At 36.0% G+C, this 69,487-nt stretch overlaps 2 protein-coding genes across 4 annotated transcripts; both read right to left on the reverse strand.

The window, feature by feature from the left end:
* Positions 1–16,864: 16,864 nt before the first annotated feature.
* Positions 16,865–21,440, reverse strand: LOC105035767 (sialyltransferase-like protein 1). 3 transcript variants are annotated; one of them, XM_073261897.1, is made up of 2 exons: positions 19,768–21,433; positions 16,865–18,344 (listed from the first exon to the last, which is right to left on the reverse strand). In XM_073261897.1, the coding sequence occupies exons 1-2, from the start codon at positions 20,908–20,910 to the stop codon at positions 18,339–18,341; spliced, it is 1,149 nt and encodes a 382-aa protein (XP_073117998.1). In that variant the 5' UTR covers positions 20,911–21,433; the 3' UTR covers positions 16,865–18,338. The 3 variants fall into 3 exon arrangements, with proteins under 3 accessions (XP_073117998.1, XP_010909762.2, XP_073117999.1); XM_010911460.4 differs by lacking the exon at positions 16,865–18,344 and adding an exon at positions 18,386–18,594 and having other exon boundaries at positions 19,768–21,436; XM_073261898.1 differs by lacking the exon at positions 16,865–18,344 and adding an exon at positions 18,601–19,267 and having other exon boundaries at positions 19,768–21,440.
* Positions 21,441–39,024: 17,584 nt separating this feature from the next.
* On the reverse strand, positions 39,025–40,389 carry LOC140851211 (uncharacterized). The gene is made up of 2 exons (XM_073242778.1): positions 40,356–40,389; positions 39,025–39,632 (listed from the first exon to the last, which is right to left on the reverse strand). The coding sequence occupies exons 1-2, from the start codon at positions 40,387–40,389 to the stop codon at positions 39,025–39,027; spliced, it is 642 nt and encodes a 213-aa protein (XP_073098879.1).
* Between the last annotated feature and the right edge of the window lie 29,098 nt (positions 40,390–69,487).

The raw sequence follows: 69,487 nt of genomic DNA on the forward strand, positions 1-69,487 counted from the left end.
GAGACACTGGTATGGCATACAGGTGAGATGTAAGGGTACATCTGCACTGAACGTGACCGATTCCGAAACTATTTCTGCTGTCAAGATTTGCTCTGATGGAATATGGGTATAAATGTCCCTCCGACCTGAGACTGCCACGGTGACTTGCAAGCAACTCACTGCACTTAGGCACTGGACTACCTGAATTTCTAATTCAGTGATGGAAGGCTGCTGGGTGTAGTCAAGTACTTGACTTGTCGGTGTGTGTGTCAAGATGGCATTGACCACTCCAGTTTAGGAGCTGTGTATAGTCATATTTCAATTTAGCAAAATCTTGGCCAGGGTAGTCTTTGTGAGAAGTCACAAGACTGTTTGAGTTAAGAACGATTCGGATGATCTAATCAGGGTTGACAGTTTAACCCTGAGTCATCCTAAACACAGAGGTCAAAAGGATGAATTATACAGTAACCATATTCATGTAGGTTCTGAGTGTTAAGATTGCGACTATTTGACCTATCCAATCATCGGGTACCATTGCTAGATGGTCACTTCGATTAGTACAGAAATTGCTTCCTGTGCTACCGGCTTAGGTTCGAACCTGCGGGGTCACACACATTAGAGGTTCCTATCTGATCTGATGGCTGATGAAGAGTCCTAATGCTCGTAGACTATGAGTCCTATGTATCTGGGACTCTGTGATCGAGAATTAAGATTCTCTGATCACGAGTCCCACACATTTTGGGTACCGGAGTCAAGAGTCCCATTGGTTTGGGACTCTTCGATCAGGGTTACATATCGATGAATTCTGATGCCCGATTACCCATCGAATTTGGACTCAATATTTATGAGAGGTTTAATTAGTGATTTGATTGCTAATTAACTCAATTTGATTGAGTAATTATTTTTGGATCAAGTCCAATTGAATTGGATTCAGTTGGGTTTGACCCGATTAGGTTAAGAGTTGACCTAATCGTCGAGATGGTTTGATCCCTGATTTTATCAGGGGTTGGACTTAATCAATTTCTGATTTGATTAGCATTTTATTGAGTCTAATTAAGCCTAATTAAGTTAGATTTAAATTATTCTAATTGAGCCTAACTTATTTGGTTCAATTAGGTTGGATTAAATAATGAAACCACCTTGACCCATTCTCCCTGCGCCACCTCACTTCCATTGCACCCATTTGAATTCACGAGAAGGAAGTTCTCATGAATTTTTTCTCACGCAAAGCCCTCCTCATGCCCTACTTTAATGTGCCAAATGAGTGGATAAGGATGATTGGTTGTCCATTCAAATTCAAAACAAAGTTTGAATTTGAATGAGCAACCAATCTTAGCACCTTGACCTCATCCTCTTTTAGCGCCCCATTTATTACACGAGAAAATGTTTCTCATAAAATCACTCATTTGCAAATTAAGCCACACCCTCCTCTTCTCATGCCCTTAGTGGATAGGGATAAATTAATTTCCATTTGAATTCAAAATTTGATTTGAATTCAAATGTGCAATTACTCATCTTTATCCTCTCACGTGGATAAGACATTTGACATTGTTTTAAAAGGAGGAGAAGAGTGGGGCATGTGCAAGAAAAATTTTGGAGAGAAAATCTAGGCATGAGGAATCCTTGTGTGCAAGGTGAAGGTCTATATCCTTCCGAGAGAAAAAGAAAGAAAAAAAAAAGAAAAAGTGTGCGCAGGGTTTCAGTGAGTTCTTCAGGGTTTCAGCCTGGAGTTCGAAAAGTGAGAAGGTGAGCTACGAGTGTCATGAGCCTACCAAATTTTAGGAAGATCTTCAACATCCTCTCAAGCATGTCTACTGATGATCTGGAGTATCCAAAGAATCGACAGACATCGATCGAAGGAGTTCGATCAGCATCGACCGTCGAAAGGGCTCTACAACGAGCTAGCACTCGTGAGGAGTCGATCAAATCGGGAGCTTCGTGTGGACGATCCGTAGAGGTCAGACATGCTGTGTGGCTGCATCACGATGATCAGACTCTCCCGACAGTGATCAAATTGTGTTGATCTACTACCCACACAAAGGTATTGTGTTCTAAACACATTATAGTAAAGTATTTACTGTTCAAATTCAAATTTCAAATTTAAATGCATGCATGCTATATATCATATTTAGATTCTAGTGTAGGATAAATTTTTATTAATTAATTAGATTAATTAATAATTTTTATTATAAAATAGTAATTTTGAAAAAGTTTAAAAATTACCATTTTACCCTTGCACTGAATTTTCCCCATAGTTCTCCCTCACAAAAGTTCTCTCTCTTGGAAGATCCCCCTGAACCCCTGAAGCGACTGGCATCTGCTGTCCAGAAGCCTCCTGCTCCTTCTCTCTTAGTGACGCGGTCTCTCTCTCTTCTCGGGTTCTTTGGTATCCGCACGAAATTCCACGCCTGCTTCCAAAATAGGCCTCTACGGGTCTGTTCACGAACCAAGAAGCCACACAGCACTCACAATTCACCGTTCCCAGGCCTTTATAGGCCTTAAACAAGCATTAGATTAGGATTAGGAATCCTAATCAAGCCCAAACAAACCCCAGATCAAGCCCCAAGCTATTGGATCAAGATCGGGACGTCCCTGGGCCATCCGATCGTGATCGGTCTACGAAATAGTACCATGGATCATGAGAAATGCCTGAAAAACACCTAGACGGTCCATGCAGTCAGCGATGGACTGCCCGATCCATCGTGGATCGGGATACAGGCCCCAAGCGCAGCGCCTGGGCCTAGGTCGGCCTGTGCGCGAGCCTGGGCCGTGCCCACGTCGGGCACCTAGGCCCGGGCCGCGCCCACCTGGGCCGCGTGCCCCGCGCATTGGCCCCGCCTGGACAGTGCTCCGCTGCCTGCGGCCACGCCACCGCCGCTCCGTCGGCCCTCCATCGGTGGTCCTCCGCCACCTCGGATCTTATGTCGACTTCAAAAGCTCGTATCTCCTCCATCCGAGCTCAGTTTGGGGTGATCTTGATCTCGTTGAACTTTATTTTTCGCTGCGGACCTCACTGTGGGCTCAATGTGGACTGAATTTTGAGGTATCAAATCCTAACAGTCTCTACCTCGACTCGATATTCGGCCTCCTCCTAACTCTGAGAGCTTTTGAATTTTCTCGCCCCCATATCCTGGGGCAATCGCCTACTAATCATGGATGGACAAACATGGGAGTCGAGCTAGGCCGCTCGATCCCATCTCCATCGTATGCTGTGCTCCTCCTAACCTGAGACCTACTTGGAGCATCATCCTGTGGTAATAAAAATCTCACCTTGCAATGTCACCTCTCATCCTTCCGAGTCTCCTGTCTTGTCCCGATCTACCTCTCGGAGCTCCACCTCGCTCTAGGCTCCACCTGGCTCCTGAAGCTCCACCTCGCACTGGACTTTCCGTCAGGTAATAATATCCTCTACTTCCTTCTTCTCCTCCAACACAATCCTATCGTCACGTAGCACCCTCAGGATTCCTCTACTAGCTACCATCCTATAGCCTCTCGAATCTAGTCTGCTAAGTGAGATAAGATTCCGCCTAAAATCGGATATATATCAGACCTCTCCCAATCTCCTCACTACACCGTTATGTGTCCTCCAGCTGACCATCCCGATGCCTCTGATCGCACAGCTAGATCCATCCGACGATATACAGTGTCCTCACTGTTCTCCAGGGAGTCAAACTGCTCTTCTCTGCAACATACATGATAGGGGCATGCAAAATCTAATATCCACTACTGGAAAGAAGTAGATACCTCGTCAGATATCTCCAGGATATCTCCATCTGAATTGCTGTCGGCCGTCACCACAGCAGCCATCGTCCGATTTTTAAGTTGAGAATAATCTCTAACTAGATGCCCCAACTCCTCATACCAGTAACACCTGATTTTGCTCAAATTCCTCTTGGACTGGGACCACCCTCGTCACGATCTCCTGTCACTCCGTCTACCGACTCCTGCTCCTCCAGAAGCCACCAAAGCTGAGCTACCGCCACCTGAGCTCAAAGCTGGGTTCTCCCTCCTAAGAATCTCATTCTGAAATATCACTACAGTGACCTCATCCATCTTGATAGTGCTCTTCCTCACTAGAAGAGCAGTTACCAAGGACTCGTACCAAGGTGGAAGCGATGCTAGCAAAACTAGCACCCTGGTCTTCTCCTCAACATTCACACCAATGCTGAGGAGGTTGGTGAGGATCTTCTGAAAATGACTAAGATGCTCCTGCATGCTCTGTCCCTCGCCATCCGCAGTTGGTAGAACTGCCTCCAGAGAAAAAGAGTGTTGGTGAGAGACTTCACCATGTACAACTCGAGCTTCGACCACAGCACCGTCGGGGAAGTCTCGCTCAGCACATGGATCACCACCTCATTTGTCAGGTACATACGGATGGTACTCACCATCTGTATCTATACCCATTTCCAATCCCACACCTCCATGGTGGTTGGCTTCTCATCATATAAGAGAGCATCGATCAACCCCTGTTGGATGAGCACATCCTTCATCCTTGCTTGCCACAAGGAGAAATTACTCTTACCATCAAACTTATTGATCTCTATCTTGATTGATCCTATCTTCTCCATCTTCAGTCTTGCTCACCACCGCTGCAATATACATCCTTGTACCGTCTCGCTCTGATACCACTTGTTAGGAAGATGTCTGGCCAGGACACCACCTCCCAGGACCTTTTCAGTACCATGCGATGCAGTAAGAAGAAAAAAAATAAAATAAAAATAATCAAAATACGTGGATCAACCACAAAAAGGCTTGCCTCCACGAGCATGCAAATTTTACTATGAAAAAAAAATTTACAAGAGGAGATCTCACCCTCAACCCTCGTACACCCAATTTCTCTCTCACCTGAAGTTCTCCCTCACAAAAGCTCTCTCTTGGAAGATCCCCCTAAACCCCTAAAGCGACTGGCGTCTGCTGTCCAGGAGCCTCCTACTCCTTCTCTCTTAGCGAGATGCAGTCTCTCTCTCTCTTCTCGGGTTTTTTGGTATCTGTGCAAAATTCCACGCCCGCTTCCAAAACAAGCCTCCGCGGGTCTGTTCACAAACCAAGAAGCCACACAGCACTCACAATTCACTGTTCTTAGGCCTTTATAGAACTTAAACAAGGGTTAGATTAGGATTAGGAATCCTAATCAAGCCCAAACAAACCCCAAATCAAGCCCCAAGCCGTTGGATCAAGATCAGGATGTCCCTGGGCCATCTGATCGCAATCGGTCCATCGAATAGTACAGTGGACTGCAAGAAATGCCTAAAAAATGCCCAAGTGGTCCATGCAGTCCTCCATGGACCATCCGATCCATCGTGGACCAGGGTACAGGCCCCAGGCACAGTGCCTGGGCCTAGGCCGGCCCGTGTGCGCGGGCCTGGGCTGCACCCACGACAGGTGCTTGGGCCCGGGCTGCGCCCCATGGGCCTGCGCGTGGGCTGGGCTACATACCCCATGCGTTGACCCCACTTGGACCACGCACCGCTGCCTGCAATAGTGCCGCCACCGCTCCACTGGCCCACCACCGGTTGTCAGCGGTCCTCCGCCACCTCGGGTCTCGTGCCGACTTAAAAAGCTCTTATCTCCTCCATTCGAGCTCAGTTTGGGGTGATCTTAATCTCGTTGGACTCTGTTTTTCACTGCGGACCTCGCTGTGGGCTCAATGTGGATTGAATCTCCAAGCATCAAATCCTAACAGGCATGTTGGAAGCAATTCACTCAAAGAAAGAAGAGGTCCCATATAGAAATTCAAGAATTTAGGGCTTCTCCAATTCATTCTCTCATACAAGAAAGGACCAAGCATCAAAATGATTAGAAGTCTAGTTTCTAAAGTAAAAGATGTGTGCATTGAGATGGATGTTGATAGTATCAGATGCATACAACATATACAGACCAATGGGAGCACCTTCGATCATCTTGAGCAGCGACATATCAGATTGAGATTTATATTGGATCGAGATGATATTGAAGACATCAAGGATATCAGTGTCAGCACTCATACTATAGTAGATAATGATGATAAGACTCCTATAGTAGAATTCATTATGATAGATATCAAAATTGAGAAGTCAGTAGAGCAACATGAGAGACCACTTCTCCTTCATTGATCAGTCGTCCGGAGTGTTCAGATTGTCTACTTGATAGATTGGATGAGGATTTATTTTTGTTAAGAGAGTTTCCGCCAAGATTGCTTCTTCTGTTTGTATAGAGATTCAAAGATACCCATCAAAGGCACAACAGGTGAGGAGAGAGTTGATGGATGCTCTAGCATTGATCAGAGAAGAGTTCATCAAGCTAATTCAATTTTCACTGTAGTAAGGGATGTTTGGGGATAGTCATCTGGAGACATCAGATCACCCTCTTCTTTTAGTCAACCTACACCTACATCTTAGGATTATCTTGATCTATACTTACTTAGGATGCTAGGATTTTTTTTATAGAGCTTTAATAATCCTAGCAATCCATTTCTATAATCTATATAGAAATTAGCTCTCATACATTTTGTATATATTCATATTTATATTTCAGCTAATCAATAAAAATTTGATCTTTTATAGAAATTCAATATGCTTGATGTTTATACTTGTGCTTGATTGAATATTTGCTTTATTTATAAAATTAAGGATGAGAAAAATATATTCTTGCAAAGCTTATTTTTAAAATGAATATGCATGTTTTGAAAGAAAAAAAAGAGAATCAAAAAAAATAAATTTTTCTAGCATTTATTATATAAAAAAAGAGAAAAAATATTATTTGAATATTATAAGAGAAATTATTTTTACATTTGAAAAAAAAATTATTGATAAACTTTTGTACTTTGCTTATCTTAACTTAGTCATATAAATTTATTTAAGTATTTTTGTTATTGTGTTCATGTGATTTGTTTTGGAGGATTCGTTTCTAAACATAAAAAGAGAACTGTTCATACTTTACATATTTTGATCATATCATCAGTTTTAGATACTTAATTGATATCAAAAAATCATGTTTGATTTGAAAAAATGTTTATTAATGAACATCAATACTTTGCTCTAATTGATTGATATCGAAAAATAGATTTAAAAAATACTCTTCTTGAATCTTTTGAGGTTGACATCAACTAAAATATTTCAAACAAGGATTCATTTATCTTTAAAACTGAATATCTAAAGAAGACTTTAGTTTTATTCAATTGGTTTTAAATAACTTATTGTTTGCCTTATATTTTATTGATAAACTTTTTAGAAAAAATGAAAGAATATCTTTATCTCAAATCTGATTTTGCAAAGCTATATTCTTGATAAGATATCATTTGAGATAAATCTAAAAAATTAATATCTTTTTTAAAATTAATTGCTTGATACTTCTTATGAAAATGAAAAAATGATCATTTTGAATAATAACTGAAAATATCTTAATTTGAATGATTTGTTGATGTCAAAACTGTTTGATTTGAATTGATATATCTTTATTACTTCAAAACTCAAATAATTTATATCAAATTTTTTTTTAGAATGTTACTATTTCAAAAAAAAAATTGATATCAAGCTGAATTTGAAATATATTTTTATATTTTACTATGGTCGATTACCTTCGAGAAATGGATTTAAAATGTATTCTTTTTAAAATCTCTAATTGGTATCAAAATAATTGCTATTTGGTTTGATTTTCAAAATGATTGATATCAAGAAAACTAATTTTCACAATTGATGTTAGACAACCTATTTTGCTTTGTACTCCATTATTTTTTTTTAGCAAAAAGAAAAGAATATGTTTTTCTCAATTTTATTTTGCATTGATACCATGTTTTGCTCTGATTTTACCCTGATATTTCATGTTAGGACCATACTATGCTCTGATACATTCATGATACTATCTCTGAATTTAATTAATTGATACTTATTTAAAAATAATAATAAATAATTTTTTTAAATATCTCATATGCTTGTCTTTGATATTTAAAATTTTTTATTCTGAAAAGTTTTATCACTCTTCAATCCTTGAAGTTTAAAGCTATTTTGTAATTAAATTTAAGAATTTTTTAATGCATCAATTTTATTTAAAAAGAGAGAGATATATTTTTAAATATGTATTGATCACAAGAAGAAAAATATTTTTTTTAAGATAATTGCTATTTGGATTGAATCTCAAAATATTTGATATCAAGAAAATTAAATTGATTATTTTTTATTAATCATTTTTCAAAGAAATTAACTCAAACTTCTTTCAATTAGTATCAAGTAGAATTTCTCAAAAATATTATCACAATTGGTATCATGATTCTCATAATTGGTATCAAATAGTTTATTCATATCTTAAATCCCATTGCTTTATCTTTTGACAAAAAAAAGTATGCTATGTCTCAAATTTAAATTTTTATAGCTATTTTTTTGCTATTATATTATTTGAGACAAACTCTTATGATATATTTTTGAATAATCTACTTTAATACAAAAAGAAGAGAAGTATTTTTAATCCTATATTATTCAAAAATTTAATCTCTAGTAAATCTTTAAAGCTTAAGTACTTTTAATTAAAATTGAAAAGTATTTTTGCATCTATATTTTTGAGAAAAAGAAAGAAGTCTTGGTTGAATTTAACAGTTAAATTCAAGTTGAATTTGAAAGGGGGAGAACTTAAATAAAATTTTGCAAATTAAATATTTTTGAATAATTTTAATGATTGATTTCAATTTAAAAAATTTTGAAAGTCAAATTCTAAAAATTTAATATAATCCTTCTCTTGTGCTTTTTGATATTGTCAAAAAAGGGAAGAGTTATATTGAGTATATACTTAAGATGATCATATGCTTGAAATTCTTGAGTTGATCACTTGATTTATTATACTTGAGATACTCATTCGTATGCTTGAAAAATCATATAAAATAAGTATATTATATTGAATATAATTTTGGATGTATGTACTCTTGAATATAATAATAATATTCATAAAGTAAGTATTTACAAGTGTTTACTTATTCACTTCATGTTGATATTGATAAATTAATTAAAACATATTATATTTTTATTATGTATATACTCAAAATTTTATCATCATCAAAAAGGAAGATATTATTGATTTTTTGATTGATTTTAATGATTTCAAAATATTAATATAAATGATATTAATCATATATTTTAAGAATGAATGTAAGATTTTTTAAATGCTCACAATGAAGAAATCATCTTTGGAAGAAATCCTCTCAAGAAGTCAAGCCAAAGTACTTAAAAGAATAAGTTCTCACAAATTTGAATGGCTTATTATGAAGAAATTAAATAAATATCATTTAGAAGCATTGGGGTCAAAAAAATTCAAGTTCGAAAGGTTGAAATATGAAGAAAAATGAAGTTGGAAGATTTAAAGCTGACTCCGAAAGATTTTGAGTCGACTCTGGCATATTCAAAGAAGACTGGCATAGGCCCAAGTTGATTTGATTTTAATCTGAGCTAACTTTTTTATAGAAGACAGAAAACTACATTTCAAGATCTCTGCTCGAGCCCGCTTGATTTCAATCCGAGTTGTCTCACCTACAAACTGAGCCGACTCCATTCACGAAGGTAGCAATAATGGTTAGTTTCTTGCACTTTTTCAATGGCTAATTTTTACTTCTAATAGCTATTTCAGCCCTTCCAATAATCAAAACTCGCTCTCAAGCCTCTTTCAAGCCTATTAAAAGCTAGAAAATCAATTTGGAAGGAAGCGAAGTAGATTGAGAAGAGACAATTATCAAATTGAGTGAGAAACATTGAATACTATTGAAAAGAGAAGAAAAGAGGAATTAATGCATAGTTTTGAGAGCTTTCAAAGAGGAATCATCACTAACTTCTTCTACATTCTCTCAAGCTTCATTTGAGGAAGAAATCAAGCATCAAAGAGCAAATCATCAGCTTCATCTTCGGGTTTTATTAAGTTTAAATTCTATTTTTTTTTAGCTGAAACTTTCTACTTTGTATTTCATTTCTTTATAAGTTTCTTTAGGAAAAAAAAACTTGGGCTAAAGGCCCATCCAAACTTGAAATTGGACTTTGTAGGTTTTGATTGGTGAGCCCGTAAAATTAACTGGATTGATTGTGAATCTGAAAAATAATCGATATAATTTTTTGGTTGGTGATCTCAAAAAATCAATTGAATTTGTTTGTGAGCTCAGATAAAATAAGCACACTGTAATCAAGAGGATTATAGTAAAATTTTCAATGGACTTTTGGGGAGTGGATATAGGTGCGGGATTACACCGAACCACTATAAATTGTTGTGTTTGTCTTATGCCTTTTGCTCTCTTACTTTACATGCTTTATATCATTTTAATTCTTATATAGTTTTACTTATTCTGTTGCTACACATTATTTACTCTTCACAAACACTCAAATAAGTTTAATTTGAAGTACATACTTACTTAGATTGTTAATTTGATTAAAATTTTTAAAGAACCCAATTCATCCTCCCCCCCGTCTTTTAGGTTGCTACCTTTTTGGGCAACATCTTCCTGGTTTGAAACTTCTAGCCAAAAAGAGAAACGAATGGAATACGAAGAGTGAAGCCTTTTGAGGATGCTTCAGAGATGGTCGATTCCTCATTGTTGGGGCCCCAGAAGTCCTTGAATCCCCACATGGGGCTATTTGAGCCATAAGATTTAAATCTTCGGCACCTAGATGAGGAACCAGCCTCGATAGTGGTTTGAGGACTATCCTTGGATCTGGTTCGAGGAGGAGGCGGTCGATAACTCCAGCTACCCCGACGGTTCTCACTCCTAGCCTCTCTATTCAAAGACATTTTAGAAGAAAACAAAGAACAGAGAAGAAAATAGCTAAAATGATGAAAATCAAAGGGAGCAAAGGAACCAACTGAAAAAAGGGTTTCGAATAGGAAAAGCTTGCCAAAACTAGAGAAGAAGATGGCATGGGCAAGGGCAGGGACAGGAAATCCCTTCGATGGACTAGGTGCAAGATATTGAAATTTGGCACCTCAAATTTGACTCACACTAGGAGAAAAAATCCAAGATAAAGAAGCCTAGCTCGAAGAGCACATCACAAGAAGTCCGAAAATATGACACAATGGGGCCCACAGTGCATGGTACAATGGGGTCCACAGCATGGGGTCCAACAAGCCCTGCAGGCTGGCCCACAGGCATGCAAGGCCCACAGCAGTGCCGCCCAGCACGAGCGTGCGGCCCAGGATGTGGCATGCCCATGCAGCGCCATGCGGCGCCCCCTGTGTGCGAAGGTTGGCACAATCCATGGTGGACCGCATGGGATGGCACAGTCCACGTGGCCGTCATGGATCGAAGTGGTGCATAAGTCAAAAATTGCGGTCCAAGGCCCTTGTTTCTTCTAGAGGTGAGGCTAAGTACTTTGTGACCTTCATTGATAACTTCTTCAAGAAGATGTGGGTGTATTTGATCAAAGAAAAATCAAAGGCATTTGTCCGATTCAAAGTCTGGAGAGCTGCGGTGGAAAAGAAGACAGTAAAATGCCTCAGATCTGATAATAGAGAGGAGTATACCAGCACTGAATTCAGAAGTTACTATGAGAAAAATGGCATCAAATGTCATCACACAGTAAGGATGATTCAGCAAAATGGAGTGGTCGAAAGGATGAACCGAACATGGATAGAAAAGGCAAGAAGTTTGAGGCTACAGGCATCACTTTCCAAAACTTTTTGAGGTGCTGCGATAACTTTATCTTGCTTCCTTGTTAACAGGTCTCCTAATTGCAATCTTAATGGAGGAATTCCAGAGGAGATCTGGAGCGGAGAAGATCCAAGGGTCAAAAAGGGTATTTGAGTCCTTTTGAAGGTTGGACTTTGATCTGGAGTGGATTTTGGCTCTATAAAGAGGCCCGATGGCCTGTGAAGATCAATGAGCATCATAGGAGCGCAGCAGAAGTCTCAAGAAAACCATGAGGGCTCTTAGAGAGATCAAGGGCACCAGAGGCATCAACAGCAGTTGAGAGTGTCCTGGAATAATCAGGAAAGTGGCCTAGGGGTAGAGGTTGAGACATGATGTAATGGCTAAGAGCTTCACAGAAAGTGTCCAGAGACATCGAGGATCCTAGTACGGTAGGTCTGTGAGAGGATCTCCTTGGATTTTCTTTGAGAGCATTATATGGGTGAGTGCTTTTATATTGAGAGAGATGGTTGGTATTGAAGTTGAGTGTGTATCTCCTCTTGTATCTGTTTCTTTCTTATAATTGAAGCTTGCATGCCTCATGGAGATAAGCCTTAAGCTAATCCATATATTTGATTGTATATCTCTTTTATTTCTTCTTTTTTCTGCTACAACAAGTGGTATCAGATCTCCAACAATTGATATCAGAGCCAGATGGTACTAGAGTGCGTGATTGGTATTGGAGATAGATGTTGTCCAGGTTGCAGCGATATTGATCAACACAAGAGCAGTAGAAGTGACTAGCCGAAAGAATAGAAACTCAAAAAGGACTGGCCTATTAATACTATGGCCCAATGGTCTAGATTGGAGCTTCAGGCCACTAGATTCAGCCACATGGTATAGATCAGGGCTGCCCGATCAAGTAACTCTTCATTGCACTGCCCTTTCGATTCGGCCACATAGGTCGATCTGTGAGAAACATTGTCGGGCCAGTCAGTGCTTGACATGTGGTGACTGGTGATTGACTGGTCTGTAACCCCCGAATCTCACCTTTCCAAAAATAATGTTCTGTCTCGAGCCATCCATCCCTCATAAATGCGATAGGACTTGTGAAACACGTATCTCCCTAATAATTAGGATACGATTCGCAAAGTGACAAATTAAATCAGTGCTAAAATTTACGAAGCGACGTATTGATTCGGTTTCAAAAACTATGAGGCAGTGATGGTTCACCTGAAATTCGTGCGACTCAATTGATTTGCCAAAACAAACAAAAGCCAAGGACTCTTCTCAAGACTACTATTTCCTTCACCCGAGGCAATACCTCGAGCTTGGAATAGGGGGCAAGTATTATGGGGGTATACCACCTCAGCTTTTGTCCTCGGTCTCAATCTTCAGATGCACTCATCAGCCAACTATCAGGCATCGAAGTGAACTTTGGCGGTGAGTACCATCTATATGTCCTACTCCTATGAAAAAGCCCTTATCGCTATAGTCCTAACTCAGATCCAATGGACTCAAGATGATGTAGATGATCCTATCGAATTTTATCTCCAAATATTGTCCTTGGTCAACTGCCGATGACCTCATCATACTATAGCCAATCTTGTGTTTGGATTCAAGCCAACAAAGTTTGAAGACCTATGGATACAGTCAAGGAGAATGTGAGCCAATGCCACATTCTTGAAAATATCGGATTGTTATGGTGTAACTTCCAACGGTTACAGTAAAACATAGCACATAACTTAATGCCATTAATCGCTCATTATCCACGATAACATCATGGACCATGATTCTCCATGACAATTACTAGTAATTAAGATAATATAATTCTTCTCCCCACTATAAAAGGAGACCATAGAGAATTCTTTGGTAAGTTTTTTAGGCCAAAATATCACTTTCTAGCTAAAATTCTTTCTTACTATTCTCAAAATTCTGACTAATTTGAACATCGAAGAGTCCTCTATCGAAGAAGTTCTCATTATCGAACTTTTTTTAATAGATCTTAAAAACATCTTGTCATCTTCAGATCATTGCAGACCATGGAGCTCCATTTCGAATCACCGCCAGTCTAGCTACTTCTTTTCGGCCTGAAGCTTTATGGCAACAAGTACTATAAACAACATATGATTTTATTTATCTTTTGAAAATTACCGTACAAAATCACCAAAATGTGTGCACTGAACAAGGAACATACCGAGCACCAAAACAACCAATCTGCGTACATAGAGAGAGAACAAGAGGGAGTCCCACCCTTTTACAGAATTACTTGAGATGACACCTTAAAAATAACACCACTTCAGGACCCGTGCTCCAAGCCCTGTTTGTGAGCGGAGCATGACCACCGTGGTGACATTCAAGTTACAAACATCTTGTTTCTGGATCCGAGCACCATGTCCTTTCTACTTTCTTGCATGTGCCTACATCGAATAGCCACGAGAGTTAAGAAAGGCAAAGGGCCAATGGCAATTTAGTCTCCTCCACAGTGAGGGTACGTTTGGTTGGAATAATTGACATCTGAAATAAAAGTCAGAATAAATATTTTTTATTTTAATTATTTAATTAGAAAAAAATTTATTTCGATTTTTATTAAAAAAAATGAGAATGATCCAATTTCTCCGTAACTGAATCTGAAACATCCCAACAGAATCAAAATCTCATTCCATCGAAATAAGATAAAATTAAAAAAAATACCTATTGTGAATCCACGTGTGATGTACCCCCTCGTCCCTTCGATCCTCATTGCATAGGAAGAGAGTTGGGAGAAGCTGGAGTTTTTAGGATTTTTGAGGCAGCCGATGAGGGTAGCATCGAGGACGTACTCGTAGATGAGGTAGATGTGGTCGCATGCGAGGGAGGCATCGAGGAGGCAGGCGACGGCCACATGATGGCTGCAGTAGAGGGCGGCGTGGTGGGCAGGGAGGGTGGCAGGGTTACCACGAAAGGGGCGGTGGACGACGGCAGCATCGGCATCGCGAAGGGAGTAGTGCTAGACGGAGGAGGAGGAGGAGAGAAAAGGGGAGAAGAAGGTATTGGTGGTAGCAAGGATCTCAGCGAAAGAGTAGAGTATAGGACCCTTGTCGCGAATGGAGAGGCGGAAGTCGGCGAGGGAGGTGGAGGAGGAGGAGGTGAAGAAGAGAGCGGGGAGGTCACTAGTGGTGGAGTTGGTAGCGGCGGAGCTGAAGGCGGTGGGGACAATAGCGGCAGCTAACGAGGAAGAGGAGGAGGATCGGAAGGCGCGGGGAGAGGACTTGGATTTTTGTCTGGGTCAGGGATTGGGAGCCGAGGCCATGACGTCCCTTCTATTCCGACGCATATAGGATATGGATGAAAATTAGAATAACATATCGGTCAGACTTCAGGTTTGTGTTTCGAAAATAAAATTTTTTTAATTTTTATAAAAAAATATTTTTATGATAAAATAATATTTACTATCTATATTTTTTTAATAATAATTTTTTTAAAAAAATTAAAAATATTATTATTATATTAATTTTTATTTAATATTAATTTTAAAATAATTAATTTTTAAAAATTTTAATTAAAAATAAAAATAAAAATTTGAGTTGACTTCGATTTTTTTGTATGAACTAAGTAACAATAATGAGAATCATCCATTCTGATTCCGGACATGAACCAAATATTTTCAAAAATTAAGTAATTTCAATTTCGATTTTAATCCATTCTGATTTTTATTTCGATTTCAACCATAAATCAAACACCCCCCACTTGTAGTGCGTATTAATGAAGAGGCGGGGGGAGGGGGGGGGGGGGGCGTGAGAAGTCTGAGAGATTACAGGTATGGCCTTTGAGATCCAGATATCATGAAAAGAGAGAGCTTTGATCTGGCTTCTTCTTTTATTTCCTGGATGTGTGTGTAGTATAGCTACCGTACTATCGAAACTAAATCAGAAAAAGGACAACTAATATTTTTACTTTCAAACTAAAAATACCTTTAGAGTTCTTCCTAGTCACCACACTTGCCATTCGTACATGGATTTGGCAGTCAGAATTAGATCCATTTTAGCCATCCATTGTGCAATGAATAGCCAATATATTTTTGAAAAAGATAATGTACAAAATCTTCGAGGACAATAACAAAACTTAGCAAAATCGGTATGAAATTATCTCTTAATTTGAATTAGCAAAAACAATTTCTCCTTGCAATTACTTATCTTTTGGTCTCATAGTGAACTCTCTCTCCAAAAATTGTGAATAATATTTTGCTAAAATATATTTTTGTTATTGATTCAAATTGTATTTCCTAAAAAGTAAATTAAAATATGAAGGCTTCTTATTCTATAATTATGAAAGCACTTTCTATTCTTTCATATGGTAAGAGATTTTACTTGAAATGGAGAATGTTCCATACTAATGTATCTGATACACAGGTCCATAACCATAGATTCAAATGCACAAAATCTTATAGCACTTATCGATGAGGCCTGTTTTGATTGTTGGCATCAACGTTAGCCTTGCATGATATGAACTATTTTCTACACTAATGGAGGATTGCACAGATATTTGTCGTTCTATCTTCCAACATCCCCAGGCATGTCTTAGCATGATTAACCACTTAAACCAGCTCCCATATATAATACAAGCATGAATCTTTACCAACCTCAGATCATCCAGACATTTGTATCAAGATTAAAAACTGATAGGATATACTAAAAGGGCTAATAGCAAATCAGATTAGGATGGCCATCATGATCATGAAACCTCTAGAAGGAAAACCACTGCTGTCTCCAGATTTAATGTGCACCCAAAGTAACTTGTATGCGCAATCTCATGAATGAATTCATGCATGATGAGGAAGAAGGATGCAATTTATATAAAAGCAAAATATGGAGAAGCAAACCAATCTTAGTGGTTGGCTACAACTGGTATTCATCAACAGATGAGATTGCAGCTAAGGCTATTGACCTTGGTATTAGTACTTGATTTCACTAAATAAAATAAATTTAGTATCCTACTGTTACGCCTGATCAAAATTCCAAAATTTTAATAGGCATGGTAGGGAATCTGTACTTCATTTTAAATATAAGAGACAAAATTCCACCTCTGTAAACTACAATTTGTGTTTCACTATTTCGGCTGAAGATCCAACAGAGTTCAACCATCCTCCTTCGCTCGGTAAATCTAGTTTATAGCTTTTTCTGCACAATTACTTTCGTACAAAAAACAAGTAGCCTCATATAAGCTGAGCCCATTTTAGCAGGACAAAGTACTAAACAGAATGCAGATTTAGATACTGCAAATGCTGTCAGAAAATGTACATTTTTGATGTATAGTTGCGATCCTCTAAATAAATTTACATTTATCAAAACCTAAAACTTCATCATTAATCGAATGAAGTATCATTCATAACCTAGAACAAATCCTAAAAAAAAATGGACAAAAAGAGAAGCTCCAATGAAAGAAAGATAAAAGAACACTAATAACATGATAAAGTATGGAAAGTTGATGGCTCAAAGACAAGGCCCATTTTATGGTCCACTTCATTAAATAACAAAGACAGGTGATAATTGATGCCACAGAGTTTCATGATTTATGTTACATGTACTATTGTGAGGCTAGGACCAAGTATCAGAGATTAATCTTAGTGATCTCGATTATTGTCCTGGAGCAAGAAAAATGGATACACATTTCTCTGGAAAAACAAGACGATCACATCCAAATAATTGCATCCACTAGAACATTGTATAACAATGTAATATTCACCAGTCTGAGGAATAATCTGAAGCATGTATATAGGCAACAGCAGACTTGCAAAGTGCAATCTAATTACTTTATTATCAGATTGTTGTTGAAGAGTAAAAATGTGACAACTGGTAAAAGATTTCTGCGCTATCTTGCAGATAACGCAACCTGTTTGTTAGTTTCTCACTCCTGTCGGTTCATTCTGTGAGCTTTAGATAAGCAAATGAAGAAGAGGTCATGAGTCATGTAGATGCTAACAGTGAACAACATCAAGGTATAAAAAAGCTAAGCAGGATGATTTGTTTTGAGCCGATAAAAAGAATTCTACAGTTTCTCACTCGTATCAGTTTATTCTGTAAGCTTCAGATAAGCATCAATGTATAAAAAAGCTAAAAGAATTCTGTGCTATTTGCAGCTATCACAACCTGTTTGTCAGTTTCTCACTCTTATCTGGTTCATTCTGTGAGCTTCAGATAAGCCAATGAAGAAGAGGCCATGGGTCATGTAGATGCTAACAGTGTAAAAAAGGCTAAGCAGGATGGTTTGTTTTGGACTGATAAAAAACATCTTTCTTTCAATAAGCCACATAAACATCTAGTCGAAAGAACACTAAGAAAGGTTCCTCTGACTGAAAGTAGCCGCTATTCATGTAAGAATTATATTGCCAGCAAGAAAATTCAAAATGTGCAGAAAAAGAATGATCATGGCAAAAGAAAAGGCCGATGAAAGTTAATTAAAAGCATTAGCCCAGCAGCATGCACTATGTAAAACATAGAAGTACTGCAGTGTCCATCCATTTTTCCCTCTTTATCCAGGGAAGTCTATGACAGACAAAAATAAATTACTTCTTGTTGCCATTTGTAAATGAGATAGATCAAATGCGATAAATGAAAGTAATATGTATATTTTCTATCCATTAGAAGGAAGACATGCTTTCAATAGTACATTAGATAATAAAACAAAATAAATAAAATAAAACAGAAAAGAATAGAATAAACAAAAAAACAAATGGACATGCCTCTTAAGTACATGGTGCAGATGAGTGAGACTAACCACGTGATATTCCAAGATGCAACCAAATGCATGTCAATCAGAACTACAAAATTAAAAAGTGAGTTCATTAATGAAGCACAGAAGTATAAAATTTGACTTTTCTCCCCTCAAACAAAATTCCATTGATTGAAGCAAGCACATATGGTAAGTACATAAATATCTTAATATAGTCGGGAAATGCTTTTAAATGTACAGACGTAATGAAATGCTATAACTAGATTTGCAAAATTGGCTACCACATCAACCCATGTGTTTGGAGTACAACTTAATTGCTTGCTCCAGCATCTCATGACCTGTCAAATAAGTAAAAAGGGAATACTTCCACTCATATATAGAATGCAACTAATCATAAAAAAGTACTAAAGGTGCTTCTATAAAATCATGTAACTATATTGTTGCATGATAAAATTGTTGATGAGAAAATTGAGATGTGGAAACTAAAATCATCAGAAGTTATTATACTACCTATGCAACATTAGTCACTTGAGACCATAACAATAAGACACTCGTGTGTCATAAAGAGTCAATTGTCAATGCAAGAAAAGAGACCGCTGCAGTTATTATCATGCACTTACTGCCCTACTCTATTGCATATTGGCACTAAGGGAGGGTTGGGATGATGCAAAAAGAGCCAGCTGAAAAGCAGTTTCCGAATACAGATGACAAGTAGATCAAAAAAGTTGCAACATGCATGTCTTACATGGTATCAGAGAATTTCTTGTGATGCATCTTCAACATTTTTACGGAACTAATTGATCCGATTAGATCACATGTAGCTTGATTAAAGAAGTAATCTAGATATGCAATGATAGCTTGCACTGGATGCATTATAATGGATGCCCGCCGCCAATTTAGGTCATTGCAGTAACCAGAACACTCAACGCCAACTGAAAGATAATTTTCCCCTTTATTCATGTTGCCTAGTTGGAAAACCAGAAAAGTAGCTTGAAAAGACTCACATGTATTCTGTGTACCCATACCATTACAATAGAAGAGGAGAAGAAGATTGGGGCAGAGGCCCACCAATACTCTAAATGTGGAACAGCACATTCAAAAGAACACTAATTGAATCTCCCATTCAATGAAGTATGTTGTAGGTCTCAGGGAACCTACCCTCTCACAATAAATAAGGATCTATAATTGGCTGTCTGATTCTCATTATACAAAGAAAGTGAACAAATCCTCAAAATTCCACCTCCAGAAATTAATTCTACTGCTAACAAAAATCTTTCTTCTAATTTGACATCAGCAGCTATCCATACATCTAAGACTTGTGAAGAATCTACCAAACAATTTTCTTGTTCCTTTTACAGTTTATCACTTTCTCCATTTTACAATTTCTTCATGCAAAATTACAATTACAATCGTCGCAATGGGCACCCAACAAATCGAATCAAACAAACAGCTCAATGATAAAACACAAGTGGAGGAACCTTAACTCCAGAATCCTTGAGGAATGGTATTACCTGTGGCCTCTCGATCAGGTCATGGTAGAAGGCATACTCTGCCTCATAATCATGCAAATCCAGTTCGGCCTTCTGGTTGGTGTGGTAATGGTGCTTTGCCTCAGCCGACTTCCCAAATCCAAAAACACTAACTTGATCGCAAATTCCCAAAGCAAGCATTATGGCCTGCATCCCTGATGAGTAATGGAACATTTTCTCATCATGGGACTTGCTCCACTCATCCGGCAGCTTGCCGGTTTCCTCCACGAACCGCTTCAGAGAGTAATACTTCACAATCCTAGTACAAAGAACATCGAACCGGGCATCGGTGATGAGGAGGGGAGCCTTGTGGGAGGCATTACAGATGGTGTAATCGAGAAAGTGGACGGCTTGGCAAATGTACATGATCATGGGGACGTCATCGCCGTAGGGGTGGCAGAAGCAGCCGTCCCTACGGGCGCAGAAGTGGAGAATGTTGCTGTTCACGAAGGAAAGGTCGGTTTTTGATCCAACATTCCGCTGGTAGCCGTTGGTGCGGGCGTTGTTAAGGCGGATGACGAGGTCATGGCCGTCGATCAGCTCGCCGTGCTTGTTCTTGAGGAGGATCCCGCTGTTCCCGACGACGGCGCAGGTACCGTAGCGGCGGCCGGCGTCGGGGCGGCCGAGGTGGCGGTCGATGGGGCCCCTAACGAGGGCGACGAGCTCTGCCATGACCACCGGCTGGAACCGGCGGTTCCGGAACCAGTCGCGGAGGGCGCGGCGGAACTCCGGGAACATCCGGTAGTTCTTGGGTGACCGGAGACGGATCGGGAGTCGCGAGCCAGATCGTGTCCGCGCTTCCACGTGGTTCTCCCGCCGCCAGGCGGAGAACGAGCGGAGCCTGCCCCCGCGGCCGCCGGAGATGCCGGCGGGGAAGGTCACGTCGAGGAGGTCCTCCACTTCCTTCCGCAGCTCCTCCTCCCCGGCGTCCACCGCAGCCAGCCTCAGGAGCGTCGCATTGAGGGGCGTCGCCGCCGCGTTGAGGGGCGGCGCCGCCGTCACGGCGGCGACCACCCGCAAAGATCCATCGCCGATGCCGCGCCGGAGCGCCGCCCCAAAACTGAGGGCGGTGAAGACGGCGACCACCAGCAGGAGGCTAATTGGCAAGCGGAGCGATCGCTTCATCCCAGCAGCTAAATCTCCGAACCACCGCAAGAAATCTGCATTCTCTTGGAAACAAATGCATCAAACACCATGAATCCCAGGAGCTCGCTCGGTTCTCAGATCAGAGCATCAGAAAGCCCCAGTCTTTGCTCGTTTCTTTGCTCTAGAGCGCCAAAAATTCCACCTTGGAGAGGGAACCAGAGAGCTCCTCCTCTCGGAGCTACGAGAGAGGGCTCTCGACCACCATGGGAGGAGCTTGGAGAGCTCAGAGCTCGAGAGGGGGATGGAAATGGGGAGCGCCGGAGAGAGGCGGCTCGGAGAAGACGGCGGCTGGTGGCAAAAGGCCTTTTAACGAGGGTTGGGTTTGGTTGGTCTGGTTTAGAGCATAAACAACGAGATAATGGCAGGTTAAATAAAGCTGGGTAATCAAGGCATGGGCTTTATCATCGGATTTTGGAGGCAATGGTCTCAAGGAAGGAGTCAACCAGAGAAGACACCCAACTACCGATCTTGCCTTCCCCGGGTGGGTGCATTTTTTTCTCCTTCATAATTACACTGTTCTAGTCTTGGTTCCATTTTCTTGGTGTGATGGTGGTTTGTTTTCAACATACTGTTATTTTTATATTTTTTTAAGGGTGCTTATGTCGATAGCTAGGTCTTAGGTATTGAAGCTGTGATTATCCTAGGGTGAATGCATAGGAAAGATTAGCTTAGGACATCTGAGGTTTCTTTTTTTTTTTTTCTTTGATATAAGTTTTTCATACTAGAAATACCCAAGTGGTAGTAAACTAGCAAAGTCTTTAGTTGACCATAATGTTCTACATGGGTAAATCTTGCATCTTCCATATGTTGATGTCATTGATTAGATGTATCTATGCTTTGTTATCAGCATGTTATACTGCATGTTTGATAAGTTATCTCGATTGTCATGATGCAATTTCATGGTATATTTAAGGGCATCATAGAAATATTTGGTTGCAAACAGGATTATATGAAAAATTTATAGGTCTAATAAGTTTCTGCTTATTAATCTTATTAAAAGTAACAAAACTAAAAAATATATAATTAAATTTAAATTTTTTTTTTTATGGAAAAGTATATTAGTTTTTGATGAGTTTTCTTCGGTCAAATGTAATCTAAAAATTAAAATATAAATGTTGTGTTTTTGGTTTGCTTGCCTTGTGAATACAAATGTGCATGTATATTCATTAATTTTAATTATATTTGGAAGGAAGACAAATGTATTATCTAAAGAAAGTGTTGGTTCATATTTTTGACTACTTTTATTCTTTTAGAAAAGATTTGTAGATAACGAGCTCCATGCGCCAAATATTTCTAACCTTGGAATTCTTGGTAAAGATCAGATTTCAACTTAGGTATTTGATTTTTGCAAAAGGAAACTCTCTCCTCTCTTCACGAAAAAATTTAGTCCTGTGCTGTCAAATAAAAATTTAGTTATATCTATACATGTATATATATAAGTCGTGGAGTCCATTTAAAGAATTGAGGAGCGGTCATGAAAGCGCCTGGCTGCTTAGCATCACCACACAAATATTTTGTTGATTTACATTTATGCAGTAGTGTGTAGATGTATAGATTAAATTCAATTGTTTCAATTGTTTAAATTCTTAGGTCCACACACCATGAGCTCATTAGTCATCAAAATCCTTCACCACAAGATTCTTCTTTAAGTTTTATGAAGTTTCGTATCCAATATTACATAATCTTTTAATATAATATTGTTGGCATGTAGTATTCTATCCCTCTCCTTCTAGGATGGCCCTCTATTTGTTTTATTCAGAAAAATCTCAACCAATGACATGGTGAATCTGAAAAGGACTTGATGTCTGACCATCTGACCAAGTTGTTCGTGTATGAAATGAATTAGATGTTCCACCCACTGAATCAAAAAAATTAGGAATGACGGGGACTTCATTTCCTTCCCTTTGGCTTTTCACTGAGGAGTTGAATGGCATGTGGACCCAGCCACAGATTGTATCCTTCACATAAAAAATGATGGATCTTTTTTTTGTGATATCAACCATTGGATCACATTTTGCATAGTTTTCAAAGCCCTCCAATCTCTCTCCTCCATCTATCAGTATGGATCGCAAAATGAATATCGTGCTTTGAAAACTGCACGAAGCGTGGTCCAATATTTATGCCACAAAAGAAGATCAATCATTCTTTCTTGTGAAAGCTACAACCTACATCCCAGCTAACAAAATAAAATGGAAACGAAACTTTCTTTTGGTCTGAGTTGGCTAGCGCTCGAAGCGTTCTTGTGGGGAAGGCTAGTTGTGGTGGAGGCTTCGGGCGGCCAATTAATCGTCATCCACCTCTAAGGTTGCAGCTATCCATTGAATCTATTCTTTTGTTCTGTGCATGATAAGGAGTGGCCTTTTGTCTTGATGGAAAAAGACCTAACTTTCCTTTGAGAAGACCGAAGGAGGACGGAGAAAACAAGGCGTGGGTTTGCCCAAAAATACAAAGTGGAAGCGTGCAAAAGAACTTGTCACAAGAGCATGAACGTGGGCATTAAGTGTGGTTTTTGGTGAAGTGGGTGTTTGTTTGAAAAACTTTAAAATGAAGTATTATAGTAATGAGTTCTCTGTAAGAAATAAAGAAATGACAGTACAATGAGTAAACTATTTGTTTGGTAAATCTGATAAATTAAACCAAATGACTAAAATACATCCATAAAAATCAGTAAATAAAATATTTAACAATATTTTGAGTAATGAATAACCTTAAAAAGAAGAATCAAGGTTGTCTGTGGGTGGAAGTATAAATAGCTTGTAGTGTAACCTTAAAAAGGAAGAATCAAGGTTGCCTGGGGATGGAAGTATGCATAGCTTGTATATGACCACCGGCGAAGTCTTCCTGATGCGTAATATTATAGATAGCACTACTTCTAGACTCCAACACTACTGGATCCCCATTTATAAGTGGGTAGGTATAACGATGGAGGTAACACTTAGGTCATGATTCTTTGGAAATTGAAATAGAGTTTCAAAATAGTTTTTTCCAAAATCTCTATAAAAAGGTTTTAAAAGTGGGAAAATGGCAAGGTGAAAGAAAGGAGAAGAGAGAGATCCATAGATCACTATCTATTCTAATCTTCTAATATTAAGGGTGAAAACGAAGTAGATAATATTAGTTCAGATCTATTTAAATATTCAGATCTATCCAGATATAGATAAAAATTTGAGCATCTAACTAATATCTATATTTGTGTACATATCCATTAAAGAAAAATAGATATGGATAGACAACTATTCGATCTATATTAAATATTCTATTATATTTGTAATTCTATTTATTTTGATATAATATTCATAAATTTTTTAAAAAAATATATAACTATATAAGCATGCTATTAACTTGATTTACTATTCACTTAGTAATATCTTTGATTTTGTTGTTATAAAATTTAATTATTTGACTTATATCCATATTTATATTAATACTTCTTATATTTGATTTGTATCCATATCCTTCTAAAATAAATATGAATATGAAATATTGCAACTGATATATATATATATATATATATATATATATATATATATTATATATATATATATATATATATATGTATTGGTCAAATAAAATAAATATAAATATAAATATATTGATGTCTGATCCATATCCAATTCATATCCAATCTGGTTTCAACCCTAACTAATATAAATCTTAGGCCAAATTTAGAAATGGGATAATGCCAAATGTATGGAATTCTGAAGTGGCACTATTGATCCTTGATAATTCAGTCTAGCTAAGAATAATCGAAACCTCCAAAAACTTCAATATTCCTCGCATTTCATCCCTGCTTAATTAGTGAAAATACCTAAAAAGTCTTTCATCAAGAATATAGTGACAATAAGAACTAGGATCCTTATCCAAATAATTAGTAGTATCTACCAGCTAATATTTTAAAATATATATAGACCATTGGTGATACCTGAGAAGATGCAGGGTGATGGATTATCTATTCAACTATCATTTAAATATATATATATAGAGAGAGAGAGAGGGAGATCGGGCTCAAGTTGATTGGATCCCAGTCCAAATCCAGTCACATGCACATCTCTTGATTGGCATGCATCTCTATGCATCTATTTCTAGCTAATGGAGAGAAGACTTGCCATTTCGCTGAGGTGGTGTGTTAAAAAGAAAAGATATTGAATATGATGTGATGTAAAGCCACTCGCACCCCCTTCTATCCTTTCAAAGCCCACATCCTCTCTCTCCCATCTCTTTTCCTCTCTCTTCCATTCAAAATTCATATCATCTCTTTTTCATCACCTTGTTCTTCTCTTCTCTCTCCCTTTTAAAACCCTAGCTAACTACTATTCCAACCCCCAAATCTTTCTTCTCCTCTCTCTCCCATCATCTTCTTCTTCTCCTCTCTCTTTTCAAAACCCATCTCCTCTTTGCTGCCCCCACCCCCCACCAGTTCGTTCTCCTCTCTTTCCCAACCCCCCAACTCGCACCTGCTGCCGACTTCTTGTCTCTTCCCCAACCGCCACCCCCACCACCACCCATTGCCAGCTCCTTCTCCTCTCTTCCTCCACCTGCTGCCCCCATCCGCCACTTGCTCCTCTTCTCTTCCCCAACCCCAACTCCCATCTACTGTTCCCATCTACCATCAGCTCCTTCTCTCTTCCCCATCCGCCGCCTCCACCCGCTGTTGGCTTCTTCTCCTCTCTTGCCCAACCCACTGCCCCCACCTACCACTGACTCCTTCTCGTCTCTTCCCCAACAGCCGCCCCCACCTGCCACTGCCTCCATCCACTACCTGAGCTCCACCTTTTTTGTATCAAGTGATCATCTCTTTTAAGCTTTTTTCTTGGTCAACTATTTGGCTGATTTTATACTTACTCCAAGTGACAGTTTGAAGTTTTTTTTTTTAAAAAAAATTGATATAATGTGATTGGATGCAATTCAATTCTTGAAATCTTGAACATACTCTATATTAGTACATAGAAGGAAAAACATGCTAGTAAAAACTACATCATGGTTAACAAGTAGTAATATGAGCTGCGTGCTTGTATATACACCATTGGGAGAGTTTTGTATACCTATTTATTGTCCACTTGATAATCAAGGAATAACTACAAGCAGGAATGTTGTTTTATCCAGATGCTTGTTATAGTGGTACATATGTAAAGTGTAGCAATAATATTGATTCATTTATCAAGTTGTTACTAGAGTGAAATAAAATGAACCATGATTTTCCAAATATTCCCATCATGAAAGGATAATTTTTGTTGCATTAGGTTCATTCTTGTTATTTATACCATACAAATTGTTTACGAGTTGCAGCTTCGTGTTGTATCATAATTCAAGTTCTTTCAATGTCATGAGAAAACAATGGTTATACTATCCAAAAACTATAGCATAGTACAGTAATTTGAAATGCATATAATAAATTAATTAAAAGAAAAAGAAATTTTGAGTGATGCTGGATTAATTTATGAAAAATGAGTTCAAAGAGAAACATATCATATATAACTTGGAATTCACATTGTTGATTAAAGTAAGAAGAACCAAGGGATTTTCATATCATATTATAGGTATTATCATAATATTATATCAGAGTCAATCTCTTTTGGCATTATCATATCATAGGAGGGTGTTATAATGTCTAACATATGAATTTTTTCTCACCTCTGGTGATATTTGGCTTGAAGAAAAAATTCATCCGATTTGATCGAATAGCTAGGGTACATCTGAAAATTTTTTATTCTAATGATAATATAACATACCCAATATACAGTAGAATAGAGATCATATACCCAGGAGATGGCATGATTTGATGCCTCACGAGGTCTGAATGCACAGACCCCCTACTTCGCATGCATGTCAGACTCCGTAGGGAAGAGGGATGATTCTTTTTGTGCCTATCTTTAGGAGGAAACAAAGGGAAGGAGGAGATCTGATTTTCTCTCCTTAGGGACTCCTGGAAGATGTCTTCACGCCAAGAAACCAGCACCCAAAAATCCCACACGCCAAGAGAAAGAAGGCATCCCAAAATTGGCACCCCTTGTTTTTTGTTTGCTGCATAACACTTTCTCACCGGTGTTTTATTTTATTTTTGTCACACAAAAAATCAAAACTCCCGATTGTTAAGTGTCCCCTCTTATATAGATGTGGTACCTTGATTGATTCAAAATCCTAATTAGTTAGGACACCTTATCCAAGTAGGAGACATCAACTTAAGAAAGGAAAGTGGTTAGTGTCTCACGCAAACACCTTCACATGTACACCTTTATAAGCAAAAACTTTTAGTGCCCTTTTTCCTTCTCTTGGTCAGCAATCATGAAAGAGAGTCCCTGGTGATTGGGACTCTAAGGATCTAATCCTATTTAGATCCAACTTGAGTCCAATTTGAATCTGATTCAAACCGAATTCGAACCAAATTTGAAGAAGCTATCAATCCTAATCTAATTAGGATTTTGATTCAAGTCTAACTTGAATTTTTTTAACCCAATTAAGTTTTAATTAAATCAAATCTTATCTAAATTAATGATGACATAAATTCAATCTCATATAAATCTCTTGGATCATTGATCAGATCATCATCATCCTCAGAATTAAACCTGAACCTCATGTTTAGTGCTAGCTAGACAAAGTCAACTTGTTTAATCCCATATGATCTCTAACTTAATCTCAATTAAGCTAATCTATTTATTCAATCAAGTCACATACTTTCAAATTGAATACATAGACATAGATCAATTTTTTCTATATTGCCTGATTTTGTGTGTGACTCCATAGGTTCAAACACTAAGCCAGTAGCATAGAAAACTATTTTCTGTACTAATCGAAGTTACTATCTAGCAATGGTTCTTGACATCTAGATAGGTTGAATGTTTGCAAGGCAACACTCAAGAATCATAAAATACAGTTACCGCATAATTCATCTCTTTGACTCTGAATGCTCAGGATGACCTAGCATTTAACTGTCAACCCTGAATTAGCCATCCATATTGTATTTCAATTTTTTTCAAATTCTGTGACCCATCACATGGATTGCCCTGACCGAGATCTTACTTAATGAAAATATAGTGATGCATCAACTCCTGAACTATAGAGGGGTCAATCTTATCTTGATCCACACACTGACTACTACAAGTACTTGATGTGTCTAAAACCTTCCATCACTGAATTAAAAATTTAGGTAGTCCAACACCAAAGCATAATGAGTTGCTTGCAAGTCATTGTGATGATCTTAGATCTGAGAGATATTTATATCCATATTCTTCATGAGCAGCCCTTGATAGTAGAGCACTCCATAGGTGAGTCACTTATTTAGTGACGATGTACTCTTACATCTCATCTGTATGTCATATCAATATCTCCACACTCCTTGATTAAGAGGACAACTAACCTATATGGTATACAATGACCTACACTTGATAAATATCATCATCTTTTAATGAAGTATCATTTGATTGTGAATATGTTTATGAACTATTCGATAAATCCTCCTTTATCGATTGTCATATAGTTTTAGGGACTTCATTACAATATTAGAGTTTAATCAAGGAAGATGTATACCTTATGATGAAAAATATTAAATAATTTTTATTAATTTATAATTTATATATAAATTATAAAGAGTACAATCATCCAACGATTGACTTTAAGACACATTTCCTAACAACTTTCACTTGGACTAAAGCTAGTTAATACAGTATTTAATACCCATCTTCCATTTGTGTTCAACAAACTCTTTGATTCCGAAAGTTTTTGCAAATGGGTCAGCCAAATTTTCCTTCCAATCGATCTTTCGAAGATCAATGTCACCTCTATCTGCAACCTCTCGTACAAGGTGATAGCGATGCAGAGTGGGTTTAGTTTTCTGATGGAATAACTATTCATTAGTTTGAGCTATGGTCTCATGCTATCAATACAGCATGACTGAACCATCAATGGAGGGTGCCTCTCTATGCTCGTTAAGAAACTTTCCACAACCAGACTACTCTCTTGTTAGCATCAAATGCCGCAAGGTACTCCACCTCACATACTGAATTGGCTACGGTATATTGCTTGGAACTTTTTCAATAGATCTCTCCTTCATAGGGTAAATACATAACTCGACATACTTTTACCATCATCATGTTCTGACTGAAATTGGAATCAATATGTCCCATAAGTTTCGAATCAGTGTCTCCATAGATTAGCCATTGGACTTTTTAGTACTTCTCAAATACTTAAGAGTTGCCTCTATAACCTTTCAATAGTTCTCATCCAGATCAAACTGGTACATATGATAGATCCCACTGTTGAAGCATATGGGATTGTATTCATACGCTCTCTTTCTTGAGGAGTTGTCGGATAATCCTTCTTAGAGAGAGTAATTTCATAGTCTATCGAGATATGGTCTTTTTTGAAATTTTTCATGCTGAACCGTTTCAGTATGGTGTCTATGTATGTGGATTGGGACAATCCAAGTAACCTTTTAGATCCATCTGCATAGATCTTCATTCCTAAGATGTAGGATATTTTTTTCTAAATCCTTCATGAAAAACTATAATAATAGCCATAGCTTTATACTTTATAAGGCTAAGATGTCATTTTCTATGAATAGTATATCATCCACATAAAGTACAAGAAAGATGACTACAGAATTAATAGTCTACTTATATATGTAGGATTTTTCTTCGTTCCTAACAAAGTCATACATTTTGATTTATCAAAAATGTATGTTCCAACTCCGAGAGCATTACCATAAAAGAAAATATCTCGTCATAGTCAATACTATAACATTGACGATATCCTTTGGCAATCAAATGACTTTATAGGTCTCTATATTTTCGTTAGTACCTCTTATTCTTTTTGAAAATCCATCTACACCTTATAAATTTTATCCCTTTAGTGGATCAACTAGTGTCCATACACTACTGATCTGCATGGACTCCATCTTGGATTTCATGGCATCAAGCTATTTGTTAGAGTTGGATCTCTGCATAACATCCGTGTAGGTGATCAGATCTTCATTGTTCTCATCTAGTTCAATAGCATCATCATTTCGGACTAAGAAACCATAGTATCTATCTGACTAATGTGGTACTCTACTGGATCTCCTCAAGGTGCCTTAATGTGGACTAAAGCTAGTTAATACAGTATCTAATACCCATCTTCCATTTGTGTTCAACAAACTCTTTGATTCCGAAGGTTTTTACAAATGGGTCAGCCAAATTTTCCTTCCAATTGATCTTTCGAAGATCAATGTCACCTCTATCTGCAACCTCTCGTACAAGGTGATAGCGATGCAGAGTGGGTTTAGTTTTCTGATGGAACAACTATTCATTAGTTTGAGCTATGGCCTCAGTGCTATCAATACAGCATGACTGAACCATCAATGGAGGGTGCCTCTCTATGCTCGCTAAGAAACTTTCCACAACCAGACTACTCTCTTGGTAGCATCAGATGCTGCAAGGTACTCCACCTCACATACTGAATTGGCTACGGTATGTTGCTTGAAATTTTTTCAATAGATCTCTCCTTCATTAGGGTAAATACATAACTCGACACACTTTTACCATTATCATGTTCTGACTGAAATTGGAATCAATATGTCCCATAAGTTTCGAATCAGTGTCTCCATAGATTAGCCATTGGAATTTTTAGTACTTCTCAAATACTTAAGGGTTACCTCTATAACCTTTCAATAGTTCTCATCCGAATCAAACCGGTACTTATTCACTACCCCTAGTATGTATATCATATCTGGCTTCGTACATATCATGGCACATATGATAGATCCCATGTTGAAGCATATGGGACTCTACTCATATGCTCTCTTTCTTGAGGAGTTGTCGGATAATCCTTCTGAGAGAGAGTAATTTCATAGTCTATCGAGAGATGGCCTTTTCTGAAATTTTTCATGCTGAACCATTTCAGCATGGTGTCTATGTATGTGGATTGGGACAATCCAAGTAACCTTTTAGATCCATCTGCATAGATCTTCATTCCTAAGATGTAGGATATTTTTTTTAAATCCTTCATGGAAAACTATAATAATAGCTATAGCTTTATACTTTATAAGGCTAAGATGTCATCTTCTATGAATAGTATATCATCCACATAAAGTACAAGAAAGATGACTACAGAATTAATAGTCTACTTATATATGTAGGGGTTTTCTTCATTCCTAACAAAGTCATACATTTTGATTTATGAAAAATGCATGTTCCAACTCTGAGAGCATTACCATAAAAGAAAATATCTCGTCATAGTCAATACTATAACATTGACGATATCCTTTGGCAACCAAATGGACTTTATAGATCTCCATATTTTCATTAGTACCTCTTATTCTTTTTGAAAATCCATCTACACCCTATAAATTTTATTCCTTTAGGTGGATCAACCAGTGTCCATACACTAATGATCTGCATGGACTCCATCTTGGATTTCATGGCATCAAGCCATTTGTCAGAGTTGGATCTCTGCATGACATCCGTGTAGGTTATCAGATCTTCATTGTTCTCATCTAGTTAAACAACATCATTATTTCAGACTAAGAAATCATAGTATCTATCTGACTAATGTGGTACTCTACCGAATCTCCTCAAGGTGTCTTAATAATAGGTTTTAGATTTGATCTAATCAAATTCGATTCTATATTTTCACTTGTCTGTGTCGATTCTTCTACTTGTCGAACTTTCTCAAGTTCAACCTTAATGGCATCAGTTCTTTCCATAAGAAACTTCTTTTCTAAAAAGAATGTCCTATTCTCTGATGAACATATTTTGTTCTTCCATATGGTAGAAGTAGTATGCCCAAAACTTCTTAGGATACCCTACAAATAATCACTTATTGGATCGAGGTCCAAGCTTATCGGTCTGTAAATATTTTACATAAATCGAATAACCTCAAACCCTAAGGTAAGAGGATATCGATCTATGCTTAGTCTTTATCTCATATAAAATTTTTATGATGATTTGCTCAGAGCATTGCTCAGAACATAGTACACAATCTCAAAGACATAACCCCAAAAGAGATCGATAGACTTGCAAACTTCATCATGGATCGAATCATGTCCAACATGATTTGATTCCTGCTTCCAGGAGGTGTCCATTGTGAGAGAATCCCATTCTCTTTTAGATATGTCAAAAAACTCATTGAAAAGGTATTCCCCATCTTGATCAGATCGAAGAGTTTTAATACTTTTTTCAGTTTATTTTTCTACTTCACTACTGAATTATTTGAATATTTCAAATGATTTGGATTTATGCTTCATAAGGTAGACATACCCATACCTCGATAAGTTATCAGTAAATATAATGTAGTAATACCCTTCTCTGGCGCCTATGTTCATAGGTCTACATATATCACTATGTACTAGATCTATTATATCACTGGCTCATCATCCTTTTTAGTAAAGGGTGACTTGGTCATCTTCCAAGAGGATAGGACTCACAGGATAGCAATGATTCACAATCATTAATCTCGAGGATTTTCTCTTTAGTTGACCTGTTTATCCTATTCTCATTTATATGACCGAGTCTACAATGTCAAAGATAGGCATCTGTGACATTATCTATTCTAGAGTGTTTGTTTAATGCATACATGACACTAACAGGCTGTGATACTATATTTCAACTATCCACGCATAATCGTGACACCATTCATAATGATATCACAAAATTTTTTTTATTAAAAAATTATAACCATCCTTAGCCAAAAGGCCTATGAAAATAATATTCATAAGAAAAGATAAATAATTATAATAATCATCTCAAGTAATGATATTTGAATTGAGAACAAGCTGAATTTTTTCTATAGCTAGAACTGGAATAGCTCTTCCATCTCTAACATTCAGGAATCGTTTATTCTTCTTAAATTTTTTACTAACCTAAAGTCCCTGCAATAAATTACAGATATGAATCGAACATTTTGTATCCAATACCGAGGTAGCAGTATCACAGACAAAAAAACTACAAGGTGTTATTATATAAGTATCTTATCCAGCAATTCTTTGCTATTTTTTTTCCTAGGCCTGTCTGAATTAAGGAAAACTAGACATAGAGGATAATTCCTCTTCCAGTTCTCAGCTTCTTGCAAAAGAAGCATTCTGCCTGACTCTAATCTACCTTAGACTGGTTAGATCGATTGGGCTTAGAAGCTCTAGTAAGATACCACTGCACCATACTTGTCTTTCCTCTATCAGAGGATCGATGCATTATTGAGGATAAATCCTCAAGTGTGTCCAAAGACTTATTCAATATTTAAAGTATTTATTTTATCTGAGCATCATTAAATTTACAACTAAATTTATCACTCATATCAGCTCTTATTATGCAACATACTGTTGTACAGTCATTGAGCCACTACTGATAAGTATCTCTAACCATCGCATCTGCATTGGGAGCTAGTATTTTAGGTACTGGATCTGTAATCATATATAGGATCCTTTCATGCTCAAAAATTATTCTCAATTTTGATACCAATTATCAAAATTTGATCCTATAAGATTGTCACTATCCAATAGTGAATGGAGCGACAATCGACTAGCCATAACTAAAAGAAAAATATTAAAACCTATTAGTATATAAATTGTTTGATCCTAAAGATTTGGACTTTAGTCTAAAGATTCTCTCACTATTTTATATGAATTGATAGCTTCTATTTCTAATTCGAGGAATTACTTTAATTTTTAGCAGGTACTAGAATCTACACAGACTATATACGAGCCCGACTTTGGTCGGTCAACTCATGTACTGTATAGGTAGGTTCTTAACGAATTATTTCTTCAAGCAACTTTTAATAATTAATTTTACTATAGATTTCTTTTTTAGTTGATTTTGGCCATCTCTGCAAGTCCTGATTAGGTCCAACTATTAACATGACTATACTCAGCTAATCTAACCAACAAATAGTCCAACTTTGGTCGGCCAACCTAACCATCCATCAGAGAGACACGATTGAGTTATCATATTATGAATGATAATTCTAATAGCAGATAAGCACCAAGCCTTTGGGCCTCTAATGATTATCAGACTAATGGATCCATTATCATCCAACTTAATGGGAGACTGTGATCTAGTTATCCTCATAACTAGCTCATTTTATGGATCTAATAATTTAGAGGATTAGGTTAATAATTTGATAAGCAATTGATCGATAAGTCTTAAATCTTCCTACTAACTTCACCAAGTCACGAAAAAGAGTAGACAAGCTGGTCCATTGGATTGGCGAGTCTAAATCCTCCCACTGACTTTATCAAGTCATGAAGAGGACTAGAGACAAACTGATCTAAGGACATCTAAATCAGTCAAACTGATTTAACGATTTGAGAATGAGAGAAGAGATCGATCAGCAGTCAAAAGTTCTCTCACTGACTTCACCAAGTTATTAAATTGACTAGAGACAAGTCTGGTAAAGAGACACCTAAATTAGTCACATTAATTTATCTTAATGGTATGGGTCAGCTCGAATTAATTAATGGCATAATCAAAACATAATCTATTAAATTGGCTAAGTAAGTGTGATCGGTGGGAGGATCTACCTCAGCTTGCCTTAGCACTATCGAAATAGCCAGATAAGCGAACTTTCAATTAAAAACCACCGATCATATTGCCAAACAATATTGTCAAACTTACTTTAGATACTAATTGATCGATTAGTTTCAATTCGATCAACTAAAAGGCTTGGGCTAAACCATTGAGCCACAATCCAGTCCATTTGGTATGGTCAAAAATGTGGACTTGATCAAGCTACAACTATTAAGGTTGATCTACAGAAATTCTGATATAATCTAATTCAACTCTTGATTAGATTTAATCAATTTCTCTAATTAATCAATATTTATTTCTAAACCTATGTCTAACCTAATTAGAAGACCTGATCCAAGCTAACTCACAGCCCAAACAGTTTATGAGGTGTCTTAAGAATCTTCAATTCTTAAATCTAGACCAATTAAACTTAATTCTAAATTAAGTATGTAAATATTTGTTTCAATTTATAGAACTATTCTAACATAATTTCATAAAAGCATATCATATGTTTCATAATTTTTAGATCCTAAAATTTAATTTTTAGATTTATATTTAATAATTAAACATATATCAATTTGATCTAAATCTCATACATACATCATATGTATCATAGCAATATTCAAATCAATTCCAATTACATCATATATAACATACAATTCAGATTTTAAAATAATTTTCATATCTAAATTTATCTCATCAAAATTGTAACGAATCATGAATCACTTTAGATCCAATCTAAACTTATTTATAATCAAAATAATTTTAAATTTTTTTTCACTATTCTTTCTCATGAGACTTGATCACAGTGGCATCCCTATGTATCATAAGAGAACCCATCGAATGGACAAGAAAGGGACTCAATCCCTACTTCTTCTTATGATCGAATGGTTTGGTGATCATCTCAATTTGAGTACTGAACTATTAAAACTAGAAATCTAATTGTTAAAATTAATTACATCTATCCATGCAATAAACAAAATCCAAGCATGTACACATATGAACATGATCATATTATATATATCATGCATCTAATCTAATTAGATCACATCATCATATGATGTTACAAATTAATTTCAGATCTGAGCCTACTTTTATACATCATATAACATATTAATTTTATATTTGAATTATATAGAAAAATAATTCAAACATAGATATAAATGTATAAAAATTAAAATTCTAGTTAGACCTAATTTAATGTTGTGCAGAATTTTACTTAAAATCAGATCTAAAAATCTATTAAAATAAATTTAATTAGATCTTGATTAATTCTAACTTTCAATCCAAAATAAAATTATAAAAATTTTATTAAAATAAATTTAAAATAGATTTTAATTTGATTATTATTTTAGTAAAAATCTATATTAAGAAAATTCTATTATAACAGATTTATAACAACCTTCAATCAACCATTTTAATTCTTGAAATCTTGATCAAAATCAGATTATAAATTTTATATTAATAGTTTTAAATCAGATTTAATATCTAACATAAAAACTTAATCATATATCATATATATATATATCAAAAAAATTAATCTATACATCTATATATCAGCTTGGCTCTCACACCAGTTGAAGAAAAAATTCATTCGATCTGATCGGATGGCCAGAGTGCATCTGAAAATTTTACTATTCTAGTGGTAATATAACACACCCAATATGCAGTGGAATAAGGATCATATCCCCAGAGGGTGGCATGATTTGATGCCTCATGAGATCTGAACGCACAGACCCTCTACTTCGCGCACACGTCAGGCTTCGTAGGGAAGAGGAATGATTCTTTTTGTGCCTATCTTCAGGAGGGAACAAAGGGAGGGAGGAGATCTGATTTCCTCTCCTTAGAGACTCCTAGAAGGGTGTCTTCACACCAGAAAACTAGCACCCAAAAATCCCACACACCAAGAGAAAAAAGGCATCCCAAAATTGGTGCCCCTTCTTTTTGTTTGTCGCACAACACTTTCTCACTGATTTTTTATTTTATTTTTGTCAGACAAAAAATCAAAACTCTTGGTTTTTAAGTGGTCCCCTCTTATATAGATGTGGCATCTTGATTTGATTCAAAATCTTAATTAGTTAGGACACCTTATCAAAGTAGGAGATGCCAACTTAAGAAAGGAAAGTGGTTAGTGTCTCATGCAAGCACCTTCACGTGTACACCTTTATGGGCGAAAATTTTTAGCACCCCTTTTCCTTCTTTTGATCGACAATCATGAGAGAGAGTCCCTAATTATTGGGACTCTAAGGATCTAATCCTGTTTGGGTCCAAATTGAGTCCAATTTGAACTTGATTTGAACTGGATTTGAACTAAATTTGAAGAAGCTATAAATGTTAATTTAATTAAAATTTTGGTCTAAGTCTAACCTAAATTTTTAACTCAATTAAATCTTAATTAAATAAAATATAATTTAAAATTAATTAAGATATAAATTTAATTTTTATAAATTTTTTAGATCATTAATCAGATCATCATCATCTCCAGAATTAAACATAAACCTCATGTCTAGTGCTAGCTAGACATAGTCAACTTATTTAATCCCATATAATCTCTAACTTAATTCTTAATTAAGCTAATCTATTTATTCAATTAAATCATACATTTTCAAATTGAACACATAGATATGGATCAATTCTTTCCTATTTTGTTTGACTTTGTATGTGACTCCATAGGTTCGAACACTAAGCTGGTAGCATAGAAAACTATTTTCTGTACTAATCGAAGTTATCATTTAGCAATAATTTTTAATATTTGGATAGGTCAAATATTTACAAAGCAACACTTAAGAACCATGAAATATAATTACTGTATAATTTATCTATTTGATCCTGAATGTTCAGGACGACCTAGGGTTTAACTTCAATCCTGAATTAATCATTCACATTATATTTCAATCCTTTTCAAATCCTATAATCCATCACATGGATTGCCCTGGTCAAGATCTTATTCAATTAAAATACAATAATGCATTAACTCTTGAAATGTGAAGGGATCAATCCCATCTTGATCTCCACACCGACTATCACAAGTACTTGACTGTACCCAGAGATTTTTCATCATGAATTAAAAATTCAAGTAATCTGACACCAAAGCACAGTGAGTTGCTTGTAAGTCACCATAATAATCTCAAGTTTGAAAAATATTTATGTCCATATTCTTTACGAGCAATCCTTGACAGCAGAGTGCTCCACAAGTGAGTCACTTGTTCTGTATGATACACTCCTATATCTCATTTGTATGTCATGCCAGTGTCTCCATACTTCTTAGTTAAGAGGAAACCAACTTATATGGCATACAATGACCTACACTCGATAAAAGTTATCGTCCTTTAATGATATATTATTTGGTTGTGAACATGTTTAAGAACTATTCGATAAATCTTTCTTTATCGATTGTCACATAGCTCTAAAAACTTCATCAGAACATTAGAGTTCTATCAAGGAAGATGTATTCCTTGTGATAAAAAATATCAAATAATTTTTGTTAATTCATAATTCATATACAAATTATAAAGTGCACAATATCCAACGATTGACTTTAGAACACATTTTCTAACATGATTGACAACCCTACCATACATTCAACTAGATCTTGCCAAATAATTTAAAAATACATTATAAATTTTAAGATTTTTTCGGTGTTTGTAAAAACATGCCAACAAATTTCATAGTCCAATAGATTCTTAAAAATTCTTAAAATACACCCTTCTAGCCACATTACTTATAAATGTATACATGCATGCATATATGTAGCAATGATACATTATAAGAAAAGTCACATACACCCACACTTTTCAGTCACGTAAACTACATACATGGATAAAAGATCAAATTCTGCAAAAAAGATTGTATATACCCATATTTGTCAAACATGAAAATATTATAATTAATTTTTAACTAATATTTTAATGATTAGATGTGAGTAAATCAAATCTGCTAATGGATAAATATGGATAACTCAAATTTGCTAAAAAAAATACTAAGTATTGATAAAAAGTGACTGACACCGAGAGAGGAGCATCAAAAAAAAAAAAAAAAAGCACCGGCACCATCTCCTTTGATTAAGTAAAACAATAACATTATCACCTACCCCACCTTAGGTATTTTATTTTTTCTCCACTCCTGTCCCACCTCTAGCCCTCATCCCCCACCCCCTCCCTTCCTCTCCGACGATCTTCCTTATGCCCCATCCCCCACACCCAATCGGTGCTTCTGCCCCGCTGCCTCCCATCCCACCCGTCCCACCCCTGCACCACCCCCTCCCCAATGGTCTTCGCCCACCCTCCACCCCTCTCCCAACCGATGCTCGTGCCCCACCCCACTAATGCCCACCGCCCCCATCCCCAACCTCCCTACCCATGCTGTGCTACCTCTTTCCCCTTCCCCGATGGTCTTTCCCACCCCCCGCACCCCCAATCGATGCTTGCCCGCAGTTCCCCCCAAACCCTCCCCACCCATCCTGGGTGCCCACAGCTCCTCCGCCTTGGGCTCCCCAATGCACCCCCCCACCATCTCGGTGCCCATGGCTTTTTTCTATGTCGCCCTCTATCATGCGCAACTGCCCCAACCTTCTGCATCGCTCTCCAGCACTCCCCATCTCCTAGATCAAGGTGAGCTTCTCCTTCTAACTGAATCCATAATTGGCAAGCATTTTCATCTTCTTTAGCAAGTCCTCTTTAGGCATGGAGGCCACCAGGTTGACGGCATCCAGGTAGCAGTCAGAGGAGCTGGCGATGCTAAGATCCTCCTCCATGGCAACGAAGGGGGCGTCGAGGATGTCGAGCTTGAGGATGAGGAGGTTAGGGGCTTTTTCAATGATGGCGGAGGGGTCGAGGCCACAGTGGTGAAGGAGGTTGACGTTGCAGGAGAGGATCTTGTTGGGTTTGATGGTGAGGACCCAGGAGCAGCGGCAGAGGGCGGCGATGGCTGCACGGGGCTCGGATGGGGGGAGGAGGGAGCGGAGGAGGTTGATGGCGGGGGCGAGGTGGGTGGCGCTGTAGCCGAAGGTGGAGGCGGAGGTGGTGGCGAGGTAGGTGAGGTCTTTGGTGGGGCTAGGGGAGGGTAGGAGGGGCTCGAGGAGCTTGAGCTTAGGGAGGAGGTTGGTGTAGACGTCAACGGCGAGGACAGTGGGGCGGCAGTGGATGAAGGCGCAGAGCTGGGGCGGGGAGAGGCCAGTGTGACAGTAGAGGAAGGAAATGACAATGTCGGGCTTGTCAGAGGAATTCAAGGTGCCTTTTTTTAATCATAATCTCTTAGGTGTGGGGAAAAACTGGAGGGAAACTATATGGTCCTAATGCTGGAATAGATTATGAAGACAGCCAACTGTACTTCTATCTTTTATGTTTGGTGAGCAATTTCCCTCTCCCAGTTAATATAAAAGTTTTACTATTGATCTCTTGAATGTTATTCTTCTTTAAGAAACAAATACATGTGTGTGGATTGTAATGAATTAAATAAACTCTTGTTAAACAATATTTTTCTATGGCATATTTGTGAAAAAATGAGACTAAAATTTTACATTTATCTGAGCATGCATATTACTCATTGATCTCTAGCACAAAAAACCAAATTGAGTTGCATGTCATGAATACTGGGAATGGCAAATAAGTTGCCTCTCTTGGTATTCAGAACATAAGGTGCTGCTTTATGTTGTGTTACTCTTGCTATGCAGAGCTGCTTGCACCAACCACAATTCTTCACCTGTTGCTAAGTTTGTTGGGCCTTAACTTTGAACTCTTTGATAGAAAAGGTGTGACAACACTTTCCAGTCTTCAGCAATTTGTTAAACCTTGTGATTCACAAGTGGCTTAGTTTGCAGAAGATTTTAGAGTTTCATCATTCCTTTCCATGCTATGCTTCACTTTTTCTTAGCAACTACATATTTGAAATAAAATGTGAAAATTTCTTTGTCACGACTGTTCTGGATCATTTCATAATATTATAGTAAAATCTTACAAAAATATTCCCGAGTGCTTTCCAAGTTCACCATGTACTAAGATTTTGCAAAAAATTTCCCTACAACTTTTGAAAGTAATAATGTGTATTTGTTTTTGCTCAAGAAAAAAATAATTGCAATCGTTGCTTTCAGGTGGCTTTGGAAGCTCCAAGAGTTCTGAATCTCAGTAACAGCAAATATTTCTTTGGATTGTATGGTATGTAGTTTAATTGCTACTTCTCCCAAGTTAACAATGTCAAACTTCTAAAATATCATATTCAAGTCTTTTCTCTTGGCATCAGTTTGTGGATTTTTTGTGCAAGGGGAGATGTTGCATTTATTGCTAATGATTGGCACACTGCTCTTCTTCCTTGTCACTTGAAGAGTATCTATAAACCAAATGGCATTTACATAAGTGCCAAGGTGAGCTTTCTTTATAGTTTGAATATTATCTTATTCTTAGTTATCAGTACAGATATCAAACAACTAGGCTGAGCATTAGTTTGACATTGTTTTTAGGTGGTTTTCTGCATCCACAATATTGCTTACCAGGGCCAATTTGCCTTTTTGGATTTTGAACTTCTTGATCTCCCAGATCATTTCATGTCTTCCTTCGATTTTATTGATGGGTATGGACCCATAAGTTGTCTTGCAGGAAAATTGGCATAAGTACAATTTTGCTGTTAATTAAATTCTTTATTAATGTCTTTACACCATTCAGTAGCCTAAATTTCTTTCTCTAATTTTTTTAGTATGATACTATTGATCTAGTGGATGTAACAATAGTTGCATTGATAAGTGATATATTTTTATATTTATTGTAGGTATTTTTGATAATTTATGGTGTTAACATCTTCTTAAAAACTTAATTTCATGAATTTATTAAATTTTCTTGATAAATAAGTAATTTAAAAAAAATAAAATTAGATATATTTATGAAAAATAAGATGTTAATTTAATTGAGCAATTTAAGCACCAAAATGATGAGAAATTTTTGAGAAATTCAATGCATATTTTTTTTCAATTTTTCAGATGAAAATCGGAGCAAAAATGAAGCTAAAATATCCTAAAAAATAAAAAATATTACCTTCGGTGCATGGTGGACCGACCGCTCGGTCCATAGAAATAGGATGCGGTCCACAGGCGCGGCTCACAGTGAGAGAAAGATCTGGGCGCGATCCAACGGCTGAGATTCAATCCGACTTAGATCCAACGGTTGCTGTTCGTTGCCAGTTTATAAGAGGACTCTCCTGGGTGCGATCCAATGGCCCAGAACTAATCCCAGGCGTGATCGGACGGCTGTGGTTCGATCCAACCCTGATAAGGATTAAAATGATTGATTTTTGATCAGATTGAGTGGTCCAAGCCTGATCCGACAGTCAGAAAAATTCTTAAGGGTTTTTATACAATTTCTAAGAGTTTTAGGACTCTTTTCCTACCAAAAAATTATGAAAAATTCATCTATAAATAGGAGGTCTGGGAATAAACTTTAGGAGGAGAAAAAATCAGAGAAAAAGTAAGGAAAAAATAGAGAAAAAATTCAAAGAGCTTTAGGGATCAATTATTGAGAGATTATGGAGCTAGAGAGCTTGATGCGGGCTAAATTCTTTCAATCCAGGAATATGATGAAATCTGTAAACAGATTTTTATTTTTTCTTTTTATATTTAATTTTTATGCAATAAAATTTTGCTTTTATTTCATATCTTTTTATTTTTTTCTGAGGTATTGATTCAGTCTACATGGCCTATACCTTCTATTGACGTATCGTGATCTCTGGATACGGTATGTGCTATTCTATTTCTTGTTAATCCTTCTACAATCAATTCTCTTTTATTTCTTCATAAAAAAAAAAGATAATTGTCCTAGATCTCCATGGAAACGATCCCTACTCACCCTATCTATATATTTGAGTTGATTTTTATTCTTAACCTTCTACGACAGCGATCAAATTTTGGTGCTGTTGTCGAGATCTAGGCATGATTATTTTTAAAAAAAAATTATTTTTTTTAGTTTCTTTCTAACTTACCTAATTCCTTAGTCAAACTTAATTTTTTTTTTTAAAAAATCTCTACATTGACACCTCATAATCTGCTTAAGGAATTAGATACTTAATCATAAAATCTAAAAAATAAAATAAATCAATTTACTCTTAACTAACTAACAAATTTGGTCACTTTTTCTTCTTGCATTGCATAATTCCATAAAACATCTTAAGGACACAAATCCTAAACAAGATAAGGTGGGGATTTCATCACTCTTCTTTGGTCCACAAACCACCATCTTGCATATTGCATTGACCTAAATCTTAACTTAAAATTAATTAGGCATTGGCCCCTAAGGACTTTCGAGCTCAATAGGACAAGAGATCCTAAGAGTAATATCGGATTAGGGTTAGTCAGTTTGACTGGTGTCTAGGAAAGTAGTTCAAGAACTACGTCCTGAAGGAAGGTGGTTATTTAATTGATTCCGTTTGCTTACCTGGCCAACTCAGCTGGTGTCTAAGAAAGCAACGGGGGAACCCCCACCGACCTTACACTTACCTGGCCAGTTGAGTGGCTAAGTCTTTTACCTGGAGTACTCAAAGCAACCTTGACAAGTTAGGAGCTGTCTAGATCTAGGGTTACCCTTAGCTAGGATTGATTGTATAACGTGACTACTAACCTACAAACATTAACCCTAATTAAAATGCTCTTCTCTATCATCTCTAGATTTAGGACTCCTTAGGCCCCCATCTTTAGAATTTTTTTCTTATCTATTTTTTTTAAAAATATATATAAAAAAATAAAAAATATAAAAAATATAAAAATAACTAAAAATTTTCAAATTTTTTCGTGGACAAGGTTATCTGGTCGATTAGTGAGAATAGATCCAAACTTTACATCGAGTCCAGTAGACCTTAAGCCCATCATGGGTGAACTCGAACATGAACCTAGAGTTTTGAAAGACCTTTGCTATTCAGTTGAGACAGCCCAACCCTCATGTATCCGACTGCCACAAACTGATGACAATTTTGAAATCAAATCTCAGATCATAAATATGCTTCCCAAATTCATCAAAATCGAGGATGCATACATTTTTATGAGGGAATTTGAGGAAGTATGCACCATGATGCGGCTTCAACAGCTCATTGAGGATGCTGTAAAACTTAGGTTGATCAACTTTGCCCTCAAGGACAGTGCCAAAAAGTGGTTATACAATCTTCCTAATCAATCCATCTCATCATGAGAGGGTTTTGTTAGAGTGTTCCTGAAAAATTTTTTTCACACCATAAGACTGTCAAATTTAGAAATAAAATTAATCAATTTTATCAATTACCAGGTGAGTCTTTTTGGAAGTGCTTTGATCATTTTAAAAACTTTTTGAGTTAATGCCCACACCATAGAATAGAAACTTGGAGGCTGTGCCAAATCATTTATGAAGGACTAGACCCAAACTCAAGAATCATGTTAGAATCAATGTGTCAGGGTCAATTCATGAATAAAGAACCCATAGAAGCCTGGCAATTTCTAGAGGACCTAGCAGAAAAGAGCTTACAATGGGAGATCACTAGAGAATCCGACAGACACACACATTCAAGAGGGGGGGTATATCAAGTTCAACCTTTCCTAGCTGAAGAGGCTAAATTCGCATCTTTGATCCGTAGGATAGAGGCTCTAGAACTCAAGGAGCACACCCAAGTGAATCAAGTTGCAACAACAACTTGCAATGGGTGTAATGCCACAGACCACACGATGGAAGGATATCCTTTCTTGATGGATCCAGCCGAGAACGAAGTAGCACAGGTGAACGTAGCCTATCAAAGACCCATAAATGACTCCTATGTACCAACATACAATCCAAGATGGAGGAACCACCCCAATTTTTCTTGATCACCAGGGTCAAACTCAATTAGACCTGCTTTCACTCAACCCAACCCCAGATCCACTCAATCATCAAATACCCCATCAGGTTTCAGCAATGATCAAAGACTTAACTCACTAGAAAAGAGTCTGGAAATCCTAGCAAAATCATTTGCTAGCACCAACACTACACTAAACAACTTCATGCAGACCACAGGCCAGCTTTTAACTTCCAACACCCAGACTATTACCCATTTAGAGATGCAATTAGGTCAATTAGCCACGGCTATAAGTGAAAGAGAAAAAGATAAACTACTGAGTCAATCTGAGGCTAATCCTAGGACCCAAAACAATCAAGGATCACAACAAGGAGCCCAGATCAACCAATTAAATACAATTCATACTTTAAGGTCTGGAAAATAAGTAGACAACCATGTCGATCTACCTGAAGATCAAGATGAACCATTGTCTAAACCACCTCATGAGCAAGTGATCGATCAGACCGAGTTTGAGGATCCAAATAAGTCTAAGGAGTCAATAGAGATTAACAAACCACCCAAGCCATTTGAAGAATTTACATCAGGGATTAAGCAATTCGAGACATCACCCACCAATTCTGTAGCTCCTTTTCTAAATAGACTTAGGTCCAATAAATACTCAGCTCATATGGATCAAATCTTAGAGATGTTTAAACAAGTGAAAGTGAATATCCCTCTATTAGATATGATCCAACAAGTTTCCATATATGCCAAATTTTTCAAAGACCTATGCACAAAGAAGAAGACCACCAACATTCCCAAGAAAGCCTTCTTGACGGCAGTGTAAGCTCATATCTATCAAGCCACATGCCTGTCAAGTACAAAGATCCAGGATCTCCTACAATCTCTTGTGTTATTGGGGAAACCATCATTGATAGGGTCTTATTAGACTTAGGGGCTAGTATGAATATCCTACCTTATTTGGTCTATGAAAAATTGGAGATAGAAGAATTAAAGCCTACAAAAATTATATTGTAATTGGCAGATCGATCAGTGGGGATCCCCAAAGGAGTTGTGGAAGATGTGTTAATCAAGATAAGTAATTTCATTTATCCTGTGGATTTTGTGATCCTCGAGACTGAACCAGTGATTAATCTAAAAGGTCACATTCCAGTAATCTTAGGAAGACCATTCTTAGCGACCACCAATGCCCTAATCAATTATCGCAATGGACTCATGAAATTCTTATTTAGAAATATGACCATTGATCTTAATATTTTCAATCTTGAAAAAAAAAGGGACCAATTCATTGATGTAAATCTGATTCAGGATGAGATTTATGAGACCATTGACCTAGGACAAGAAGATTTTAACTGTAATCTCTGACGAGATCAAAAATTTGAAATAGCTTATGAAATTTCTTCATCTAGTAATCAGAGAGTTCATCCACAATGACAACCACCTGTCGAATCACTTGTAAAGATAAATTTTCTGAATGAACCAATTGAAGAAATTTAGGTCTAGGAGGTTAATGCCATGCTTGATTCATCTCATCCATCTTATCCATTTGAATTTGTCAATCCAATATTTGATACGAGATAAATGACGTAGAATTAGTACGGTCTGGCTGAAGACAATAAATTTAGCACTTTCTGGGAGGCAACCCAGTTTTTCAGTTTTTGCTTTTACTTTTTTTGCATTATGTTTAAGTTAATCAAAGCTTGCTTTGTACGGATTTGAAGGCAATATTGGCTAAGATGGGGGAAGCACTAATTTTGAAAAAAAGCTTCTGGATCTGGTGACATCTCTCCTTTTTCTTTCTCTTTTTATGCACCCTTCATTTTTCTTACTCTATTGAGGACAATATCGATTAAGTTAGAAGAAAAGAATAAAATAAAAATTAAAAAAAAAATTTAAAAGTCCTCAAGTAAGTTAGTATTTAGCATTTAAGCACCAAATTATATTTAAGAATTGAATTAAACCAAGCATTTTTAAAAGAAAATTGATGTATAGACTAGAGAGTTTGTGAGATATTGAGGGATCAAGTATTAAGAAAACTCAACAAGGAGTTAAGTTTAGAACTTAAACAAATTTTTTTGAGTATTTCTAATTTTTTCTACCAGCATCAAAGAAGAGTTAACTTCTTATGGGCTAGTGTAAAGTAACTATATGTTTCTTCATATATTAAAAAAAAAAAGAGTTTTCAAGTACTTCATGCTGAGTAACTGGGCCTCTTTGCCTAAGCAAGTATTGAGTTTTACGTCAAAAGGTATGAAGGGCAAAGAAGCTTTATTGTAAAGCTAGTTTTAACTCGTAGTCTGTTTGATTCGAACAAGTAGATCTGAGGGGTATTCTATACCTAGTATCCTAAAGCCATCTGATTTGGGAGTCATTGATTGAAAACTCGCTATATGAGTCAAACAGAAAGTTTAAGGGGTTAAGACATTCAATAGCAGTACAATATTAAAAAAAAAAATTCAATAAATGAAGAACGGAAGTAACAATATACTTGTCCATATGAAGGTGAATAATTTGAAGATAAAGGTAGGGATAATTTGAAAAAATTCAGAAAAAATTTAGTATTCTTAGTTTAACTCTTATATTGATGAGTATTAATACCCCAATGACATACCTCACTCACGCTCTACTGAATATCAATGAACTTTTAAAATTATTTGGTGAAATTTGAGATTTTAAGTTAAACGGTACTTGATTCTAAATTCTTTCTTTACTCAAAGACGAGCAAAGTTTAAGTTAGGAGGTGTGATAAGTGGTATATTTTTATATTTATTATAGATATTTTTGATAATTTATGGTGTTAACATCTTCTTAAAAACTTAATTTCATGAATTTATTAAATTTTTTAAAAAATAAGTAATTTTAAAAAAAAATATAAAATTAGATATATTATGAAAAATAAGATGTTAATTTAATCAAGCAATTTAAGTACCAAAATGATGAAAAATTTTTGAGAAATTTAATGCATATTTTTTTTTAATTTTTCAGGTAAAAATCAGAGCAAAAATAGAGTTAAAATACCCTAAAAAATAAAAAATATTACCTCCGATGCACGGTGGACCGATTGCTTGATCCACAGAAATAGGATGCAATCCACAAGAAACTTCACGCAGTCCACAGATGTGGCTCACAGTGAGAAAAAGATCATGGATGCAATCCAACAGCTGAGATTCAATCCGACTTAGATCCAACGGCTGCTGTTCGTTGCTAGTTTATAAGAGGACTCTCCTGGGTGCGATCCAATGGCCCAGAACCAATCTCAGGCATGATCGGATGGCTGTGTTTCGATCCGATCCTGATAAGGATTAAAACGGTTGATTTTTATCAGATCTGAGCGGTCCAAGCCTGATCCGATGGCCAGAAAAATTTTTAAGGGTTTTTATATGATTTCTATGGATTTTAGGACTCTTTTTCCTACCAAAAAATTATAAAAAAATTATCTATAAATAGGAGGTCTGGGAATAAGCTTTAGAAGGAGAAAAAATAAGAGAAAAAGTAAGAAAAAAATAGAAAAAAAATTTCAAGAGCTTTAGAGATCAATTATTGGGAGATTATGGAGCTAGAGAGCTTGATGCGAGGCTAAATTCCTTCAATCCAGGAATCTGATGAAGTCTGTAAATAAATTTTTATTTTTTTTTTATATTTAATTTTTATGCAATAAAATTTTGCTTTTATTTCATATCTTTTTATTTTATTTTCTGAAGTATTGATCCAGTCTACACGGCCTATACCTTCTATTGACGTACCGTGATCTCTGGATACGGTATGTACTTTGGAGAGATAGATCGTAGTATATTAGATTGAATCTTGATCTTGTAATTGAATTTAGATAGTTTATACTCTAATAGGATGAACTGTAATTTATTGATACAGTCCGTATCCCTTAGAGATAAACTATACTAATACCATAATTATAAGAATTAAATATTATAATATAAAAAAAAGAAAAAAATAAATCTCTTTGCATGGTGGATTCAAAATTTTTGGGTTATTTCTCTAAATTATTTTTTTTCATAATTTAATTTACACTTTTTAATTTTTTGCTATTCTATTTCTTGTTAATCCTTCTACAATCAATTCTCTTTTATTTCTTCATAAAAAAAAGAGATAATCACCTTAGATCTTCGTGAAAACGATCTCTACTCACCCTATCTATATAGTTTGAATTGATTTTTATTCTTGACCGCCTACGACAGTGATCATGCATCCACTGTCAAAAGGGATGACAGTGTCGGGCTTGTTTGGGGTGGTGATGATGGTGTCGGACATGTTGGAGGTGGTGATGATGGCATCGAGCATGGTGGGGGTGGTGATAAATTAGTTCTCCATTCAATTAGAGCAACAAATTGTAGTAACATGAGCTCTATTCTATCAGAAAGTTAAACTAAGGAGTTTATGGAATGTCAGCATGCTATAGGGTTGAGGAAGAATAGGAATTAAAGTTCGGGAATGTAGTGCCTCTAAAGAAAACTACTTATATATGTAAGCACACCTCTCATGCTTTCCATATATTTTACTGTTGGCAGTATGAATAGCAACCTAGTTTGTAGAGAGGAGTTATGTGAACAAATAAAACTTTAATGAAACATACTGTGGGCACTCACATTGTTTGATGGAAAGATTATGTATGTGTCTATATACATATATTTTTAATAATGACTTAAGCTCTAAAATGATATATATATATATATATATATATATATATATATATGTATGTATGTATGTATGTATGTATGTATGTATGTATATACATATATTTTTAATAATGACTTAAGCTCTAAAATGACATATATATATATGTATGTATGTATGTATGTATGTATGTATGTATGTATGTATGTATGCATGTATGTTTTCTTTCTTTTGCAGATTCAGGCCGGGGATATGATAGATGGTGCTAAGGAAAGATAAGAATTATTTTGCTGGTGGCTTCATAGATTGATGAACTCTCAAATTTTACAAAGTTAACTTTTTGATGTCATCGATTCAAGTTTACTTTATTTTTTTTTTGATGTAGTAAAAGTGAGCTTAGAACTTATATATAAAGTATAGGAGATCAGCTGGAACTTGTTTATTCCATGTTTTGAGTTCTAGTATTTACTTTCTTTTATATTCAAAAATCTGATGGCATATGGCCTTATTCTTTGGATTTTGATGAAACTAAAATGGTTGTTGAGATAATTTTTTTGAGACTACCACTATGTATATTAAGTTCTCTTTAATACAATGATGAAGATTATCTTATTTGTAGTTGTTTCATCTCTTTGAAGCTACTAGTCTTCATATATTATTCAGTATTATAGGATGCTTAAATAAGTTATCAATGCACCATTTTTGCTTTTATTTATTATTACAGATGATCCATGTTTTGAAAATGGACAGGATAGTAACATTTAAAAATTAATTATATATCCATATTTTATTATTGATAGTAGAGGTCCATTTATATCCACGCTTTGGTAACTCCCATGAATTTTGATTCGTATGTATTTAGTTATCCATGTTTAATAAAGGAGGGTGTACGCTTGGTCTATACCCATGTATACACTCTCACCTACATCAGATGTTATATGGATAAAGCAAGGATACACATACGAAAAGAAAAAATATAGATATAAGCTACACCCATGCCGGACATACCCATGTTTAACCAAATGTGTGTACCAACGTGGGTGTAGACGTATCTCCATATTTTTTAGATCTTTACCCATGTATCTTTCATGTGGGTGTATCTCAAATTTTTTGTAGTGATAGTGCCCTATTTAAATGTAAATTTTGCTCAGTATGCTTGTATGAAGATGGGACACTATCATCATAGATTATTATTAGAAACCATAACAAGTGTAAAGTGAAGTATCCTCTCTTTTGTAGTAAGTGCTTAATTTATTAATATATTATTCATATTTTTTTTATGGTAAGATGTAAATAACTTATAACTGATCTTCATTCTTTCTTGTAGATGGCTTATGTGAAGTCCTCCAAGAGCTAGAAGAAGAGCTCTACATTCTCAAGAAAGCAAAAAAGAGCTCTCCCCTGACTGATCAATTATTGATGCTGTTGGAGGAGATATGTGGAGTTCATTAGAGGCATCCGGGAAGGTTGACGGATGCCTATAGGATATTGAGATGGTGGACGCCCTTCCACTATATGCTTAACATCCCAGTTATCTCATAGGAGTGGATAGTTGTGGACCAACTCCTCTGTTGTTGGGACAAGAATAGGAAAGATTTCCATTTGAGAGGGCAAATATTGACCTTCCATGCTGAGGACGTCATCCTCATTTTGGAGCCACCACTAAATCGGATAGCTATTGATATGAAGAAGGCTCCTCAAAGTATGGTTAGGACTATATATTTTACAAAAGGGATAGTCAAGAGAGATGCTTTGAAAGATAGGATCAAGATATTGTTATCTGATCATCTTTCAGTGCCATCGGATCTATGGTGCAAATTTTTATTGCATACCTTCTAGGTAAAGTTTTCTTTTCTTTATCGAATTTTAGCATTGTACCATGGATCTTCTCCTCTATTGACCCCATAGGAGAGATCGACCACTATGCATGGGCCAAAGCAATCCACAAGCATCTGATGCAATTCATTTTGAAGGTTGCTGAAAAGATAAAGAGAAGGGAGAGAGATGCGAAGAATAGCACTAATTATATTGATGGTTGCATTATAGTTTGGATAATAAGAAAGATATTAACTTTATTCTTTATCTACTTGTTTCATGAAGATTATCATTTTAAATTTATATATGTAATTATTGATTATGTTGTCTAATGATTGATTAATTTTCTTTCAGATTTAATTTTTTGAGAGAACCGACATAGTCAAATAGTCTATTTATGATTGGCTTCTTTGAATCCTAAATTGGGAGAAACCACAGTTCAAGAAATGGACCCATTTTGGAGAGGTTCTAAACGGCCTAAAAGAGGGAGATGTATTATTACTTTTGATATTTGGTATTATCTATTTTTTTTGTAAAATTAGGGAACTAATAGTTTTATCTTCATTTTTAGATCCAAGACCCACTATTGGCAACACAGGATGAGGTGTTGCTCCTTGAGGTAGGAACCCCCAACTACCAGATAGAGAGGGATGAAGGTGGAACGAGTTGGGTAGCTAGAAAGAGGAGTACATTTGACATCGACCCTCAAAAATCATTAAGTTTTTATTTATTCTAGATAGTTTGTATTTATTATTCTAGAGTTTATACTTATTATATAAAGTTTTTATTTATTATATAGAGTTTGTATTTATTCTAGGATTGTTGATGTTTGTCCTACCATAATCCCATACAAAATATAGAGCAACCCCTAAAGCTATATTTATCCTACGCATATTTGTGTTTATTATATAGAGTTTATATTATCCTTGTATAATTTATGTTTACTTCATCAGAAGTTAGTATTTATCCTTCCTTTTTATTATCTATCCTAGGAGGACCCTTGGATGACCTAAGATTAGATACCTCAGTTTATGTTTATTCTGTGCAGTTTGTATTTATCGCTATAAAATTTATGTTTATTATATGAAGTTTTTATTTATTATATGAAGTATGTTTATTCTAGAATAGTTTGTGTTTATTCTACTATAGTTTGTATTTATTCCATACAAGACAGAGAGCAACTCCCAAAGTTTGCATATTTGTATTTATTATATGGAGTTTATGGTTATCCTCATATAATTTATGCTTATTCTATTAGAAGTTAGTATTTATCCTCCTCTCTTGTTGTTTATCCTAGGAGGATCTTGGATGATCTAAAGTTTGATACTTGAGTTTGCATTTATCCTGGATGATGTATTTATTGCTGCAAAATTTTTATTTATTATATACAGTTTCTATTTATTGTATAGAGTGTATTTATTTTGAGATACTTTGTGTTTATCCTACCATGGTCCCATATAAGATAGGGAGCAATCCTTAAAGTTTGTACTTATTTTGGATATGTGTGTGTTTATTATATAGAGTTTGTGTTTATCCTCGCATCATTTGTATTTATTTCACTAGAAGTTAATGTTTGTTCTCCTCTCTTGTTATATATTCTGGGAGGATCCTTTGATGACCTATGCTTTAATATCTGAGTTTGTATTTATCCTAGGCAATTTGTGTTTGTCACCGTAGAAATTCACTTTATTATATGGACTTTATGTTTATTTTGGGATAATTTGTATTTATCCTACCATGATCCCATACAAGATAGAGAGCAACCCCAAAATTTGTGTTTATCCTGTGCAGGAGTAATACATTCATTCACAACTATATTCAACCATATATCTTTTACATCTCAATGATTGAACAAATCATGCACATCACTTACATATAACACCTATCTAAGTCAAAATAATTCCCATCACAATAAAATTATAGGTATATGATCTAAAACACTGGTGAGGCTACATGGTTTTTGAATTCTTCTTTCTTAGATGAACCACCACTAATGTAGGCTTCAAAATCATCTTTCTGCATAAAGTACAATCATCCAGTAAGTCACAAGAAGAAGATTTTATCAAATATAACACAAACACATTAATTATGAAGATATAGCTTTTACTAATACTTGCTTTGCATGTTCAAATATTATAATCCTTTTGATGATATTTCCTATATGTCCGCTGTTTCTTCACTACAACTTCTATTAGGTGCCGGAACCTATTGAGCTTTTTGCACATTTATAGTTAGAAACTAGAGAATCTTTAAGTATGATAGAATTTTCATTTATTTTTTCTGCTTCGCTATACTACATCATAGCTACCGAAAACTGAGTATGGCTCTCATTTATAATACTTTATTTTTTAAGTAAGTTCATCTTCAGTGAGCAAACTTTTATTACAATGATAGATTTCATATCATTCATTATAAGATCATATATTTTGTGGAGGGTACAACCATCTTATGCTAATTTCAAAAACTTTTTATATAGCCTATTGAATCTTATAGTTCTCGACATTATGTCCTCCTGAATTTTATCTACTTTTTGTTTCATATCAACACCTTCTTCTTTGATAGGTTTTGTTTAGCATTTTAATATGTAATGCATATGGATATGAATTACATGAGCATATAAAATATCATTGAATTCAAATGTTAGACACAACATAAAAAAATTCTCATCTGACATGATACATATTACACACTTTGGTGGTCTCTTAATCAAATTTCCATTTGAAGCATCAATCTTAATTTTATGATACAGATTATACTTCTTGACCTCCTCTATACCATACATGGTGGTCATTTTGAGTTGCTCCTTAAAAAGCTTAAAAATATTTTTTGTATACACTTCAAGAGCATATTTCTCGATAGGATACTTCGACCATAAAGTTGGTTGAACATGGTACATGTGAAAGTTCTCCTCATCTTCTCAGTCTTACCTACTCTCCAAGACTATCTCATACTGGGTAACAAACTTGAAAGTATTCATATAATTATTCACATAATCCAAAAACAATGAGTGTATACTTTCACTGTGCTATGTTATAGATATATAAGCAAAGAATATATATCTAAAGTATGCAGGCACCCATTAATTTTGTATATTGAATAGGTGATTAAGATAAGTATTGAACCCCAAGGAGTACTTCTTGATAAACACATCCAAATGATGCTCAAATAACTTTAGAGAGATGGAAGCATTGATGTAATACTGAAGATCTTCTTTAAGTCCATCCTTTGTATTAAAAGGAATGGACAGATATTTTTTGATATTCTTCAGGACATGTTACTTGCAAAATTGATGGACGGTATTAGAAAAATATGTTCAATTATCTTTTTCATTGCTGGATCTTAATTATTTAATATGTATTTTGGATGCTTGCCATAAAGTACCTTTAGAAAAGATTGGAAAATCTAAACAAATGATTCAATACACTCATCTTGTATTAGTGCACAATTGAATAGAATGGACTACATATGATAGTTGATGTTAACAAATGGTGCAAAAGACATGCTATATCTATTCATTATGTATGTATTGTCGAATGTCACTGCATTACCAAAGTATTAATAAGATAATCTTGATTTTCCATCAATCTAAAAAATATTTTATAGACTATTGTTGGCATCTAATTGGATGGCATAAAAGAAGATTGGATTCTCGACTTGCTAAGTTCAAAAATAATTAATTATTATTTGTAGGTCAATATTGAATAACTATTTTCAAAGGTTAGTTTTAAGGTTGCTTAGATCTTTTCTAGTAAATTTTATATTTTATATATCTACATGCAATTGTGAGATAGCATCCATGATTTGTTGAGTTCAAATATTTTGCTCATGCAATGTCCCTATCAACTCCTTATCTTTTGCGATGATCTTTCTATGTGATCAGAGAAAGCGAGTTTTGAATGAGCTATGAATGAGCTCATGATTATGAATATCATGAAGCATTATGACCATCCATTTGCCAACTTCATTCTTTTTATTGCACATTTTTGTTTTACATCTAGTACTAATTGTCTATCCTTCCTTGTGCGGCATTATGGATGCTGCATGATCTTGTCTATCAACTGGTATATTGATCTTAGGCTTATATACTCCTTCCTTATAACATATAAACTCTTATCTATTAATCTCCTTATCCTTGGAGGATTAATAAAATGGTCCCTTCTAAATACTAAATCCTTTCTTATATACATATTGGTTGTAGGCTTCCATTGCTTTCTCTTGAGTATCAAAGACCATGCCTTCATATAATGCTAAACCTTTAGTGTTCCTTAGGTATGGAGTCTGGTCAATACAATTTTCTCCCTTGAAGCCCTCTCTACATGATCATTGTTGAATGAGTTGGAAGTGTCATTGAGTGAAATATAATCATGCACATTGCTTCCTCCCCCTATAAAACTTGTTGATGTGCTAAAGATGGTTGTTATGTTGTCCTTGTACATACTTTCCATATCCATGATATGTGTAATTTGATCTAATTACAGCCAATAAAATAAAGTTAATATAAGCAGCACTTGAATGCATATATCAATTTTACTGATGCATATCAAATTTAGACCGTATTAAATATCAAATTCAAATTGGTGCTATACTGTTGAAAAGAAGTGGTATAGTAACTAAAATCAAAGATATAGCTAGGTATCTCAAACTACAGCTCATGCTAAAAGTTAATCATTTATCATTCAGATAAATATAAATATAGTCATTGAATATTAAAAGATCTTATAATTAATAAGTCTCAAGTTTCAACTTGACTGATAATATTTAAATAACTTTATCAAACAACACCGATAAAAGTATTTATTTACTTTCTTTTCAAAAATAATATTTTTTAAATAAATACTATTCTTATCCAAATAATATAATTAAAAAGTTAGTACATATGATTTTTTTTTATATCACAGTAATAATAGACTTTTGATTAATATAGATTATAGTATGAGAGTAAAACATAATCAAAGAGCACATAATTCTTATCTAATGAATCAAAATTCCATAATCCAATTATCTATTCTCCAATGAATTAAACTATAAGTGGGTTCTCATAACTAAAGAGTCTCTACTTCATGGATAAATGATAAAAATATTGAAATTAGTTTGCTAGTTGTGTAGGCCAAGGCGACATAATGTTAGAAGAAGATTATAAGCATTCTCAATGTACACTAGTAGCAGACATGAAGCCTAATAATATAAAAGGATCTAATTAATAGAGAACACCATTCTTTTATGTTAATATGGGGTTCAATACCAAACACAGTCCATAATACAAAAACTAGCTGCAAAAATATGCAACTACTAGCTTATGTAGAACATTAATTATGAAAAGGTAACTATCACTAAAATATTGTATGATTGTCTATAGGTAAATAAAATTATATTATAAAATTATATTTATTATTTTTTGCTTATTTTTTAAAATATCATATACATATTTTATATACTCAATGAAATATTTAGCCTTTAATGAAGTAACAATAGTTAAGATATACCTTATACTCAATTATTGGAGGACAAAGGATTTCAATGACTAGCAAGATGAAGAGAAAGGAAGGACATATCTCGATGGACGAATCTAGTAAGAGAGAGAGAGATAAGCAGGAGAGAGAAAAGATAGGATGGGCCATAATTTTGATAAGAGAGAGATGGAGAGAGAGTTTCAAATATATATAGAGAGAGAACGAGAGGTGTTTGCAATCATCTTGCCAGAGAGGGGGAGAGAGAGAATAAGAGGAGTTTATGTCGGCAAGAGAGAGATGGAGAGAGAGCAAAGGGAAGAGAAGTTTCTTCCGACAAGATGTTTGTACCAGAGAGAGGGAGAGAAGTTTTTGTTGGCAAAAAATAGAGGGAGAGAGAGAATGAATCATATTTTGCCAATGAGAGAGAAGAAAGAATTTCATTTGAAAGAGATCTCATCCCTTTTGTGTCACATCCAAATAAAAGGTTTATAACCAGAGAGCTTCTTCTTTCCTGTCCCATCTCCATTAAGATATTATTTTTTCTCAAATGCCACCTCATTCAAACAAAGGCCAATACAGTCCCATCCCTTATTTATGACTTTTTTTTTAAAACATAGTTAGCTTAGCCAAATAGCTCCCAAACCCCCTTCGTTAGCATTTTAGTGCTTCATCGAGATCCACATTAGTCCAACAACTGGAGATCTGACTAGACTTGGCCTTAGATCCGATCGATCTGAGCCAAGCCTATCTCTCTCTCCATATATACACTAATTATGCATATATTATATCCATTACAACTATAAATGAAAGAAATTTTTTAAAGATGTTGGAGTGGGTTCCCTCTCATATGGGACTTATAACATTTAATACTAAAAGAAGAAAAAGAAGTAGATGGAGAAGATGAACAAAGAAAATATTAAGGGTGCTACTTTGTTGGATTATCGAATGGTTGATTTTATTTTGATTTTGCTGAAATTTTAATATACTGTTTCCAACATTAAGAGCTACACATTGAATTATTTGGATCTTTGAAAAGCCTTCTCTGTTAAATATTTCAAGCATCAACACTTAAGGAGATCCATCCTCTACTTTGTTGTTTATTATTAAATCTATTTTACTGGTGATGAATATTTTTTTTGTGAAAACAAAGATTCAATTTTGATGATACTTATATAGCCTTTAGTTGAACTAAAGAGGACCTATTATAATCCCATTACTCTAAATAGTGGAAGATCTTGACTAGACTAAGTCCCATGATTTTTCTCTTCACATCAAAGAGTCTTCCATGTTAAAAATTATAAGATCTTTTGCTTGTGAGTTTCTTGATTATTTTGCTCGTTAGTTTCTTATATAGATTGTAGAAATTATTGTTGCTTGATGAATTATAGTGAGATATTATTTAACTATACAAAGAGGAAAAAGGAGTTTGTGGTATTATTGTTTCTTAATTAATTTTTTATGACAAAATGGTAGAAAGCAAAGTTACCAGTGCCTGAATTTTCTTATGTAAATTAAATGGAAGAACTTATGGTGGTAGCATGGTTAAACTCATCTTTCAATTATTTAGTTTGGAAGCATCAAATGAAGGATTACCATTTTTCAAAGATTTATATGGTCTCATTAAAGAGGAAAGTGCTAAACCAAGTGATAAAACTTAGTAAGAGTAAGAGAAAATGAATAAGAAAATAGTTTAATTAATTAGGTAGTGGATAGACGATAATATTTTTCATCATGTGACTATGGAGACTAATGCCCATAGTTTGTGAAAGAAATTAGAGAGCCTCTATGAATGAAAAGCTATACAAAATAAGCAATTCATAATAAAAAAATTTGTGAATATGAAGCTTAAGGAGAGAATTTGGTGGTCGAGCATTTTACTAGATTTCAGGATATGATAAATTAGTTAGCTACTATGAAAATGTTGCTCTTTGATAAGTTGCAAATAATATTTTTCTCAATTCTTTTTCTAATAGTTGGGATTCTTTAGTTGTTTTACTTAGTAATTCAACTTCTAATAGTGTGATAATATTGAGAATGGTAAATGACAATATGTTTAATAAGGAGACTAGAAAAAAAAAAGGGGATGACTATATAGTTAGAGGCACTTGTTATTGAAAAGTGAGGAAGGAGTAAAATTAAAAACTTACAAAATTTTAACAACCATGATCAAGGTAAAGGTCTAAATACAAAAAAGAATAAAATATTTTTACTGTGGCAAGTCAGGGTATATGAAATGGGAGTGTAGAAAATTTTAAAAAAACAATCAAGGAAGAGAGGGGAAGAAAAAAAAAGAATAAGATACAACAACAATTGTGTCTGATGGTGACATTGTTATTATTTATGATGATGGTTGTGCAAAGTAGATGGTTGTGTAAACCTCAGATGCTAGGATTGCATTTAGATTGTTGATTTGAGTGCCATTTTTCATATTATTTCTCAACATGACTTCTTTATATCCTACACTAGTGGTGATTTTGGTAGTGTCAAGATAGAAAATAATGGAGGAGCTAAAATTATAGGCATATGAGAAGTTTAATTGGAAACTGGCTTTGGGTGCCAACTATTATTGAAAAATATGAAACATAGTTTAGATATCTGCCTCCACCTGATCTCCACATCTGATGATAAGGGTTACCACAATCACTTCAATGAAGGAAAATGGAAGCTTACCAAAGATTCTTAGGGGTAGCAAGAGGAAAAAATTAGGAAAAGATGAATATAGTTAAAGACTCCTCCATTGGATTACGGCATAAGTGGTTTGGACGCATGAGTGAGAAGAAACTTGACATTTTTGCAGAAACAAACTCCTTCCTATGAAAGGTGTGGCTATAAGGACATGTCCTCATTGTTTAGCTAGTAAACAACAAAGAGTTACATTTCATAAATCCTCTTTATACAAAAGAACATATATTTTAGATTTAATTCACACTGATGTTTGCACATTGATGCTAAAACTTTTAAAGGTGTATTATATTTTGTTACTTTTATTTATGACCATTTTAGAAAATATAGATTTTTGCTTTGAAATCTAAAGATCAGATGCTCTATATGCTCAAGCATTTTCATGCCAGTATTGAAAGAGAATGGTAAGGCAACTGAAGTGCATTTAAGCAAATAATGATGGTGAATACAGAGGTTTATTTGAAAAATATTATAGAGATCATGGAATTAGACTCAAAAAAACTCTTCCTAAAATACTTAATATAATAGAGTTGCTGAGAGAATGAACCATACTTTTTATAAAAAAATTGATATGTATGCTCCCTCATTTTAAATTGCCTAAATCCTTTCGGAGTGAAGCAATGAGAACTGTAATGGATTTAATCAATCTTTCTCCTATTTTTTTTTTAAATGTGATGTGCGAAAAGAAGTATATTCATAAATTTAAAGATGAGAGATCCAAGCTTGATGGCAAATCTAAATAGTGTACTTTCTTGGATGATGCACATAGAGTTTGGCTATAGGATATGGAATCTAGTTGATAAGAAGGTTATAAGAAGTAGGGATGTTATGTTTCTAAAAGATTAGACAACTAAATATTTTGAAAAGAGTAAGAAGCCAAAGTATGTGGCTAGAAATTATGTTGACTGGATTCAATGCCTTCTACTATGGTGAATGATAATAATGAGGGGGATTTATGGGAAGATGATGGTAATACAGTTAATGAGCTTACATTTGATAATGATGTGCTAGATGAGTATGCTGAACAAGTCCCTCCAAAATGACTAGTTAAGCCTCAACTAAGGATATCTACTAGAAAACACCAACCTTCCCAAAGATATTCTCTTTATAAATATATAATGATCACTGATGGGGGAGAACTAGAATACTACCAAGTGGCTATAGATCATGGGCACAAGAGAAAATAGTTAAAAGTTATGCTAGAGGAGATAATATCCATGCATGAGAACTGAACATTTAAGTTAGTAAAACTATCTAAAGGCAAGAGAGCACTTGAATAAATAGGCATTTGGGTTAAAAACTAAAGAGAAAAGCTCACTGCCAAAATATAAGGCATGGTTGGTGTTGGGATTTTGGCATCTCAAATTCGATCCACAATAGGAGAGAAGTCCAGATGCGAAGAAGCCCAGCTTGAAGTGTACATCGCGAGGAGCGTGAAGAGGCAGCCCGTAGGCACACAAGGCCTGCAAACGTGGCCCATGGGTGTGCAAGGCCCACTGTAGCATGTGGCCTTAGCATGGGCGCACGGCCCAAGCGAGCGTGCGCCCAGGCAGGAGCGCGGCCCAGGATGCGCACATGCCCACATAGCGCCCATGCGGTGTGCCCTGCGCATGGGAGTTAGTGCGATCCACGATGGACTGCATGGGATGCGCGGTCCACGCAAGCATCATGGATCGGCCCAGTTAAAATGCAAAAATCATGGTCCAGGGAGCTAGTTTGTGTGATCCAATAGCTAGCAGTGCGCGCAAGCTTGATCAGACAGTCTTGGTAGAGTTTCATGCATGATGGGGTACTGTTTTGTGCTATCGAGTGGCCAGGAAAGCATGCAGAAGCAATCAGATGGTCTAGAACATTTGTGGAGATCGATGAGGGCAATGATTTCGATCTGGAATAGGTTTAGCTCTATAAAAAAGGTCAGACGGCCTGAGGAGACTAGAGCACATCTCAGTGCCTCTCAGTGAGGGTCTGAGAGACCGTGAGTGGCTGAGAGTGCCCAAGGCATCAACAATAGCACTGAGGAGTAGTTTGACATAAGCATTAGGCAAACCAATCGAGAGTGTCTCGAAACAACCATAGAGTGGTTGTGAGTGTTGGGAATAGTGTTCCAAAGCCAATCATCAGCCTGTTGACGGTTGTGCTCATTTTTGTATATGTACATAAATTATGAATTAATAAAAATTATTTTGATATTTTTCATCACAAAATATTTCATCTTCTAATGAACTCCTATGTTGTGGTGAAGTCCTTAGGACTATTTAGACTCGACAAAGAGGATTTATCGTTTAGTCCTTAAATCTGTTCACGATCAAATGATACATTGTTACCAAGGATGACAACATTTATCAAGCATAGGTCGTTGTGTGCCATATAGGTTGGTTGTCCTCTTAACCAATAGTGTGGAGACACTGGTATGGCATATAGGTGAGATGTAAGGGTACATCTGCACTGAACGTGACCGACTCTGGAGCTATTTTTGCTGTCAAGATTTGCTCCGATGGAATATGGATATAAATATCCCTCCGATCTGAGACTGCCATGGTGATTTGCAAGCAACTCACTGCACTTAGGCACTGGACTACTTGAATTTTTAATTCAGTGACAGAAGGCTGCTGGGTGTAGTCAAGTACTTGACTTATCGGTGCGTGTGTCAAGATGGGATTGACCACTCCAGTTTAGGAGCTGTGTACAGTCATGTTTCAATTTAGCAAAATCTTGACCAGGGTAGTCCTTGTGAGGAGTCACAGGACCGTTTGAGTTGAGCATGATTCGGATGATCTGATCAGGATTGACAGTTTAACCCTGAGTCATCCTAAACACAGGGATCAAAAGGATGAATTATACAGTAACCATATTCATGTAGGTTCTGAGTGTTGCGATTGGACTCTTCGACCTATCCGAACATCGGGTACCATTGCTAGATGGTCACTTCGATTAGTACAGGAATTGGTTCCTGTGCTACCGGCTTAGGTTCGAACCTGCGGGGTCACACACATTAGAGGTTCCTATCTGATCTAATGGCTGATGTAAAATCCTACATGTTTGGGACTCAGTGATCGAGAATCAAGATTCTCTGATCACGAATTCCACACATTATGGGTATCGGGGTCAAGAGTCCCACTGGTTGGGACTTTTCGATCAGGGTTACATATCGATGAATTCTGATGCCTGATTGTCCATCGGATTTGGACTCAGTATTTATGAGAGGTTTAATTAGTGATTTGATCGCTAATTAACTCAATTTGATTGAGTAATTATTTTTGGATCAAGTCCAATTGAATTGGTTCAGTTGGGTTTGACCTGATTAGGTTAAAAGTTGACCTCATCGTCGAGATGGTTTGGTCCCTGATTTGATCAGGGGTTGGGCTTAATCAATTCCTGATTTGATTAGAATTTTATTAAGCCTAATTAAGCCTAATTTAGTTAGGTTTAAATTAGTCTAATTGGTCCTAACTTATTTGATTCAATTAGGTTGGTTTAAATAATTAAACCACCTTGACCCAATCTCCACGCGCCACCTCACTTTCATTGCACCCATTTGAATTCATGAGAAGAAACTTCTCATGAATTATTTTCTCATGCCAAGCCCTCTCCACATCCCATTTTAATGTGCCAAATGAATGGATAAGGATGATTGGTTGGCCATTCAAATTAAAATAAAGTTTGAATTTGAATGGGCAATCAATCTTTGCACCTTATCCTTTTTTTTTACACCCCATTTATTACATGAGAAAAGGTTTCTCATGAAATCACTCCATGCACAATTTAAGCCACACCTCATGCCTTTAGTAGATAAGAGATGAGTTGGTGTCCATTTGAATTCAAAATTTGATTTGAATTCAAATATGCAATTACTCATCTTTATCCTTTCTTTTAGATAAGACGTTTGACGTTGTTATAAAAGGAGGAGAAGAGTGGGGCATGCAAGAAGAAGATTTTTGGAAAAAAATTTTGGGGTGTGAGAAGTCTTGTGCATGAGAAGGAAGTCCATATCCTTCCAAGAGAAAAAGAAAGAAAAGAAAGAAAAGTGGGTGCAAGGTTTCCAATGAGTTCCCTAGAGTTTTAGCCTGGGGTTCGGGAAGTGAGAAAGTGAGCTACGAGTGTCGTGAGCCCACAAAATCTTAGGAAGATCTTCAACATCCTCTCAAGCATGTTGTTGATGATCTAGAGCATCCGAAGAATCGACAGACATCAATCGAAGGAGTTCGATCAGCATCGACCGTCAAAAGGGCTCTACAATGAGCTAGTACTCGTGAGGAGTCGATCAGACTGAGAGCTTCGTGTGGATGATTCGTAAAGGCCAGACATACTATGTGGCTGTGTTGCGATGATCAGACTCTCCCGACAGTGATCAGATTGCGACGATCTACTACCCGCACAAAGGTATTATGTTCTGAACACATTATAGTAAAGTGTTTATTGTTCCATTTCGAATATCAAATTTAAATGCATGCATGCTATATATCATATTTAGATCTAAGTGTAGGATAAATTTATATTAATTAATCAAATTAATTAATATTTTTCCACTGTAAAATCATAATTTTGAAAAAGTTTTAAAATTACTATTTTACCCCTACACTGAATTTTCTCCAAAAGTGGTATCAGAGCAAGTTCTTAGATATGATATATATATTTGCATACGTAGATTAAGTTATAATCTAAAAGTTTAAATTTGAAATTTGAAATTCAAAATTTAAAATTTGAATTTTGAAAGTTGTTCGAAATTCAAAATTCAAAATTTGAAATTTAAATTTTAAAATTTGAAATTCGAAATTCAAAATTAAAAAATTGAAATTCAAAATTTAAAATTTAAAATTTAGTTGAAATTTCAAATTTGAAATTCAAAATTTAAAATTCAAAATTTGAAATTCAAAATTTAAAAATTCAAAAATTTGAAATTTGAAATTTGTTTGAAATAATTTGAAATTCAAAATTTAAAATTTGAAATTTAAATTTTGAAATTGGTATATTTAGATATACTTGATCCAAGTAGCAAGTAATCGAATTGGATTGGTTGCCATGGCCGTCCGGTCATAGGAGAAAAGCAGGGTTTAAAGGCCCTCTCCTTCCATTCGATGGGATCTCCTATGGTGGTAGGGATGCCGCTGCAATTATATCCCATGCAGATAAAGTAGCGAAAAGAATTAATTGTAAAGGTTCAATTGTGAAATTTATTATGAATGTGTTAGATTAGATCTAAAAAAATATTCATGATTTATTTTGATTGAGTTATTTTTTGTTATGTAATTAGCAATAGGATTGCTATTTATGAAATATGCTGATCTATTTGTGAAATGAGTCAACATATTTGGTGAATAGAAAATAAAACTTTTCAAATTTAAAAATTATTTTTAAAATGCCAAACCCTGACCCATTAGTCCAAATACTTAATTAAAAGAATTAAGTGTTGTCTAGTAGGTTTAGAATTATGAATTAAGACCTAAGATAATTGCATAAACTTGTGGGTCAATGGGTTAGATGGATTAGGTCCATAATTGGGTTAGACCTAAGGTTAGCTTAAAGAAATAGACTAAATTAGAGTAATTGATCAAATCTAATCAAAAGTTGAATTAGATTAGGTCAAGGATACTCTAGACTCAACTCCAATAGTTGTAGTTGAATGGGTCCATGTCTTTAACTAGACCAAGATAGACTTAATTCATGGCTATGCGGTGGAACCCTATTTACTAAGTTGATCAAATTAAAACTAATAAACCGGTTGGTGTCTAAGGTAAGTTTGGCAGTTTGACCAATGATTTTAAACGGAGCTACTCGCAGTGATTCGATCTCTGACGAGTTAATGGCTTATCCCACCACTGATCTTACTTACCTGGCCAACCTGGTGAATTAGATTTTGATTAGATCACTTGGTGATTAGGGCTCACCCATGTCATTAGGTAAATTAGTTTGACTGATTTAGGTGCTCCTAATGCCAGCTTTAATTAAATTTTTTTTTTAATCTAACTTGGTGAAGTCAGTGGAAGGATTGAAATTGGCTGGATTTTTTTTTCTCATCTATCCTTTAATAAAATCCTCAAAATTATTAGGTCCCTAAAAATGATTAAGTTATATTGATAACTAAGTCATAGCCTCCCATTAAGTGAGTGATAATGAGTTCATTAGTTTAATAATCATTGGAGGCCCAAAGGCCTGGTGCTTATTGACTAATGGAATTATCATTCATAATATGATAATTTAGTTTGAGTCTTTCTGATGGTGATCAGGTTGACCGGCAAAGTCGGACCTGATCATTTATTGGTCTGATTCACCAAATCAAATCATGTTAATGGTTGGACCTAACCAGATCTTTTCAGTGGAGGCCAAAGCCTAATGATTTGGTTCTGGGCAAAATCAATTACTAGAAGTTGTTTAGAGAAACAACTGATTATGAACCTACCCATAGATGCACATGGGTTGACCAACCAAAGTTGGGCTCGTGTGTAGTCTGTGTGGATTCTAGTACCCACTAAGGAATTAAAGTAATTCTTCGAATTAGAGGTTGAGGCTACCAGTTCGTAAAATACTAGGAGAAACTTTAGACTAAAGTCTAAGTCTTTAGTATTAATAATTTATGTACTAATATAGGTCTGATTTTTTTTTATGTAGCTATGGCCACTACCCTGTCCCTTCGGTCATTATTAGATAATGACAAGCTCATGGGACCTAATTTCGATAGCTAGTATCGAAAATTAAAAATCATCCTTGAGCATGAGTGGATCCTTTATGTAGTAACGGATGTGGCACCTGAAGAGTTAGCCCCAAACGTTAGAGGGGCGGTCCGAGATACTTATCAAAAGTGGCTCAACGATCGTACCACCATTCGGTGTATAATGCTGGCGGTAATGAATGATGAGTTCAGCCGCAGGTTCGAGAATGCCCAGCCACAGGAGATGCTTCAAATATTGAACGACTCCTTTGGCATGCTTGACGACGTTGAAAGGCACAAAACTAGTTGTGCCATTTTCAATGCTCGGATGAGGGATGGAGCCTCAGTCACTGATCATGTACTGCACATGATCGAAATGATTGAGCATCTAAGTAAACTGGGCTTTCCCTTGCACAAGCAGCTCGGTAAGGATGCGATCCTTAATTCATTGCCCAAGTCCTTCCTCCCCTTCCTTACTCAGTTTTGGATGACAAAGCCTGCAGTGAACTACCACGGCTTGTTGGGGTTGCTGCAGAACTTTGAGAAGGATCACCAGCTCCATAAGGAGTCGGTGAATGTTGTGGGAGGGTCTTCTTCTGGTCGTCGACCCTTTAAGAAAGGGAAGAAGAAGAACAAGAAGAAGAAGAATAAGAAGGTGCAGCTGCATGCTGGGACGTCTGCACAGGATCAAACCAAGAAGCGCAAGCCCGACCAGAGCCAGGCGGAGTGCTTCTTTTGCAAGAAGCAGGGGCACTGGAAGAGGAACTGTCCTTTATATATTGCCTCTCTGGATCCGAACAGGCCGAAGAAGAAGCAAGGTACTTATATGATAACACCTTGCAAATTTTTTATTTGTGATACTACTGCCTGGGTATTGGATACCGGAAGCTCTTATTATATTTACAATTCGATGCTGGGTCTGCAGGTCAGTAGGAGATTTGATGAAGGCGAGAGGTTCCTGAACGTTGGAGATGGCAGTAAAGTTCCAGTTCTAGCATTAGGAATCATGAACCTTGTAATCAATTCTCGAAACGTAATTCTGAGTGAATGTCACTATTGTCCAAGCTTTTTATTAAATATTATTTCTGTAGGCCTTTTGGCCATGAATGATTATCAATTTTTAATAAAAAGAAATGTTTGCAATATTATTTTGAATGGTGTTATAATATTTGTTGGACAACTTAATAATGGAATTTACTTTCTATCACAACCTGTTAATGTGGTTCAAACCACCGGTAAACATCCTAGAATAGATAATGTGTCAGAAGTCTACCTTTGGCACTGTAGGCTAGGTCATATCAATAAGAACAGAATAAATAGGTTGGCTCAAGAAGGAATTCTTGAAGTAGGTGATTATGAATCATTTCCAACCTGTGAGTCCTATCTTCTTGGTAAAATGACCAAGTCACCTTTTACTGAAAAAGGTAAGCGAGCCAGTGAACTCTTGGGTCTGGTACATTCTGATGTATGTGGACCCATGAGCTCAAGTGCAAGAGGTGGATATTTCTACTTCATAACCTTCACAGACGACCTATCGAGGTATGGGTATGTCTATTTAATGAAGCATAAATTGGAGTCATTTGAAATGTTCAAACTATTTCGAAATGAGGTAGAAAAATAAACTGAAAAGTGTATTAAAACTCTTCGATCTGATCGAGGAGGTGAATACCTTTCCAATGATTTTCTGACATATCTTGGGGAGAATGGGATTCTCTTTTAGTGCACTCCTCCTGGAACACCACAATATAATGGTGTATCTGAAAGGAGGAATCAGACCTTGTTGGATATGGTTCGATCCATGATGGGGTTTGCTGGTCTGCCGATCTCTCTCTGGGGATATGTGCTCGAATCGGCTTGTTACCTTCTAAATAGAGCTTCGAGTAAGTCTGTAACCAAAATACCATATGAGATATGGATAGGACATAAGCCAGTACTCTCACAATTTAGGGTTTGGGGGTGTTCGACTTATGTTAAACGTTTACTTACGGACAAGCTAGGACCGAAGTCTGACAAGTATAATTTTATAGGGTACCCAAAAGAGACCAAAGGGTATTACTTCTACCTAACTGAAGAGCAAAAAGTGTTTGTCAGCCTTAAGGCAATCTTTTTGGAAAAGAAGTTCCTTGGTGAAGGGACTGTTGCCTCTAAGGTCGAACTTGTGGAAGTACGACAGGTGGAAAAACCGACACAAGTAGCTGAACCTAAATCGGATTTGATTAGATCAGATCCGGAGCCCATTGTTCCTGCACCCTTAAGGCAATCTGGTAGAGTACCATATCAACCGGACAGATACTATGGTTTCTTGGTCTGGGATGGAGATCCTATCGAACTTGATGAAAATGATGAGGATCCGATCACCTACATGGATGCAATGCAGAGACCTGACTCTGAGAAATGGCTAGAGGCCATGAAATCTGAAATGGAGTCCATGAAGGTCAACGATGTGTGGACATTAGTTGACCCACCCGAAGGAGTAAAATCCATAGGATGTAAGTGGGTCTTCAAGAGGAAGAGGGGCACAGACGGAAAGGTGAAAACCTATAAAGCCCGTCTGGTTGCCAAGGGATATCGTCAACGTTATGGTATAAACTATGATGAGATATTTTCTCCTATGGCAATACTCAAATTCATTCGGATTATGCTTGTGATAGCTGCCCATCTGGACTATGAAATTTAGCAGATGGATGTGAAAACAGCTTTCCTAAATGGAGAGCTAGACAAAGAGGTGTATATGATACAACCTGAAGGATTCACATCCACAGATGAGTCTAAGGTGTGCAGGCTACAGAGGTCCATTTATGGACTTAAGCAGGCATCTCAGAGTTGGAACATACATTTTGATAGGACGATCAAGACGTATGGCTTCGTTAAGAATGGAGAAGAGCCCTGCATTTATAAGTGGGCTAATGATCCAGTAGTAGTATTTTTTGTATTGAATGTGGATGACATTCTCTTAATCGAGAATGATATCCCTACATTACAGGGAATAAAGATTTGGCTGTCGTCACAATTCCCCATGAAGGATCTGGGAGAAGCTTCCTACATCCTAGGGATGAGGATCTATAGGGATAGATCTAAAAGGTTGCTTGGCTTAACCCAGTCCACGTACATTGATACTATGCTGAAGAGGTTCAGCATGGAGAATTTCAAGAAAGGCTATCTACCGATAGGCCATAGAATTTCTCTCTCGAAGAGGGATTGTCCGACAACACCTCAAGAAAGAAAGCGTATGGGTAGAATTTTATATGCTTTAGCAGTGGGATACTATATATCTCACTATCAGATAGAATTGAACTTATGGAGTTACACAACAAAGAGATTAGACCTGAAATAAGCAATTGGGCTTATGAAGTCTTAATTGGATTTAGAGAAATCCTATTGGGTCCAGGATAACCTTGCTAGCACATGATTGAACCTAATTTTTTCTTTATATTTAAATTTTTTATTTAATAAGATTAATTTAAATTAAATTATCTGCTTATAACTTAAATAAATTAGATTTATTAGGTTCCAATTATTGGGTGCCTAAGATTTTGGATCAAAAGAATTAAGGGTGCAAGTCCTTAATTAATTTTCTTGATAGTTTTGATTGGGTGTCACTTGATTTGATTAAGTTGGGCATCTCCACATATTAGAGGGTGTGTGGATCCTTTATGGGGTGTCCCTTGGGTGCAAAAAGAGGTATGATTTTGTGGGTACAGTGGCTCTAATTGTTGGTGCCTAATAGGTTTTCTAAAGGAAGTCAAATAACTTAAGTTATAAGGAAACTTAATGCAAGTAGGACTTGTATTAAGTGCTTGTTTGATTTTGAATAAGATTCAAACTTGATGCTTATTTAAACAAACCTCTCTTAAAATCCCTAGACACTTCAACTAGCAGCCCCACGCCCCTTAGAAGAGCCCCATGCCCCTCTCTTCCTCTCTCCCCCTCTTCTCCCTTGGACGTCCAAATGCCCCACCCTTTGGGCATCCTTCTTCTTCATGCCCAAAAGAGCTTTGTGTGTCCCCTTTGTTTGCTACTTTGTAGTCACCTGGTTGTTCCATAATCTAGGGAAGAAAAGTAAGAGAAGAAGAGAAGAAGAAGTTCAAGGA

This window comes from Elaeis guineensis, chromosome 8 (assembly GCF_000442705.2).
Source record: "Elaeis guineensis isolate ETL-2024a chromosome 8, EG11, whole genome shotgun sequence".
Taxonomy (NCBI): domain Eukaryota; kingdom Viridiplantae; phylum Streptophyta; class Magnoliopsida; order Arecales; family Arecaceae; genus Elaeis; species Elaeis guineensis.

Coding starts and splice junctions, on each gene's coding strand:
- LOC105035767 (XM_073261898.1), bottom strand. CDS start 20,910: ATGAAGCGATCGCTCCGCTTGCCAATTAGCCTCCTGCTGGTGGTCGCC. Junction 19,268..19,767: donor ACCTGATCGAGAGGCCACAG/GTAATACCATTC, acceptor ATGGGTACACAG/AATACATGTGAGTCTTTTCA.
- LOC140851211 (XM_073242778.1), bottom strand. CDS start 40,389: ATGGTGAACTTGGAAAGCACTCGGGAATATTTTT. Junction 39,633..40,355: donor AAGCACTCGGGAATATTTTT/GTAAGATTTTAC, acceptor GATTAAAAAAAG/GCACCTTGAATTCCTCTGAC.